The 72089-nt window shown below is 37.4% G+C and overlaps 1 protein-coding gene across 1 annotated transcript; it reads left to right on the plus strand.

Annotated features, from left to right (window-relative positions):
• The first annotated feature begins 2808 nt into the window (after positions 1-2808).
• LOC139740077 (popeye domain-containing protein 3-like) lies at positions 2809-48094 on the plus strand. The gene is made up of 6 exons (XM_071650664.1): positions 2809-3395; positions 17458-18126; positions 19548-19659; positions 21643-21810; positions 36438-36618; positions 47447-48094. The coding sequence occupies exons 2-6, from the start codon at positions 17567-17569 to the stop codon at positions 47449-47451; spliced, it is 1026 nt and encodes a 341-aa protein (XP_071506765.1). The 5' UTR covers positions 2809-3395; positions 17458-17566; the 3' UTR covers positions 47452-48094.
• Positions 48095-72089: the final 23995 nt, after the last annotated feature.

The raw sequence follows: 72089 nt of genomic DNA on the forward strand, positions 1-72089 counted from the left end.
CAACTCTCCAAATTGAAACAGAAGCAAAAATAAAGTGTAAAACCATTCAGATGTTTGAAGTTCGCATGTTACAACTACATATGTTTCTTGGAAGTTGGAGTTGAATGATATACATTGATGAACAATTTTTCAATTATTCGACATGTAGGTGATGATCTACAGGTAGTCAAATGTGGTTTGATCTATATCATAGTGTATAGCCCTATTCACATATTTTCTTAATTTACCTAGGGGAAAGGTACTGAGTAATAATCATGATATTGAGTGGCCTTGAGGGAGATACCAGATGAATATTGCCCGCACTGAAAGAATATTTTCTGGTATCTCCCTCGAGGCCAGTCAATATCATATAATTAACATCTTTTTTTTTTTTAGTGTCCGCGTTCACGTGCCATTCTACTTTAAAGGGACCCAACAGTTTTGGCTGAGACCTAATTTCAGGTTATTAACATTTTTAGGTGGAATAATGAAAAAGCTCTTATGAAATGTCTAAGAGCTTGTAATTTCAAGGGGAATTCAATGTTTATTTGATGAAAATTGGTTTTGAAATGGATGAGATAGCCAGAACAACGCGATCCTAATAAAGGGTAAGGTTCAACTTTTATAAAGATTGTTATGTTTTACTTTTTTGTTTCTTTTTAGATTTCAGCTATTCTTAAACAGATTTTCATCAAATAAAAAGAAATAATCAAATGAATTCTCTTAGAATGGTATGCTCTGTACTATTTCACTAGTATTTTCTTGATATCTTGCAAAAAGTTAGAAGCCTAATCCTCATCTCAACCAATACTATTTGACTGTCACGACTGTGGTGATTGGGTTCAGTCGCGATTAAGAAGTAAACACTCTGTCCATGGGATAGGACTTGAAATCAATGAAATGCAGGGAGTGCACATTGACGCTACCAGGCTTATTGCTAAATTTCGTTCACGTGAGTCTGTTACTCCCACTGCTGAGGGACTTGGATATTATGCTAAGAAATCGTCAGCGATTACACTATTAAGGGATAGTACAGTATTGGTGGAGATGAGAATTGGGCTTTTAACTCTTTGTGAGAGACCAAGAAAACACGTATGAAATAGTACAGAGACTACCATTGCAGATGAATTCATAGTTTATTGGATGAAAATCGGGTTTGAAATAACTAAAACATCCACAAAAAACAAAACAAAGTAAAACAAAGCGATCGTAATAAAATGTGGGTCCCACACTTTATTGAATCGCTCTGTTATGGGTATCTCAGGCATTGCAATTTTCATCAAATAAACGTTGAATTCCTCATGGAATTACATGTTCTTTCATATTTCAAAGAGGTTTCTCATTATCTCACCAAAAAATGTTAGAAACCTGAAATTAGGTCTCAACCAAAACTATACAATCCCTTTAAGAATCTTTTGTCAACTTTTGAAATAAAGTTTGAGAAATTGCACCGATCTACCCTCAACAACAAATAACGGAATAATTATACTCACCTTGCCAGAGAATTTGTAATCTAACAACAAATCACTCCTTATAGTTCCTTCTACCAATACCAAATCTTGCGGTTCATGATCTTTTCAGTCAGTATCCCCTCAGCTGTGGAATAATCTACATGTACGTGTAAAATAAACTAACTCAACAGAAAAATTCAAATCTCTGTGAAACTTATCTGTTCATTTAATGATCTCATGCCTTAGGATGTAGTAATCACAATAGTCATAATAATGGATTATATCTGAACATTTGCAACTGTTCATTACAGTTCAGTTTGTGTTCCTTCTTCTTTCCTTTTTTTTATTTCTCAGCGCTTAGAGACTTTTTAATGTAATAAGCGTTTATAATGTGTATAATAATAATGATAATAACACTAATAATAATTGGTATTATGTTGATAATGATGATGATGATGATGGTGATGATGATTACTATTATTATCATCATCATTATTGTACATGCATACATATTTTTCTTTACTTGTTTATTCATTAAAATGGAGGTCCCATGTGTGAGAGAGTCATAACAGCTACTCACGATATAAGAAATACTTTTATGTATGAAACAAATCACCGTATGGTCGGTTGAGAAAAATAAGGGCGTTAACGCCACAGGGTTAATGTATAAACTCTGTCCAGCGTCTATGTTGGTGTTGTATAGCTTCAAATTCTATGTTGTAGCTTTACAATGGAACCTCTTACCGCGTGCCTGGGTATACCAACATGTCGCCTGCGCAGTGGTATATACATCAAAAGCAGCAATATGCCATCTCAGTCGCTAATTGTTCTGACGTGAAGATGTATGGATTAATGAGAAGCGCAGCCGACGCTTTTAATTCGAGCGGAGGATCGTTTAAAGGTATAGAAAGCACACTGGAGCTCGGTATAGTTCGGATACTCATCACGGCAACACGACATCGACTGTTCTACCTTTGCGATATGAGAAATAAATAGCATGAATGGGTCTTTGATGCAATCATGCTGTATTAAAAACATAAGTTTTAATAAACATGGAAAAAAATACCATCGTGCATTGGGCGATAAGATTTGGGGATCCCTGCAGCTTTTTATTGTAGCTGTTTAACAAGCAGTTGAGCAGTTTGGAATGAGGGAGGGAGATAGTGAATGTTTGTTTGAATTGCGAAAGGGGAGAGAGAGAGAGAGGAGGAGGAGGAGGAGGAGGAGGAGAAGGGGGGGGGGGGGCGTTGGAGAAAGCCGCACGTTTAAGTATCCGACGTATCAGCTGGTAACGACCGAGCAGTCTGTATGGCGTTCTTGACATACCGACCGTTCCTAAGCTGTACGCCACGGCCACAATGTCTGTACGTTGCTCACGACATATGTATGTGTGGTTCCATCTCGCATCGTCTGTATGCAAAAGACATCTCGCGCTGCAGCGCCTATAGTTCTTCCTCATTTTCAAAACATTTTTCTCCTCTTAAAGCCGCTGTTCAAAGCGGGCACGAAGGCTTGTCGACTCGCGGGAAAAAAATACGACGTACATCTTCACGAGCAGACGATGGACTACAGGCATTTAACTACTGGGAGAACGCCAAAGCGTTCGTCGCATATAGCTCCGCTGGTCGGGTTATCAGTAGAGCTTTCGTATTATCTATTTTGAATGAGTAATGTCTTCGTTGGGAAATACCATGATTGTGTAATACACGCAGGCTTCAGAGATACCTGCTCTTGGAAGTATTCATATATTTGCTGTGTGACGACGGCGAGGCATATGAACTTCCAGCACGGGGTGATGTGCGCAGTAAATTCTCTCTGAGACCGTCGGATATGACAAGTTATGCGGACTAACACGTGCAGACATTGTTGCGGAAAGTAATCGGTTCATCACCCGTACCTCTTTCTCTCTAGCACCCCCCTGTACTTACAACACAGAGGTTCTACCCGACAGTACTCTACACTGTGGTAAGAAGGCCAAAATTGAAAAAAAAAATGGTAGTGTTTTTGCTGTTTACACTATCTGTTTTTCCGTCAAATATGACCGTACCGTTGATGAAATACATGTATTTAATAGGATATGTAACTTATGTAACATCCTCCCTCATTGTTGTTGTTGTTGTATTATTATGCACGGATTTGCATGTTCACTCCAAAATCCACACTTGTTTAATGTCATTTTGTAGGGACATGAATTTTCGTGATAGGGCTGACCTCTGAAGCAGCGGTGAATTACAAACCTAATGATACTCATAAGTTCATAAATATGTTCCCAACGATATCACACCTCCGGCAAATTGTTAATCAAATGGTAATAGGCCTACCTTGTGCGACCAAGCCACCGTGAACCATATGTAGTATAGTGTTGCTGTTATGTACACTGTGTGGCGAATTCGAATGCCAAACGATGACCAGGCAAACAAGTATATAGCAGAAACTTGTATATACCCCTTACGTTATGATGTTAGTGTGCCCACCGCCCCCGTCCCCCCCCCCCCCCCTCCGCCTCCTTTCGTAAACTCGTCCTTGAACTTATGAGGGTGAGGCACATGAATGAAGTCTGCTTTAAATGTTAAAGGAAATATCAACAGGAAGTATGTCACGCCAATAGTGGTGACACATTATCTGTTCATTATGCATCATGATGTAAAAATCGGAAAGACGTTGACTGACCATTGATAATCTACGTAGTGTCTGAGTCAGTAGTGCAGTCTTATGAAGAATGCTGCTAATTTGATGAAGTCTACGTGCAGAAATTAATTGGTGAGTAGACAGTCACTGATCAGATTAAACAATAGTAAAGTGTGAGTGTGAAACAAAGAACAATCTCGGTGCATAAATAATATTGGTGAAAAGGCTGGAGAAAAAAAAATCGGTCAGGAATCGAGCATCGAAAAATGAAAGAATGGAACCTAATATTTCTATAGTAAATGGGCTAGGAAGGGTGTGGGCAATGGTTTCTTCAATTAAGTACAAATGGATTGTATTCTTATACATAACCATAGCAACTAGGAATTGACGGTAGGCATGGTAGGAAGGCGTTTTATTCCTTGGTCTTCAAACTACTTGGGATTCCCTCAGTCACGGAGGAATCAATGCAAGGAGTTCAGACAGACACTTGAATTTGATCTTCCTTCTATAACAGGTCTCCTGGACAGACGTGATTTGTTTGGAGAGCACCCACGTTTCAGGCGTGAAAATAAAGCCTAACCAATGCCGAGAGCTTGTCTAGTTTTTCATCAACGCATTCATTTTTGTGTTTGCCTGCACATGTATGTAGTCATTCATTCATTAACATGCGTATGTAGGCCTATTTGTGTATCTCTGCCGTGTTTATGGTGTGAATGATGTATGTATGTTAGTGTGTATAAATGTTCATCTAGTCATCGGTTCAGTCATGTCTCCTCCGTCAAGTCTTTATCGAAGGAGAAAGAAAAAGAAAGATAAATAAGGCACATAATGCTTTGATACCACTCATTCCATGCTCGCTTTAAAGTTTTCTGAATTGAATATAGCATCAGCAATAAGTTGTTCACTTCCGTGTATGAACAGGACATTGACCTCGTTGCCATGTTCCCCACTAGACAGGGAAATTTCCTTGGCATGTCCCTCGCAAACTCATGCCCACACTATGTCAACAAATCCCGCCTGTAGGCGCCTACAGATATTCGTCATTATGAAATCGCATTTATAATTACAGATGTAATATCAACAATGATGTATTCACAATGTACCGTGTCTGTCAGTGTCAGTGTTACTTCCGGACAGCCGGTGCAGCTAAAAGAGAGTTGTTATCTTTTCTTTATAACATTTCTCCTTTTTGAAGAGGTACAATTAACATTAAACCAAAGCGATAGAGTTCAGGACTAAAGCAAATAGGAGGTGAGCTTATTCTTGAATGTTAGGAAAGGGGTCTCCATTCTCAGTTTCACAGGCAGCGGATTCCAAGAAGAAGATATCCAGACTATGGTGAAGGATGTTTCCCCCATGAATGATGTAATACAGGGTACTCTCAGGGTGACAGCAATGATGATATCGAGTTGGATTGTATTCACGGAGCTGAAGGTGGCTTGGGGTATAAGGAACGAAGAACTATAGGATCAAAAGCTTGTGGAGTATTCACTGTTGGAGATGAAGACAGTGCAATTAATGAATAACATGAGGGGTGTGTGGGATATGAGACATCCAACCTTCACGGCGGACACAAGTGAAACGGAAAACATATTTCTGGGATAACAAGGATAATAATGATGACGTCATGGTCGCAATCTTAACCCAGAGTATATCTTTTCAGTGTCAGCACTGTTCTTTCAGAGAACTCTGCGTTTAATCATCATTCATGGGTACCTGGCCCATCATTGGCCAGGTACCCATATTTTCACCTGAGTCGAGAGGGACATCATGGGTTAAAACATCTCGTGCAAGGACGTGAGCACTAAGCATGGGAATCGAACCCGGTACCTGCGTTTGAAGTCAAGACTTTTATCCACTAAACTACCCTGCCCCAACTCCCTTCAGATGAAGGTAACATGGACATCATTTAGAGAGAGGATAACAAGGTGCCAGAAGGATTAGTCAACAACTGCGATTGTGCAAGCCCTGCCATGTGGTCTGCAGTTGAATCTAGCCGACAAAAATACGAAGTACCTTCTGCGATTACCTCTTCCCGCGTCAACAAACAGTGGATTAATCATAAAATAAAACAATTATGCTGACAGAAACCGCACGCCTTTATCAGAGACCACTTTTGTCACCGTCTAAAAAAAAGAAGAAGAAAGAAAGCCAAGATTTGTACCCAATACACAGCACACAAGAAACGCATGCAAAAACCGTATAGGGAAGCCTATGAAATCTATATCAAATATAAAATTGTCCCAGATCTCAAGTCTAATTTCAAGGGCTTCCGGAGCCATATTTTAAGTAAATGTAGCAACAACAATGGTGTTGCCCCACCCCCTCCTTTGAGTTCGTCACCGCGCCACTTTACACCGGAAGTAAAGACACAAAGCAAACGAACTGAATGATCAGTTGTGTTCTATGTTTAACAAGGGCGAAGATCCAGACACTCTGTCTGATCTTGACCAAAGACTTAAGAATTTCGACCCACACAAAGAACCAGGACCAGATAGCATTCAAGCACGCCTTCTCAAAGAACTTGCAGGCAGCCTCGATCGGTCCATCCACGACCAAAGAGCTCGATCTATACAGACAGAGGCACAGTACAAGAGATTTGGAAGTCGGCTACAGTTACACCAATCTGCAAGAAAGTAGACAGGATCAAACCAAATATACGTACCGACCCAACTCACAGTCAAATGCTGCAAACTACTGGAGCACATCATCTTTAGCTCATGAATGCGCCACGTAGAATCATGCAACGTCCTTCCTGAGGTGCAGAATGGATTCCATATAAAAGGACACTCATAAGAATCCTAACGAATAACTGTTACCATTAGTGGATACTCATTGACTTGTCTACTGCACAAAGTCAAGTACCGTGGCATTCAAGGCAACCTTCTCACCTTGGTAAGCATTTTCTGAAAGTGATTCCAGGGAGTAGTCCCAGGGGTTAGTAACCAGACGTTTCCCCTGTGTTATCCGGGGTGCCTTGTGGCACCGCAAAGGTTGCATACACAATGTCCTTCCATATCGGGCTATTTGCCGATGACTGCGTTACGTCTGTGTATGTGCAGAGCCATCAACAATCCTTTTGACGCCACACAGCTTCTTCAGAGGGACCGCACTACAGAGACATGTAAGGTTGGGAAAAAAAATATACTCTTTAGAGTACTTTAGAGCTGCTTCGTCATTTACAAGGACCCAACGCGTGGACAATATCGTCAAGAAAGGAACAAAATGTATCAGCATCCTCCGTCGCAACCCAGGCGAGTCCTCCCTGCTATTACAAATGCTAAAACACATTTGTTCGGAGGTGATTTAGCTCGGTCGGTATAGCGCGTCTGCCTCCAGACCTAAAGGATCCGGGCTCGATTCCTGAGTCTCACTGAGCAATGTTTTGTGCGTGTATCCGTGATACCCTGATCATGCCGTCCCCTGTAGTAAAAGACACTCCATTCTGCCCGTTGGATGAGACAGAAAATGGAGGTACCGTGTGCGAGACAGTAGCAACTCATGCACGTAAAAAAAAAAAAAAAAAAAAAAAAAAAAATCCCGCTTCATTCATTCATTCATTCATCGCAAGGAGCAGGGTGCGTAACCTGGTGAAGTGGTCCCACCTCACATCCAATGGGACCCCATGGAAAACCAGTTAGCGGAGCTGAATGTGGGCTATATCCAGCCATCTTCTCAGATGGAACATGAAACAAACAAACAAACACACCCAAAACAGTTGAGTATGCCTTCCTACGCTGCTTACGGGGCCTAATACCCATAAAGACACTCTCAACATGCAAACATCGAAGATCCTCAGGCAAATGTTATGCATGATGTATGCCATTACCAACCACCTCATTGGCATTCCAGATGACCAACTCGATTTCCTTCAATGCACCAGCCAGAGGACATATCAGATGGTTTGTCTTCCCCATGTAAACAGGAACCGCAATGCTAAGGGGTACGTTCTTCCCAGACGGCGTTCCATCCATCTCTGGAACAGTCTGTACCCTGAAGTGCCCCGAGCTCACATTTACTTGAAGCCTTCAAATCCAGGATTAAAGGCATCGATATAGTCATTCAAACAGTCATCTTTAGACATGCGACTACCCATCAAAGCTACCCCTTTTATGACATAAGTCCAACGCATTTTGTTTGTTTGTTTGTTTGTTTGGTTGGTTGGTTGGTTGTCTGTCTCTTTATTATTTTTTGTGGGGAGTGCGAGTACTTCGGGTTATAGTACTTCGAGTAAACTCTGGGGGAGGGACATAACACTAGTGGAAGAAGAAAAAAATTGATATCGATTTTTTCTCCTAATTGATTATCTTCCTATGCAAAACGTAACAAAATTGCCAATTTAAAGTATCTTGGTTGTATGGACCAACCTTTCAATACGATACTGTAATAGTGTGAATATGAGTGAAGACTGGATTATGTAGATCTAGATATACGCACTAAATTCTTCGATAAAGTAACATTCTGTGAGTGATTAGATAAAACTTATTGAGTATTTCCCAAAGACAGTGCCGTTAATGAAAAGGGTTGGTAACATGCTGATAGGCAGTGCGTTTGAAAAAAGTTAATCCAACTTAGGAGGGCTACTATTTCATAGTTGTCAACTTAATGTATGTAGAGCGCAATGTTGGTTGTGAGGAAAGAGGAACTTTTCCTCTTTCCATTGGTACCTAATTATGCTGACAAATGACATGCATGACTGAGCACATGAACTTTGAAGACAACAGTGACAATTTGCACTTTTTCCAACTTTGAGTGTATCGTAAAGGAACAATGAATGTCTCACTGAATGGCTATGATCTGTCAATGAACATAATCAAATAAACAGGCCAGCATACACGACTGCAGGTTTGTGTTGAGGGTTTCTTCTAACCTTTTATGGTCCATTAACTTTTCAGGGCCACGTTGTTGATGACTTTGTCGCTCCCACAAAGGTTGACCCATTATCAATTTTTCTCTCTTCATATTCAAGTCATGGTTTGTCGCTGCGAGCTACGTGTGAAATATGAAAAGTGAAAATGGCCTGTGTGGGTTGGCCTGAATGGGAGTGATCAAGTTATCGACAGCGTGACAGTGTTAAAAGTTATGGACCATACAATGTTCGAAAACACTCTTAACACAAACCCTTAACACAAACCTGCATTCGTACTACTTTCTTTGACATGTTCTCATCCATTCAGTGAGGCATTCATTGTTCCTTCATGTGGCACTCAAACTTGGAAAAAGTGCAAATGTCATGGTTGTCTTTAAAGTTAATGTAATCAGTCATACATGTAATTTGTCATCATAATAGGTGTCAATGGAAAGAAGAAGAACTCCCCTTTCCTTACAACCAACACTGTGCTGTCCATAGCTGACAATATGAAATAGTGGCCCTCCAATTTCGTTTACCGTTTTGTTGATACGCACTGTATATATCTTGATAAAGACAGCATGCAATTCTCGAAATTTGTGTAAGTTGTTTAGTGTTGTAGTGTTTTATTTGTTTGTTTTTTATTGAGTTGAACACAATTGTAAAGCTCAGTCGGCAAAGTTTGTTAATTTCCAGGGTATTTTAGCCATCGCAATGTTAAAAAAGTGTATTCAGTGTTCATTTCGTGATATGATTTATGATTTATTTTCATGACAGGAACTGTTATCACTAAAGAAAATTGCACTATGAGTTACATAGTAGCTGTAAGAACGTAATACAAAGCAAACGGATGAATGATTTTATGATTGTATAAACATTATATCCTATTATGTAATACATATATCTGCACCCTCATCTTCACCCACGAATTGTTATGAATCGACCAAACTAGAATTAAAGAAAACTCGAGGTGTATTCAAGCATGTTGCAACCTGTGCCAACTCTGTATCTAGATGAGCAAGGGAAAGCTGAATACCCTGGTGCTATCCAGATACTTCCTTCCTCTTTCTGATACCACACTTTCTATTACCCACCATCATTACATCCTCTATTACTCTATAAATAGTCTGGGGAATATCATTTTATGATAGTCCTTCTTGGAACTTATTCACTGTCTAAAAAAGAAAATAAATGATTGAAAAAGGCAAATAAATCTCGGAATATCGGGGCCAATATTTATGTATAACTAAAATACACGCAATGCTTCAGACAACTATGAAATTGGAAAGATTTCATTTTGTTACTTTGTCTGCATTTACGCATACATAAAACCAAGAAAACAATGCTCTCCACATCAAGAAACAAGAAAAAGAATCCTACACTTTAAATTAATAAGATCAAATGGAAAAAGATTATTGTTACATCAATACTTAGTGTCTGCCATGGATAGTTAAGATTAAGCTTATTTTCAATCTCAGGGTAAGGTTATATTAAAACAAAAAGGGAACGTTAATTTCTATACTCAGTAACATTCACAGATTGACAAGGTATCGCGTATATTCCGAGCACACATACGCAAAATCAACGAGCACGAACGAGATAGTTGCGTTCTCCTGAATGTGATTCCTGGTTTTTTGTCGAGCCCACCGGAAGTGCGGAGAGACTAAGGGATCGCCTGCGGCGTCTGTCCGTCCGTCGTCCGTCCGTAACGCTACAAAAACTTGAATAACTCTCTACTGAGGACTTCAATTTCAATCAAACTTTGAGGGAAGAGTGGTTATGCAAAGTTACAGATTTTACCAAACATGAAGGTTACCTCAAGGTCAAAGGTCACAGGCAGGGGTCAATGAACTTTAGGGCGGAATGTTAAGTTTTTAGGGCACGTTTTGATTATGGCTCAAAACTTTTGATCCCTATATCCATTTGTGACCAAAGTTGGATGGTTGATGTCCCTTGGGGAGTTGAAGGTCACCACAAGGTCAAAGCTCACAGACAGGGGTCAACAAACTTTTTTAGGGCCAATGTTAAGTTTCTACGGCGCGTTTCAATTATGGCTCATAACTTTTGATCCCTATGTCTGTTTTTGACCAAACTTGGAAAGTAGATGTCCCTTGGGGAGTTGAAGGTCATCACAAGGTCAAAGGTCACAGACAGGGGTCAACGAACTTTTAGGGCCCGATGTTAAGTTTTTATGGCGCGTTTCGATTATGGCTCATAACTTTTGATCCCTATGTCTGTTTGTGACCAAACTTGGATGGTACAGTAGATGTCCCTTGGGGAGTTGAAGGTCATCACAAGGTCAAAGGTCACCGACAGGGGTCAATGAACTTTTAGGGCGGAATGTTAAGTTTTTACGGGCACGTTTCGATTATGGCTAAAACTTTTGATCCCTATATCCATTTGTGACCAAACTTGGATGGTTGATGTCCCTTGGGAAGTTGAAGTTCATCACAAGATCAAAGGTCACAGACAGGGGTCAACGAACTTTTAGGGCCCGATGTTAAATTTTTATGGCGCGTTTCGATTATGGCTCATAACTTTTGATCCCTATGTCTGTTTTTGACCAAACTTGGATAGTGGATGTCCCTTGGGGAGTTGAAGGTCATCACAAGGTCAAAGGTCACAGACAGGGGTCACCGAATTTTTAGGGCCCGATGTTAAATTTTTATGGCGCGTTTCGATTATGGCTAATAACTTTTGATCCCTATGTCCGTTTGTGACCAAACTTGGCTGGTAAATGTCCCTTCGGGAGTTAAAGGTCACCACAAGATCAGAGGTCCTAGGCAGGGTCAATGAACTTCCGGGAGTTAGAAAAACATTAATTTCCTCTACGCGAATGGGCTAGACACATTTTGGCACTTGCCTTGTTTATGGTGTTGTTGTTGGTGGTGGTGCGCTTTCAGAACATGATATCTATGACGGCTTCGTGTTATATACTATACGCACGTGTGCCAACAGTGCAAACGAAATGTGCTGTCTGTCGTAAAGTATACAAGCGCGTGAAAATGTCTTTAACCTTTTCATAATAATAGCCGGGCATTCATAGGACTGTTGCACTTTGAAAAAGGTTGAGTTGTTGAAGAAACGAGGTGGTAATATGATGACGAATTTGCTTCTTCTTCTCGGTTTCTCTCAAACATCACTAAACTTATCTTCTTCCTCATAAACATTTCCTGCGTATCCACGCTCTGTAGACTTCATTTTTCCTCCTGATTTTTCCTCTCGTTCCGTTTTTTTTTTTTTTGACCTCCCTCTCTTTCCCAGAAATATCACACTCTCCTTTGATCTCTCTCGCTTTCAATTTTCTATTTTTTTTTTTAATCTGCCTGTCTGTCTGTCTGTCTGCCTGCCTGTCTGCCTGTCTGATCTCACTGACGTTGACGTGGGGCATTGTTCACACATGCAGTTCTCCATGTCGAAGGAACAGACGTACATTGTATTTCTGCACTGCGGTAAGGGCGCTGGTGTGTGTGTGTGGGGGGGGGGGGGGGTTGGTGGGAGGCTCCTGTTTCCTTCGTCTCTATGGAGCAGGGCCTACAGTCTATGTTTGTTTGCATGTTCGTTTGTTTGTTCGTTCGTTTGTAATGGTGTATTCATTCTGATAAGTTGTATCTGATTTAGCTTGGAAAACATTTTGGATAACTACAATTCAAAAGGAAATCAAGTCGGCTTAGATCATAAAAATATTTTGTAGGCAGCTGTGCTATAGCTGGTGATGTGATGTAAAGCGTTGTGAAACAAGTTATAGTTTGTAAAGCGCTTTGCAAATACAATTATTGTTTTGCAATTAATGTCTGTCTCCTTGTCGCAATTTGTCTGATTTTTCTCTTTCTCTCTCTCTCTCTCTCTCTCTCACTTTCTCTCTCAGATACGATCTATCTCACCATCTCCGGTTTCCATCTAAACATTATTTACATGCGTGGGAAGATTTAGGTCACTTTGGCTGTGTGGGTGTAACATTCTCTAAAGCCATTCGCGAGGTCGTTCATTAGCGAATTCTTGTCACATGATCACTCACATGGTCACATGACAACACACATGCAAAATCGAACGGAATACATGATTATGCACATGTAACCCGAAAACAATACGAACCTCCAACCTTCCCATCCCCTCTTGCTCCCTCCCTCTCACAACTTTGCTCAACATTCAGCAAGAAAAGTAAATGCCTAGAACAGTTTAATTTCGATTGCGTCTCTAGATGTACAGAGACGACTGTTTTTGTTTACTTGCTTGGCTGGTTGTTTGGTCGACCTGTTTTCTCTAAACAGTGCCAAGTACGACCACTCTCTGTACAGCGTCAATCGTAGCAAAACAATCGTGTTGTCCTGTCGCTTTGTGTAAAGGTTCCCCGGGGGCTGAATGGCCCGTTTAAAGTTCTCGTGACCTTTACGGAGACGTCTGTCACATCATCGGTATGTACAGAATGATGACGATATACTCACAGTGCACTGTGATATTGCATCTATATGCATAAGAATATTTATACTGAAAGCAAGTAGCATTCAAAACAGTAAATGGGTAAATCCATTTAAATTTGAACGCTCAGACACACTTATGGAATCTTAGAGGACTCTGTCATACCATTGCTGCGAGCAAAGCGTTTGCAGGAATACGGGTACTGGTTTGGCTCTCACTGCTGTAATAAAGAAGAGACATGGAATCTTATTATGGAAATAAAAAAATACAGTGTAGTAAAAGACATATTACTATAATGCAAGGTCTTAATACCCAGGGAATTACCTCTCCAGATTTATTTCTGCTCTTCTAGAAGCCCTTGCCATTATCTCAACTCTTGCGCTACCAGGTGCCTTATCATTTACATTTGGAAAAAGGCATATCGTAGGTAAAACCATCTCGCCCAATTTCTTAACACACGGCAGGACTCGATGTTGGGACATCCTGTTAAAAGTTTAGAGATTATATTCCACAGTGTCACTATCAACAATCAAAACGCAGTGTTCATCATTTATACCAAGTTATACGAATAAAAGGTGTTACTCACCTTTAAATAGGATTTTCTTGTTTTACCTAGGCTGCGTTTATCAACTTTCCCCTGTTTAAAGGTCTTTTGAAAGCCCTTTCCAAAGCCCTGTACTATTAATGTGCCGCTTGTTTTCTAAGAAGGGACGGCGAAAAGCAATTACCATCATAAAGACATATCTTCCTTTGAGAGTGACGAGTCATGATGCAATGTCACATGAATCAATTGTCTTCCTATCTGTGAGGCAGCTCCAGTTTAGCACATATTTCAAATATTTCTGAGTGGCGGCATGAGACATTGGCTGCGTTTATCAACTTTCCCCTGTTTAAACGGCTTTCCAAAGCCCTTTCCAAAGCCCTTTCCAAAGCCCTTTAGAAACGGCTTCCAAAATAGTTGCGTTTATCAACTCTCTTCGCGAACACGATAATTGGCCTGTCACTGCACAGCTACATTGTGCAATTCGACCCGAGGAGAAGAGGTCATAATGAGGCGTGCATTGTTCGTAACTGCAGAACAATACTACAAAGCCGTTTCAAAACAGCATTGCGTTTATCAACTTCAAAAGGCTTTTACAAACAGGTTTCTGAAAACCTGTTTAGGAAACCTGTTTGGAAAGCCACAAATTTGCAGCTTTCGAAAAGGCTTTCCGAAAGGGCTTTCAAAACAGCTTTGCGTTTATCAACTCGTAAAAATTCCTTGAAAGCTGTTTGGAAAACCTGTTTCTGCCGAGAAAAGGAGTTGATAAACGCACCCTTTGTTTGTAGATATCTCAGCCATTTTAAAACCGATTTTCATTAAATGAATATCAAATTCCTCTTAGAAGAATGGTATGCTCGTTAACATTTAATAAGTGGTTTCTTAGTGTCTCTCGAAAAGTTATGAGCTCAATCCTCATTTCCACCAATACTATACCATCCCTTTAATGCTTTGCAAAGCTGGTTCATTGTTTGTATACTATGGCCAAGTGATATATCAAACGAAATGAAAGCAAAGAGAGGAAGGTAAGAGAAGAAGGAGCTGACAAGAGTAAGAAGTGATATAAGGAAGGAAAGAAAAATAGATTGAACAAAAAAAGGTAATCTAGATCATATCTGCTGTACTGAGATCTTAAGAACGAAAAAGATGAAAATCCATTCTCATATCTTTCATTCGGAGGCAGAGAGGAACGCGTATATTCCGTCCTAACAAAATAGTCTATAGCCATTCGCTGAGATTGATACCAGGAATCTTTCAACAAAATAATACAAACCGAATGAAGGGGATAATTTGAAGACATCTGAAAGGTAATTATAAAGTCGAACTTGCCGGAACATACAAAGAATAGTCATCTTTAATAGATCTATTTTTTGTTTTATCTTCGCTTGAATGATGTTATTACTTTCCTGGACTTTCCCCATTTCGATTAATAAAAAGGGGATGGAAAACTAGATGACAAAAAAAAAAGATAATAACTTGGTACAGTTTCATTACCAGGAGCAGAATTCTCATCTCGCCATCTTGGCGGGGTGCTCCCAAGAGGGATTCGTAGACTCCTGATTATTGTCTCCTGCATGTATATCTTAAACGAGGCAAAATATATACAGCATGTCTCCAAAATGGCATGCCTGGCCACACCCTGGAAAACAAATGATTATTCAAACTTTCGTGTAAACGTCTAACAAAGATACTACAGCTAAAGTCCTTGTCCCTGGTTTTTTTTTTTTGTGGTTACCTTGTTTGTTCGCTCATGTCTTTCTGCGTGTTCATGTATGTTGCTGTTATTGTTGTTGTGTTTAGTTTAATGGTGGTAATACCCTGCGGAAGTAGACACAACCAACGACAATGGGGCTTGTCTTTCAGCAATACAACCTGACAACAACTTTCACTTACAACTAAAGATAACTGTATACACTTCCGACAGGTGAACAAAGGTTGCTTTGCAGCCTTATTTACGTCGATGTAGGGCATTTTGTCTATCAGTTGCAATAAAAACATCTCGACCGAAGAATTTCATGAATTTGAATAAGGAAAGGTTGCTTTATTGCTTTGCTTTAAAATAGTGCAATTACCTGTAACACTAGACAGTCCCGTACCAGTTTTAATCAATACGACTTCTCTACATCTTCTGTCAGGGGTGTTTATACGAGTGAATCCCGTTAATCTGCCGAGTACACTCAGGGCTATCAGGAGTGTGGAGGCCCATAAGAGGCCACGAGAACGGTGTGTCCATTTATTATAAACAAATTCCTTGATTGATGTTATCACACTTCATGGCTTTTGACATGTGCCACCAGCGCGCCGCTATCTACGTTATTTACACTATGGCTCTACCTGCCCCCGTCTTGAAAAAAAAAAATTCATGACGTGTATGATATCGACCGTCAGCTATATTACCCTGCAGGGTGCTAGTTTGTTTGATGCTCTCATTCGTTTCGATAGACGGCGTACTGAACATTAACAACATACAGAGTGATTGGAATAGGCACTGTACCAATCTTGCAAGTAGGCTCTACACTTACAACTATCCAGTTGTACACAATTTTGAAGTGTACTGACCTTTAAGACGCATGGATGAACAAAATAGTGAAGAGAAAATCGTCGATGAATAGTATAGTAAAGTCATTAGTAACCTAGGTGTCAGAATTATGATTTGTTTCGCTACTTATTAAGTCCTACTATAATGAAGAGTAACGGCAGAGTATAGGCCTACGTATACAGGGAATTATCACCTGTGAAACAACTCCGTATAGTCTGTCTGCATCTGTTCAATTGGAACCAAATCAGTCTGTTCATAACGGAATACACTGTATAATGTTTCCTAAAGATATACTGATAAAAAATGGCGGCGCCTATATGGACAGATGTTCTGAACAAGCACTGTGATTGAAGCGCCCCCCCCCCCCCCCATTGCTCCCTCTAGGCATGTTTTCATTCATGAGAATCAATGGTTAAAAACAAACCAATAACAATAATAAGTTTCTAGTTTAATGCTAATGACAATGATGGTATAAATTGAATTTAATAATGAAAATGTACTCTCATTCACCTGGTAGTTCCTACATCAATATTAACACCATTCTTTCATGACGTGCTGCAATTATTGTTCCAGTACTGGAAGGTACTTGTGCTGCTGAATTTATTGCGAATGACACACACATTGTCAAAAACAAACAAACAAACAAACAACAAAACAAACACACCCAACAGCAACCACAACCGCATTTTGTGCATGAATGAATCATTAATTCAGAACATGTCCGAATTACCGGGAGATAAGTACAACAGTTTTTTTCTTACTAACATCAATATAATGAGCCCATGTAATCACACTGTTGGCTCTTTAATTTTTCTCTTTCTAGGAAGCCTCATTACCAATTCATGGCCAAGTCACGTGATCTAAATTTCCATTATATTTTATTACCTGGTAACGTCACTTCCGGTAATCACGGCATACTCTCTACTGAATGCGTCTAAACACCGCCCAGGTTTTTAATATTACATCTTCTCTGTCGTATTTTGCAGCTAACGAGAATCACAAACTTAAGATAATTATTAAAGATTTGATGTCATTTTGTCTTCACATGCAGAAATCAGTGATTTCTAAATGGAACCTGATGGATCTGTGTGGGACTGAGAGCTAAGAACAGTCAGAGGAAATATTCACCCCACATTTGTCGTAAGTAGCGGGCGGTAGACATGGCCACAACCCTTCCTGGTCAGCCGACGGCTGGTCCGACGCTGGTAACCGACGGGCTGATCACCGCCACGCAACTGATGAATACAATTTCCTCATCGTCGGCCCCCAGTCCGAGCTACTCGTCATGCCCGCCATGGCAGCCTGCCCAGGGTGTTGTCTTCCAGCTAGCGTCGCTCGTCCTCCTTCTCGCCTTCGCCGCGCCGTCGACCAGCGGCGCCGCCATGCTGCTAACCCACTCGCTGCTTGTTGTTGGCTTCGCCGTGATGGCAGCCTGGGCCTGGGTGTACATCTGTGCTCATGACATATTCGGCTGGTGCCTCGCCTTTGCCGCTTTAAATCTCTTCCACATGGTGTACCTCGCTGTCACCATGAGACCCGTGAACTTGACCCGAGAGGAGCGCGACCTGTATGAAAAGGTGTTCAAACCTTTTAAAGTGCCACGCCACGTGTTCAAGAAACTCTGCTACTACAGTAAGATTACATCCCTGAAGATCGGGGAACATTACTCGGAAGAGGGTAAAACTCAGTGCACCAGACTGTCCATACTTTTATTCGGAAAGTAAGTGTTAGAAGAGCTGAGGATAAGAAAGGGTTCATATTTCCTAATTCACAGTTTTATTCAATACATTTTCTTCTGATATTCATTTAATGTTCCATAAGCAGGTTGCTATAAAGATTATAATGTCTATACGTAAGAACAAATGCATTAATAAAAGTACATTTTCCCATTAAAGGGGAAATCCAGTCCAAATGTAAGTTAGTCTGATAAGAAAGAATAAAATATTACGAGTTCAATGGTATAAATTTGATCGAAATCGGATGAAAAAATAAGGAAGTTATGACATTCTGAAGTTTCATTAATTTTTGGGCAAACAGTTCTTGAACAGTAAATATGTTTATGTAAATGGCAAAGTGAGCATGTCATTCCCTCACAACTTACCATATAGTTTGTACATGAAATTTTGAAATTTCCAGTTTTCCACTATTCTTAATTATTCAACCAAGAATAACATTATGCTTCAAACTTCAATGACAGAAACATTGAATTTTCGTCATTTTTTGCACACGATCAATGGAAAATTGTGAGGGTATGACATGGTTAGCTCATTCATTTGCAAATTCAGATCCACTGTACATGAACTGTTTTGCAGAAATTAGCAAAACTTCAAAATGTCATAACTTTCTTATTTTTTATCTGATTTCAGTCAAATTTTTACTGTTGAACTAATAAGATTTTACTCTTTTTTTATCAGACTAAATAATATTTGGACTGGATTTCCTCACAAAAAAAAAAATAAAAACCGTTAAAATCAATATAGTAGTATATTTAAGTTTGTCAATAAACAATTTCTGATAGAAAAACTGGAATGACAAAGATGACTCGCTGATTTCAGCTAACTGGTTGTATAGTCTTACTTTTTTCTCTATATGAATATATATATTAACATACAACGCTCCATATGACATTGTTCATGAAACTCGGAAGGAATATGTTTGTCATTCTTTGGATAAAAGTTTCATCAAAAGAAGTGATGTGACTTCGAAAAACGTTATAGGGCCAAAAGGAATAGTTGATTGAAACAGCTTTACGTCCTATGACAAACAAGCAGCAGATAATACTTAAAATGAATTACAGTCCTCTTATCTTATCAATGTTGTTTTATTTTGTGTGTGTGTGTGCATGCAAAATTAGATAAAATGATAAGTGCATAATCTCCGCATGTTGATATCCGACTCCCTTATAATTTCGTGTCGAGATATGAAGACAGAGAAACTAGCAACATTTATTCAATACTGAAAATCAAACAACGGGATTGTATAGTCAAAGAGTACCTGATCCACAAAATCATAATTACATATGAGTATAAACATAGCAATATCATCTAGAATTTCGTTTTACGCACTGAACAGATACAAGATCGCTAAAGGCCCATTGATTATGGAAATTCACCAACCATAATCATGATTATCTCGATATAGGGTGAAGGTGTTCTGTGAAGGCGAGTTCCTGCATCACATAATGGAAAGACAGTTCCTAGACTCGCCGGAGTGGGATTCCTACGAGAAGACGGAGGGCACAGAGGTCTTTCAGGTATTAAATGGGAATTTGTGCTGCGGTAATGTAGACTTCAATAGTTTTTTTTTTTTTGTACCCCATGTACGTGTCTTAACCTGCCATTGGTTTTGAATGAAACGGTGGACCTGGTTTTTTGTATACATGTTGTTCTAACACTGCCTTGAACTTGAATAAAGTCATGATTAAACAAACAACAAATATACATGTGGATTGAGTGAATGCAGCAATATTAGTAGAACACATCAGTGAAAGTTTAAGAAATAATATAAAATTATATAAAGAAAATACTATACAGTAAATTCCACAAATTATTTTGTCATATGAAAAGTAGGCCTACATATTCCCTGGACTTGTTACTGACATAACATTATGTCAAGGGTAATATTATTCCCCTGCTTGTGTTCTTAGATCAAAGTAAAACAAATTTTACATTTTCTTTATATTTTCTTCAATGGTATAGTCCATAAAAGATGTCATGATCCGTTGTACAGTTTTCTGATCCAGCGGTCTCATCACTAACATTTAAAAGATTAATAACTCTTAAACGGATTGTCCGATTTTCCTCAAACTGACGTATTCTACTAATAAGGCTAGAATTCACTCAATCAACATGTAGTTTGGGTTTCATTCTCCTGAATTCAAAGCGGTGATCATATTTGTCATGGTCCCCCCCCCCCCCCCACATCCATCATGAATGGTATGATTGAAGATCAATCTTTTACTTCATTATTTAAATGTCCCTTTCTTGTCTATTAAGACATCCTAAAACTTTTTTTATCACATATTCCTCAGCAAAAAAGAAGTAAACACAAAAATTGCAAAAATGGACAAGTTGTCATTCATGCGTATGTGCTCTTCCGCATATCAATCAGAACAACAGATATGTTTCACACAAGAAACACAAATCAATTTGCAAAAATCAACCTATGATATCTAGTATATTGTGTTTGTAGCACCAAAGATAAAAAAGCCCCCCCCCCAAAAAAAAAGATAATGAATAATAAAGATAATAAAAATAATAATGATAATAATGGAAGAAAATGAGGAATTTTCTTTCAAATCCAAATTCAAATGGCATTAGAGAACATGCAATGTTAAAAGAAAAGGTAAAAATTTAAAATGTTATTTAAAATTAAGACACTTCAAAATAATATTTGATTCTTGAATTTGTCTCATTAATTCTTAAATTCCTAAACTAAAGGAATTAAACAAAGACGTTCTGTCCGTTTTATCACATTTGTGGCTTACTCTGTGTGTCATTTGAAGTTTGAGTTAACTGACAATTTTTTCCCCCTTTAGCTTCCCACTTTGTTTTTGATTGAATATATAAAGAGATACAAGGGAAAGAAAACTTATTTTTGCTATTGCATTCATGTCTGTCATTGTGTTGAATTCTTTTGTTATCATTACTATCATATCACGAAGGGCATTTGCATATGGATGGCGAAATGTGAATTTCTGCAATTTTTCCTTTTAGTGCATTGGAGGACAAAAAGAGTGTGTTCACTCATGCGTGAAAAACCCTTTTATGCTTTATGACAATAATTATTTTTAATCAAAATCTTCTATGAAAAATATGCTCTAGAAAAAGTGCTCATCTATTTCTTCTTCTTTTTTTTTTTGCTGAGAGAATTATAGATAATTATTTAACTATATATTTTAGGTAACTATGATATAGTCATATTACTGTTTGTTATTTCTTTTCATATTCTCATATTGGTCTACAATTTAGCCCACGCGTAGGTTCTACTATGTTTCTTTTACTTTCGCTAACTTTGACCCATTAATATATCAACGTATATCAATATACATTTTTTAAAATGGTCTTGTCAAAATCTCGTGAATTCAGCATTGTCGATCAAAAGAAACCTCCTACTTCAGATCCAATCAACCAGACAACTATACTAAACTATATTCGAATGCGCATGATACATATCATCATCGTCAAAATTGTCCTAAAGAGTAGGAAACTTTCTTTTGTGTATGTGTCTGCATTAGGTAACCCTGACTGCCACCACTTACTGTCGGTACATCACGTGGCATAGAGACCAGCTGCAGGACTTCCTCGACACCGAACCGTACCTCAAACAGGTCTTCGACAACCTTATCGGCAGCGACATCAGCAAAAAGTTATTCATGCTCACGGAACGGAATCTCAACCAGCGGGTAAGTAGCTGCAGGCCTCTCCTACTTATTTCACCTCCCTTAGGTCCTGAGTGATTGCGACGTTCTGATTGCACTGGTTCCAAACGCTTTAGATTTTGGATCTTCTTCTCGGAGATGATCATGATGAACAGAAAAAAAATTGTTTGAGCTAATAGCCTTATGCTGCTTGCCATCCGTGCACCGCAAACCTATATCACAAGATGCGAGACTGCAGTGACAAAGACTTGTTAAACGCTGTTTAATGGCTACTCTCATCCATCTTTAACCCGTTGCTTCCGAGATTACTCGATTTCCCATTGCTTCAAAGCAGGGGGCACCCGGTTCATGTGGACAATGGGTTAATGAATAGTTGTTGGAAGGTTTGGAAGGTTTATGCACTTTTAAGAGGTTTTTCTTCCTGTGTGACGCGATGACTAGATCCAGCCCACTCCCTCAACGCACGCGCGCGCGCGCGCACACACACACACACACACACACATACATACGTGATAAACACATTATAAACGAGGGAAAACTAATTTATATGGACGTTATATTATCAATGGCCAAATGAACTGTCAGTGCTTATTGCGATTAAGGCCGCTCGATAGAGGCTTAAGGAGGTATGCAAGAGGGTTGAAATGGCAAAGATATGGATAAGGAGAGATTGAATTTTATCTTGCGTGACTCAGCATATCATCCAAGAGTTTCCGGGAGATGCAATGTGCCCCATGACATTTGACCTCTTTGCTGTTTAAAAAGAAATTTAGATAGATAGAAGAAGTAATTTTGAATTGTCATCCTACTAAAGATTTGACGTTTCATCAGACCTTTTGAATAATAACACTTGAGCCTTAGTATTTTACGTGTGACATTTAGATCTATGGCACACTAACTTTTTTCCGTTGGATTTCGTCGTTTTTGTTTTGTCCAACTGTTAACTTGTCTCCTCTGTACCATTTTGTGTATTGTTTTGTCTTATGTGTTGTTAGATTTTTGTGACTGTCATCGTTCTCATGGTCAATAGAAATACAGCTGACAAATACCGAAGTGAAAATTCAATTTTACTTTTGTAGCACACTTCCGGACTAACTTGCGCACTGATCAGAGATCCTCACAGAATCCGACGCTGAAGTCGCGTGTGACTTTCTCCATGGTAGATGCATACAAAGTCATGCAGCCCTAAAGGGATTGTGGATATGATATTAGAATAAACTGTATGCTATCATGTCAGTAAAGTTAAGCCGAATGTTTAGTTGAATCATATTATGTTTTTCATCTTGTACTTGATGAGATTCAAAATGCCACATGGATATGATTTTAGCAAGTGTCTGCTGTATAAGGATGTGTGAGGTGTTTCACCGGTAAAATCTAAAGCGATAAATCAACAAGGCTAAATTGTGTAGAAAGATATCACGCATTGTCGTGAGCTCCTTTTAAAAAGATGTATTTTTCTTAAGCTTTGGAAATAAGTTTAATCATCATGCCGTTATTGCAAATCATGTTTTGGATGACTGAAAAGTGGCAAGAGCTTTGCCCTCTGTTTTGTTTGTGTAGGAATTAAACTGTTTTGTTACCTGTTTTGTAGTGTGCCAGAGCAACCCCATCTGCAGGTAGCGTTTTGTTTATGAGACAACTATTTTGTTATTTTCTAGCGAATTTCATCAATGGTACTGTTTCAAATGCTACTGGGAAAAATGTTTTACAGACAAAACGTGTATTTACTGTGCTTCTTGTAATTATTGAGACTTGATTACTCTTATGAATAATGAACTGTCCAAAATGTATTTTTTTTTTCTTATTTGCTCTGCGCTAGTGTGTGTGTGTGTGTGTGTGCTTGTACTTCCATCAAGGTACCTATGATTGTATGATTATAGGACCGTGTAGTTTTGTATTGTTTGACGTGCTTTATGTCAACTTTCTTCGTAAGTTTTGTATTTGTATCGAAGTTACATTTTGCATCTCACAAGTTCGCTTTTTAGCACTGCAGCCCGTTCGTGTTCATGTTCAGTCTTCGTATATCATTACGTTACATTGACCGTATACTGTTTGTAATATGCATGTATATTGTGTGGAAATCAATGAAAACTAAAATGAATAAATAATCATTGAGTGAGTGATTGTGATAAACTTGTGTTGAATACCACTAATTTCTGTTTTTGCACAAATCGATAAATGAGTGCTCGTATAACTTTGTAATCACGGACGAACTTGCTTTGAGGATAGCAGACTCGGAAAACGAGTGCAAAAACAAAGGATTGTCACAATGAGTTGGAAGGCACACATCCGGTTTGAAAGCAAATACTATTCCAAATATCTGTTGCCTGTAATGAATTGTACCGTAATGTCATCAAGTCAATGTAATTTGAATGTTAGCTTGGTCAAAAGATCAGAATGTTATTTTTTTTTTTGCCATGTCATATCGGATTTGGTGAATCATCTGCAATGTTTTGTGTACACATTTTCGTCATGTAAAGATTCGTGTATGCATGTATTATCGTTATATTAAAGGGATCGTATAGTTTTGGTTGAGACCTAATTTCAGGTTTCTAACATTTTTTGTGAGATAATGAGAAACTTCTTCTGAAATATGAAATAGCATGTAATTCTATGAGGAATTCAACTTTTATTTGATGAAAATTGGTTTTAAAATGACTGAGATATCCAAAAAAGTGCGATTCTAATAAAGTGTGGGACCCACACTTTATTACGATCGCTTTGTTTTACTTTGTTTTTGGATGTTTCAGTCATTCCAAACCCGATTTTCATCAAATAAACTTTGAATTCCTCTTATAATGGTATGCTCTGTATCATAAGTGTTTCCTTGGTATCTCGCAAAAAGTTAAAAGCCAAATTCTCATCTCCACCAATACTGTACCATCCCTTTAATTGGTGAAGCTCACGGTTTGCATGATGCATCGTGTAGAACAGATTTTGCAATGTATTGTCTCTTAGGCTCACTCAAAATTCTGTATTGTATAACATAATATTGCTATGTAATTCAGTACTTCTTATGTAGGCCTATGTTATGACATTTACACCACAATTATGAAAATGCAGCCATAACGATGGCTAAACGATTTTCTTTTTGTGACAGAGTGACCTCAGGGCAATGAAATCACGTGTATGTATGATAGATCGAATTGAAGAAAAAAAAATTGAATATTACAATATGGGTGCGCGTGCTTATGCTTATACTTGGATTAAAATGTAACTATGGACCCTTTGTTCGTATAATGAGATCTATATCAATAAACAGAGGGCTCTTCTTGTATAGTTTACTTAAGGAGCAAATGCAATTTGCCATCCTCCCCCTGTGCGAATTCCAGGGGGCCTGCATACGTCAATGAAGACAGACAGTCAAGAGTGATAGTGTGAGTACCTCTTTACAAAACTCGTGGTTTGCAGAGAGCACTTGCGTGGTTGGTGACATATTGTATAATAATAACGGCTAATGATATTCCCAGGGTCCCCGGGCGCTTATACAAACCTTGACCCGTGTGTCATTCAGTCAGTATGACTCGTGGGCCGCCATGCTTACGTAGGCTGCTTCCGTGGGCGCCATCTTCCACACGCTGCAGTCAGGACGTGGGTGAGATGAGGGGGGGGGGGGGACATGATGCGCTCGGCAACTGAAAAATGGGGTGTGCTGACAATGACGAGGGTAAAGATAGATAGATAGATAGAGATAGAGAGAGAGATAGAGAGATATGATGTGCAGAAATGTAAACATAATATAGAAAAATGTAGATAGCAGAAACAGTTTTGTAGAGAACGAGTGAAATAAATGATGAGGTCAATGAGGAAAAAGGTGTCATGAGTTCATAATTATTATCATGAAGTCGAATGTCTGGTTTTTAATTTTTTTTTTTTTTCTTAATTCAATTCAATAATTTAAGTCTGACAGGAGAAAGCATCTAGAGGTCATAGCACTTCGACATTAGAACTGAGGGAAGATAAGTTTAAACAAAACAAAACAAAACAAAACAAAACAAAACAAATCCTTTGACCTGTTGGCCAGCTTGTCAGTGTGGCCAGCTTGTTAGTCGCTTGCGGATGAATAACCTATTCCAGACAGTTTGGAAGACGTTATTCCAGCTCACCTCAAGGGGGGACTGTACAGTATACTGGTTGAGGTAAGGATTCATGTTCATAGCATAAGTTTTTGTTGTGAGATAATGAGAAACTTCCTATGAAATATGAAAGAGCATGTAATTTCAAGAAGGATTCATCGTTTATTTGATGAAAATTTGTCTTGAAATAGCCGAGATTCTAATAAAATAAAATAGGCCACGACTTTTCTTAGGATCTCTTTGTTTTCTGTTGTTTTTAGATACCTAGGTCATTTCAAAACCGATCAAAACCGATTTTCATCAAAGAAACTTTTGATTCCCCTTAAATTGTATGCTCTTTAACATTTCAGAGAGTGATTTCTAAATATCTCGCAAAACATTACACGCTGAATCCTCACCTCAACCGGTACTGTACCGTCCCATTAAGTTGATGATTTTGGTTGGAACTAGCATTCAACAATTAAGGTCTGGTGCATCATGTTCTGTTTATAGTAAATCTGCCAAAGACTTCCAATTTTTCAATGGGATGTTTGCAGGTGATGGAACCAATTAAAGGGAAATGATACGTACTTGTTCTCTCTCTCTATCGTCTTTTCTCTTTCAATACAATTGTATATCATGCATATATATTTTCATATACAAATATACACACAATATATATTTTCACTATTCATGCACCATATAAAATATTTTCACATAGATACAAATAATTATACAATTGTGAATATGTTTGTACATATGTGTGCATATACACTCAGCCAAAAAAAAGTAAACATGTTTTATGAGTTCATATTTTTCATAGAAGATAGTGATGAAAATCAATGTATTATATGCCATATCAAATGTAATTTAATTGGATATCAACCTAGTAGGTCAATATTAATGACAACTTTACGCCTGAGTGAACACATTCGTTTTTGTCCTCCAAGGCACAAAAGTCAAAATTGCAAAACTTGATATGTTGTCTTTCATTTGCATAATATGCCCTTCAAGATAACAATGATAACAAAAGACCAATTTAGCACAATAAGAAACATTAATGGAATCTCTTTGGTTCTTTATAATTGACCTCAAACAAAATCAAACTAAACTCTAGGGGAAAACTAAAGAGGCAAAATAAGAATGTTCTGTCAACTCAAGCTTCAAATGACACAGGGAATAAATGCATCAAGATTATTAAATGAACAGGATATCTTCAATTCATTCATTTTATTTAGTAATCTAAGAATTCATGAGAAAAGTCGAGCAACCAAATATTATTCAAAATTTTCCTAATTTGAAAAATTCGTTGAAATTTTTATCGTTTTTTGCAAATATAGCTTTTTCTCTTTGAATTGATTTGATTTGATTTCATATGAATTTGGATTTGATTGAAGATTCGTCATGTTCTTCCATTATTTTTAGCTTTTATTGATCTTTGGGCTTCAAAAATATTACACAGATCACTGTTTTACTTGTGCAACGTAATTCATGTTTTGTTTTGTTTTGTTTCCTGAGGGGGTGTTAATTTCGTATTTTATTCTTAATATTACATGGAAGAGCACTTACAAATGAAGTATACCTTGTTCAATTTTTGCAGTTTTTACTTTTGTGCCTTGGAAGAGAAAAACAAAGGTATTCATTCATTCATGCGTAAAGTTTCCCTTTTTATTGACCTTCCGGTTGAAAGCCAATTAAATCAACTTTCATATGGTATGTAATGCCTTAATTTTTAGTCAAATCTTCTATGAGAAATATAAACTTGAAAAGATTTTTTTTTTTGCTGAGTGTATATATGTATATATATGTATATATATATATATATATATATATATATATATATATATATTAGTTGTGTATAATGAATAATGTGTACTCATTTCCCGTTTAATAATCCGTCTTATAAAGTGTCTTTAAATATTGCTTTAGTGAATCATGACAGCATAAAAAATAACAATGATAATAACATAAAACACAAATAAGCGAGATGTCTCTTGATCGCATTGTTGTAGTGCAAGTGAAACATAACTTGACATTTTTTATCATTGCGAAAAGGGCTAAGCTTCCGTTTAAATTTCGAGTGGTACATTTTTAGAGCATAGGGGGGGGGGGGGGAGGGAGGAGGACTAAACACAGAAATAAAGGCCAGAGAGTGAATGTATTCTCTTGAAAAAGTGCTAGGTATATTAGTATGTAACATATTATCAACTACTGAACTCCGCTGCGTAGCTGAACTATTTAACATCTGCTGAAACTATACGTCGGAAGGCAGTAAGTTGTGATTAACATCAGGAACACAACACGTTTTTGTTGATTTTTGTTACAAAAATGTGGAAGTCGGCTCGGCCCGCGGCTCAGCTTCCACATTGTGACAGATGGATTTAAACACAAACGTCTGTGCCATCATTTCCTTCCTTTTCTGGCTTTGCTGTCGAGCATCCACGAGTACGCAATTCTCTTTCTCTTTCACACGCGCACAAACGCACACACACCCTTCATTTATTTCATTTTTTGTTTTATTCATTATTAATTTCCAACAAAAGTGTAATTACAGTATCACATTTGCTTATACAAAATGAACGCAACCCATTTCATATGATAGGGGAAATATTCTTCATGATTTTTTTTTACTTTTTTAATCAAAGGTGTTATTAGGAACATTTTCTGAACATACCTGTAAATATCTTTTTCGAATCTCTCATGCCTAATGAACTACGCAGGCGAAACGATCAATAATGACTGATTTTATCACCCACACTCTATAACACAATGAAGCACTGTCATCTTGGATATTATTACACTATTACTTATTAGTCATTGCGTTGCAAAGATACGCACATACACTCAGGCACATATACATGTACATACGTATAACACACATTATACAAATGTCAAACAGGACAGACATGCATTATAATGGTGTATAATGAACTCAACGTGGAGGTTAGAAATTATAAGATATGACATGAGGGAGTCGCATATCATCAATCTTTAACATAGCGAACCGGTGATAGCGTTGGGATCTTTCAACATAAATATTTGGGTTTTCAGACTTAAAGGGATGGTACAGTTTCGGCTGAGATGGCGTTTCAGGTTTCCAACATTTTAAGAGGATTTTTTTAAAGATAATGAGAAACCTCATATGAAATATGAAAGAGCATATGATTCTAAAAGTAATTCAATGTTTATTTGATGAAAATTGGTTTTGAAATGGTGAAGATATCCAAAACAAAGCAATCCTAATAAAAGGTGGAACTCACCTTTTATTTGGATCACTTTGTTTTACTTTGTTTTTGGATATGTCAGCTATTTTCAAACCGATTTTCATCATCGAAACTCTGAAATCCTCTTGGAATTGTATGCTTTTTAACATTTCATAAAGTGGTTACTAAGTATCTCGCAAAAAGTTTAAAGCTGAATCCTCACCTCAACCAATACTATACTATCCCTTTATCCCTTTAAAGGGAGTTGCTCTCATTTGTCAAGTTTGCTACCAGGGTCGACCAATAATAATTACCTCGGTCAGCTGCCGGTAGGCCTTTTTTTTTTTGGGGGGGGGGGGGGGGAGGGGTGCCATGGATTGAATGCCGGACTACCTACAGCAACTTCAGCTTTCTAGTAACGATGCACTTTGATTCTAAACGAAAGGACGAGAGAGAGAGACAGATAGAGTGAGAGAGTGATGTAGGCGATCCGGAAAAGAAAAGAAAAGAAAAGTAGGTTATGCGTAGTTTCAATGAAATATTCCATTTCAGTCAACAGTCAGCTTTTAATGAGATAATGCAAGTGCTAGAACTAATTCAAAAGTAACAAAACGTAATCTCCCTTTTTCTCCACGTGTATGCATTATAATAGTAATAATGATAATAATACTAATCATATTAATGATAATGATAATAACAATAATAATGATAATGAAATCAACTCTTTAGAGAGCTCAATATGCTCAGAGTGCTCATAAATACACAGCAAAATTAAAAAAAGAACAACAATGTTGTTATTCTTTTTTTAGAAGTCACATGTCATAAACGCTGTGATGTCATCAATGAGGCTATACCAGAGTTTGGTGTATGCATGAGTAATACACAGAGCGGCAACGCCAGGTGATCGAGCAAATCCAAAAGAGAGCATGTCGCATCATTCTTGGGAACACATATACCCGATATTCTGAATCGTTGGCAAAGTGCACCCTGTCATCCTTGGCCGACCGCAGACAGCAGCTGTGTACGATTTTTGCCAATTCATTGCAACGCCCAACATCCAAACTGCATCATCTCCTGCCACCCATCAAAACTCATGATCACAACACTAGGAGCGGCACCCAACGCTCAGAGCCCCGGTGAGAACAAGCAGATTCAGAAACAGTCCGATACCACACTTCACACGCATTTTGAATTCAGCAAGAGTTTTCTATGCGTAAGATTATACATGTATATGTTATGTTATGGATTTCACAGGAGGGCTACCCATACCAACAATATTGATTAATCTTTTTGGTTATTTAGTGATTTGAGATTATTCAGGGTATAATAATGTTTTGATTTTACATATTTTTCCCTCATTTTTTCCCGTCTTTTCCCTCTTTTTTTTTCTTTCTTTCTCCTTTTTGTTCTTTCTTTTTGATCACGGCAAATCTTTTGTATGGCTACAATTACAGTGAATTTTGTTTATCAGTTTTGTATGATTGTATATTGTATTGTATTGTATTGTATTTTGTGTTTGTTTAAAAGAATATGTTGTATCCTATATGAATTCGACGATATCATAGGATATTGAAGGAGAATAGAGGTCAATACCTAGCATTTTTTTTTAATGTATACTGTGCTTTTTTTGTGTGTAATTGATAGATATAATGATATACACGGGTTAAGACATCATTTTGTACACATGTAATAGTGGTATCCTTGGGGTTTTTTTTAATTATTTCACACTTTCGGGTCCTTGTCACTGATTTTGATAATGGCTTGTGTATCTTTTGAAATATCCAAAGTTATAAGATATCTATGATAATGTATATAATATAGAAAATATTTTTTATTGTTATATATATGTAGGTATTAGAAGAATAACCATATTGGCTGATATCGAATGATTTTAATTTGATATGAATATTGAGTTATTTATAGAGAGAGAGAGGGAGAGAGAGAGAGGGAGATGAGAGGAGAGGGAGAGAGGGAGAAAAGGAGGGAAACATAGACACAGTGAAACATACCTAGGAAAGAGGGATAGGGAGGGAGTGAGGGAGAAAGACAGAAAGAGAGAGAGAGAGAGAAATGGGAAGTAAGATAACAAAAAGATTGATTTTTTTTTGCAATCTGAAATGTATATCATGATATTGTGCAATATTAATCTCGCGATTCTTTTTTCAACTGTAATATTTTATATTTTATAGAATAAGTCGTACACTTCATTTGAGTTTGTTATGGATATTTCTGTGTATAGTTCATCTGTTTGTACATGTATTCCTCTTTTGAGTTTTTTTATGTATTCTTTTATATCATTTGCTGTAAAGCATCACAATTCGGCCTTTGGCTGCGACGATGTTGATATCAATAAACCATTTCAATTCAATATACATGTCATTTCTTTTTTAAATTGAGAAGTATGTGACATAAGATATGTATGTAAATTTATCTGTTGAACTATATAATCAAAAATATCAAGATATTTCTTGCCATTGCAATGAAAAGAAAAAGTTGGGTTCTTTTGTGTCACTGGTACATGCAGGTAGATTCTTGCGCCACTGCAAGTCAGTGATACAATTTTAAAGTTACCCATTTCTATCTCTCCGCCCTTTTATAGTGTAGTTTTTCCTTGCACATAGAATGCACGCAAGTAAACTGCGCATCATCATTCTCTCCAGGTTTGGTAAAAATGTAGAATGACTTTGAAAACATAACAGACAAAAATAATGGACACCGTCAATTCCCTGCTTTCATGGTTTTTGCATTTGAATTCGGACTCAAGGGTTTTTTCCCCTTTTGAAAAGTCTGCACCAAACGTCATTACTGAATGTTTTGATGAATCAGTAGATACCGGTAGATCTTCCGGTATCTACGACGAGAAGCGGAATTGCCCAAGAGGATTTTGAAGTGAAGGGTTCTAGATCAAACAAAATGTGTCAACGAAAGATTCAACACTTACTCTTCAGGTCACATACATGCTTTTTATTGTTTGTTTTTTTATGATGATTTTTTTTTTTGGCTGTATAACTCATGTGACACGACAGAAATCAACTTATTTACAGCGTCTGTGTATGTTGGAATATTTAAGGTGTCAAACGAGATAATTATGGGATGTGTGTCAGGTGTGTCGTGTGTCATCAACCTTGTTTATTCATCGGACAGTGTTTAATGGGGAGCTTTAAGGTTAATCTCCCCCTCCCCCCCCCCCAAAAAAAAAAAAATACTGCATTCAATGAATCAACAATTCGACTTGTCTCAGTACAGGGCAACGAATTTCGGGAAAGAGAGAGAGAAAAAAAAATGTTTCAAACAGGTTATTCTACACCTAATGAATTTTCTCGTGTACTTTTTTTTTCCAAAGCCATCGTGATCGTCATGCCAATGCATGCTCATAATCCTCGTGATGTGTCCTCCATTCTTTTTGTTCATCGTTAGTAAGATGCATTAGATTTGCTGTGATCCAATCAATATTACTGCATCCAGAGATTTTTTTAAAGATTTTACCCACCATAAATTCCAAATCATGAATTATTTCACACTAACGACGTTCATTCACATAACCAATTTGTTTGCGATCCATAGTGTTGGTTATGTACATGTTGTTGAGAAAATTATCAGAACAAGCAAACGTCTTGAGACAAATCATATAATATTGACAGCCTTGCATGTTATCCCAATGTTTGTGCAATAATCATGTTTCTGCGAGAATGAAACGGTTCTTGAAAACAGTGATAGGCTGGTCTGTATATTGATAAATGACATCTTCAAAAGACACCACGTGGTATAGTTTGCATCGCCTTTTGCTAGCTGTTCGACTCCTCTGTCGTGAAAGTTAAACAGTAATCACACAGAGGAGGATTGCTACCAGTATGCCTCGCTCCCGCAGTTCCGATCAAAACAAGAGGACGAGTCCCTCCATCACATAGCATTGTCTATATTCGGGCATCATTTGGTATGTAAATGACCTCACCTTGGTTTTCCTCTCGTAAGTGGTATAGCGAGGGAGCAGCCGGGGTAACCTCCTTGGTGCGTAATGGAAGTAAGCAGATGGTATACTAGTATGCCCCTCCAATGCATCCATCATCAATATCTTCACCGTCATCGGCGGACATTGGATCTTAAAATGTTGGTGTGACTGATGACTAATGAGGACCAGAGTGTGCGAACTTTCAAATAGGCCTACTATAGCTTTCGTCCTGACAGCTAAAGGCATTCCCCTAGGATCTCTTCTCAAACTCATTTTTTATTTTACATTTGTTTCGTGTTGTATTTCGAATGTTACATCACATCGAGATTGTATTCACGAATGAAACAATAGGACCAGTCCATAGAGGAAATGCGCTAGCATATGAAAGTGTATAATTATAAGTAATGTTTTTTTCTCTCTCGCTAAACTCTCTCTCTCTCTCTCTCTCTCTCTCTCACACACACACACACACACACACAACTATTTTCGGTATATAATTACACATTTACATCTATGTACGAGGACATGCCCGTCCTGTTTTTAACGTCACAGATATTCATCATGACATTTAAACCGAAAAAAAAAAAATATGGGTTGATTAGCAACATGTTTGGAATTTGCATTACCTCCACCAACAACTGACCAAGGAAGATGAAGGTATAGTGATCAATTACAGCAATCCATTGGCATAGGCACAGTTATGCAAACTCAGTACAACATTGCAATAAAGGAAATAACTTCACGAACGGAAATAGCGGGTCTTGCAGTAATGCAGCAAACAGTCAAAAGGCTTTGTATACCTATTATGTACTCATAAGATTGACATGTCCATTCATATTGCCTCATTTCCTCAATTATGTTATTGCATACTGTTTGGACTTTTGGATCTGCTGACAACTACAATGTCCATACTACTATTGGCAATTACCCTTAAGTGTGATTATGAGTCACATTAGTCGTGACTATGCATGTATAATATACTGTCTGACTCGTGTGGTTCAACTTGCATTGTAGAAAGCACCATAATTTCTCAGTATTAAAGGGACTGTACAGTACTGGTTGAGGTGAGAATTCAGCTTGTAACGTTTTGTGAGATATTTAGAAACCACTCTGTGAAATGTTAAAGAGCATACAATTCTTAGGGGAATCAAAAGTTTATTTGATGAAAATCGGTTTTGAAATGACTGATATATCTAAAAACAAAGAAAAACAAAGAGATCCTACTAAAAGTCGTGGCCTGTCAATTTTATTAGGATCGCTTTTTTGGATTTCTCCGTCATTTCAAGGTAAATTTTCATCAAATAAACGTTGAATCCTTCTTGAAAATTAACCCGCTTTTACATTCCATAAGAGGTTTGTCATAATCTCACAAAAAGAAGAAAAAATGTTATAAACCTGAATCCTCACCTCACCAGTACTATACAGTCCCTTTAAAGTTACAAGACGCGTGCATCCGATGGCTACTGCCCCTCTGACGTAAATATGTAGCCTATAACAGGCAAACAAAATAAACAATATCACTCTCTGAAAAATTAATGGAAAGTCACCTGTTCTGTCTTTTAACGTTTTTGGCTGAACGACAGAACACGAGAGTGCATATCTCATAGCAATTTCTTTAGATAATAAAAAGGGTTTTTTAACTATGAATTGAGATAGAGAGCGAAAGAGGAAGAGAGATTTTCAAGCTTTAAGCTTATGTTGCGATTCCTTTGCGTGATCGTTACCTTGAATAATGTAGCTCTCTTAGTGGAGTTGTATACTATCCTGTAACTGCTTCTTATCAATGTATACTTATTGTATATATTCTGTCTTGGCTATATGAGATGTACTTGCATACATTTGTATGCATTCCTATTTTGTGAACACGCATGGAATCTTGAATAAATAACTAAATAACTAAGAAGGATAACACAGGGCGTGTTTTACACTTAAGTACCTCCCTGCGGTCATTAATGGAAACTTGAGCGAGGTTTGGTTGCTTAGACATCATTTAAAGCTCGAGATGACCATTTCCAATTTGCTTGGCAACGAAGAGGGAGAGAGAGGTGGGGGGGGGGGGAGAGACAGATATCACAGGGAGTGATACCTCTTCAAAGGAAAATATTATGTGTAGCAATGAACATGTTGTGATTGTGATGCGCCGTGACTCACAAAAATACAGTTCATTCTGTGAACCTCTAGTAGAGGTCTACATACGAGAGTGCTCATCACTATGCCCGTTATATACCTACCTTCGATTCATATTTAGGCACATGGGCATGATACAGACTCTATGTTGATTGAGTATAACTCCTGTGTCATACAGCGAGTTAAAGGAGGTGACTATAGAAGACGCAACGCGCGTTAATATTATCCCCCGCCGTATTTCTTTCCACAGACCAGACGACAAACTGATGTATGAATTTCCCTTGAGTTAAGGAGCCTTAGCGCGGAGCCGAGCCATGTTGTGAGCTTTGCCGTTCGCCGCTTCAGAAATTAATTGTTGCAAAATGCCCTTCAATCATGCGTGCGCAGAGTTTGATGGAGTGAACGTATCCATCAGTCGTAAGGAGCTTTCGGAGTCCCAGCACTAAATCTTCCGCGCAAGAACTATATAGCCTAGGGGAGGGCAATGTGTTGGGCTGTTGATGGCGGAAATTGAGATCTCGGGGTGAATGGCCATGTGCTTTTTGCAATGCATGCATTCACTTTTTTACACAGCTGAAGAGATACATGCACTGTATAATATGCAACTCGGTACCGCCAAAACCATGAACAGCTAAACACACACAGGAGTTATCGTCGCTTGTCGGCGACCGGGGACGTGTGTGTGTGTGGGCGGGGGGGGGGGGGGGGTGTTTGTGTGTGTAACATGAGAAAGAAGGCATATTCCATTACATGGAATGACTATCGAAAGTTGAATACTTAAATGGTATTGGGGAAAATATATTGTGGAAATATTTCGTAGGTAATGAACAGACGTTTTCAGAATTGAAATACTGTAGGTAACCTAATACTATTTGATTTTGGTTAAAGATTTCACATATTACCGAAAAAGGAAACAGTCGTGCTTTAAAAGTCGTATCATAAAAATAACAAAATCATATGAAATGTTGCACGCCGAGCTCTTGATAAAGGTGTTAAAAAACACCTAATCATATAAAATTAATATAGGCAATGGTAAGCAAAAAGATCAAAGCGTCTGTGATAAGCATACAAGATTGCTGATTGTGCCTTTCAATTGTACCGTGTATAAATGCTTACAATGACATAGACCTCAAATTATGATTTTCATATTAAATACACATGTCTCAATGTTCATAATCATTTTATATTTCTGTGTATTGTATACGTGTCAGTAGATGACGCAAATTACACATATATTTACATGGTAAGTAAAAGAAAAAAATCGAGAAAGAAAAAATAATTCAGGAAAGTAATTATACAATCCCCCTCCTCAAACAGGGAGGTCGAGCTGATATCAGACTGCCGAGTGCAGGTCGACGACCGACTACCAACTACGACATGTCGGGACACCTGACGGCCGGTACGCGCGGGGCTTGTGGGGCCGGGATCCCCGTGATTCATCGGACCAGTGCTGGAGATGATAAGCCCGGAGGCAGGAGCGGTAGGGATATCTTACCAGGTACATAAGAGTCAATAAACAAAAGTAATTGATGAAGAAAACACGAGAATAAACGAACATGTAAAAATATAAAACCTTAAGAAGAGATCGTCTTTTTTATAACGTTCAAACAATGCGGAAACATTATCTTTATTTATGTATTTTATTTATTATCATTATTTTTTCTCATATTTACTTATATTTGTATTTATCTATCTATTTGTTCAGTTAGTCGGTTTGGTAGTTACCAAATCTTCTGTAAACAGGGTACTTTCAATTACAAACTGACAATTAAAGTCTTGCATGGCTTGCTCATGCATATAACGTTCTCACGCATAATTCAGCAGCTGCCTTATTACATTGTTTTATAATGCTGCCCGCTTACTTTTCTCTTGAAACCTTCAGAGTTTAAAATTCTAAGCTTAGACATTTAAATTTTGTTTCCTTATACATGCTGCAGCTGGAACCTCCCAATTATTAGAATAACTTGATTATGAATACCCAAATGATGCGTATTAGGTAAACAACACGCACCATTTTGGTAAAGGTAAAAGTAAAAGGAATGTATAAAAAGAAAGGATTGGTTACATTTAACGAAACTCAACGCAACACTTTAAATAAAGTAAAACAATCTACATGGTATTAGCGTGTTTGCTGGTGTCTCGGCGAAGCCGAAATTAGATCCCTGCATATATTCATGCCTTACAAGCGTGTATATGTGTTTGCGTGTATATGTGTTTGCGTGTGTGCGAGTGTGCGTATATGTGTGTATTTCTATGATAAAGGGAAATTATACCCAAGTAAATAATTGAGAGAATTCAAAAATATTAATAGCAAACAAATACGTAAAGTTATCGAAAAGCTCGTCTAGAAATAAAGAAAATGAAAGAGAATTTACATAATTATTTTCATTTCCCGAACACGATGAAAGCGCTTTTAACCTCTTTTGAAAGCAGAGGGAATAACTATACACTTTTATACTTATATACATAATTATGACAGTAAGAAAACGAAGGAATTTATATTTTTTTGTGAATATTTGTTCAGTAGTTCTCTTTGTATTATCCTTGTTGTCCTGCAGTGAATTGTTGTAATTTTCGCATCCAGCGGCACCGAAACTTTAAAACGTCATGACTTTTGAACTGAGTGTCCGATTTTTTTCTCAAAATTCATTGGTGTGTTCAATTCAATTCAATTCAATTCAATTCAATTCAATTCAATCTATTTCACATCTTTCAAAAAAAACCACAATGATAGACATACATGTATGTATAAAATGTACAGAACAGAACACAGAAATATACACAAAACAAAGCATAAGCAGTACAAGGACAGTTACAATGGAGTATAAACGCAGTAAAAACAGTAAGATCTGTAGCAGATGTGTGGGAATGACAAAAGGCCATTGGCCTGTCAAAGGTCAAACCCTTGATGGACTGCATCTTACAAATTTGCGTTTTAAAAATTGTGTTTAAATCACAGAACATAAACGGAGCCAAAAAAAAAGACAGGAGAGAACATGGTAAGAATAGGATAGAGAGAAGCAATGACAAGATTTACATGTACTAAACTCAAAAGACAAATACAAACAAGCTAATGAGCTACAACAACAATAACAAACAATATATGAACAAACAACAGGCAATCAATAAAACTTAAAGATACCTCATAGTATATTGCATATTATTTTTTCTGTAATAAATAAAGTTTATACTTCCTTTTAAAATCACTTAAAGTGGAACACTGTTTAAACTTATCTAACATATCATTCCAAAGTACAGGACCTTTATAAGAAATCACTGTTCTTGAGAATTTATATCTATAAAAAAGGAATATACATTTTATGGGAATTTCTAGTAACATACATATTCACATCAAAATTATAAATGAAATAATCATTAAAAGTATAAGGTAATAACTCTTTGGTGAAGTGTTCTACTAGTAGTGCTGCAATCGACCAATTCACATATATTCAATTCAATTCAATTCAAAGTTTATTTCATTTTTCGACAAAACATATGTTTCACTTCTTTTGATAACAGAGAATGAGGTAAATAGAACATAGTGAAGTGAAAAGACTGTACAACAATTGAGGACCTATAGTAATCATACATACACTGTAAAAAATGCGACATGCGACATGTTTATGAACTAAACACAGTGTTAAAAATCTAAACACTTTGTTTAACATCTAAACACCCGATGTGTATAGCACGTGTAAAGTATTGAGAGTTAAAGTGTTAAGCTTGGAGTGTTTAGTTGGAGTGTTTATTCTGGTCACGTTATGTTAATCTCAATATGTCCATATATATATGGAGAAGTGTTGGAAATGGTGTGTAAATTGCAATTTCTAGTTTCCTTTTATCACGAGAAAGTGGAAACTGTTACGACATCAAGATGCACTATGAAATAATTCATGTTTTAGGCCTTTCATGGAAATGCCTAATCAATAAGGAAAAAGGATAACCTAAAAATATGTAATACAACTGTAATAAATTTATATTTTGGTTTCGCATGTACAGTCCTATATTTTAACTGCTAGAAAAAAATGGGAGTTGCCTCTGTTAATGATTTCGTTCATGGTTTAGGGCATTACCCAAATGTTTGCTGGTTAGGCCTAAACACTTCTACTGTCAGGATAAACAGACGCGTTTACATTTAGAACGCCTCGTAAACACGTTCTAAACACCGCACATGTTTAACATAAACACTGTGATACTCGTACTCTACAAGTCAGCAGCGCATGTTGTGACATATGACGGCCGCGGCCACAACGCACGCAGTGGTGCCCTGTGCGTGCGCTTCTAGCGCACACTCGTGCTATGAATGATTATGACCATGATTATGACCATAATCAATGCACAATTGGCGGGAAAGGAGATGTGCGCGCGCGTACGTACCTGTACGGATGGATCTGTCTGATTGGCTGGCTGGTGCTGCGATTGCATGCCCCAGCAGCGTGATGTGCGTAGGCCTACTGTACGTGCGCATTCGTTCTAGGCTTGGTCGTCCACTACATACACTGCACTTACGACTCGCTCGATCGACTGCACTGCTGACTCGACTGCACTGCATAGAAAGGAGCGGATCTAGCTAAGATGGCGTCGAAGGGATAAAGTTCTAGCCTGGCCGGCCTGCATGAAAGCGGTGAGTCTGCTATTGCACTAAGTCTGCTAAGTCGGTGAATAACAAGATTTATTGCAAAATCGCCCTCGTTTAATGTAAAACTGTAGTAGGCGTGGAAATAAGCTACGCCCTTAAATATTTTGCTCGTTTGTTTTAGTTTTCTATTTCTAAATCTAACGACTAAGTTACGTTAGAACGGGGGAACGCTCTAACTGTAACGTGTTAGTGTTGTTAACGTTACAATACCGGTATCTAGGCCTACACTCTGCAAATTACCGGTACCGTAGTTATGGGTAAACTCGGCCTAGCGGGTAAACTCACTGTATCTTTAATTTTACGAAGTTATAAAGTATCTTTCATGTGAATGACGATGGGTTAGTGACTATATTTTGAGTGAAATTCAGTTTTATTCCCTGTAAATTCTTCACTCAACAGGTGGTGAAAATTGAATGTAAAGCCCATTAGGATGTCTTGGAAGGGGATGGCGATGGCACCAAAGTGGGTGACGATGATGTCCTGACGTGTACTGTATAAATCCTGAAAGACATTACCTCTGCTGGCAGAGAACGAGGCATGGTGCAGTCAGCAGAGTAAATCGACTGGGGATAGTACATCACTGTATACTACCCATGTGGAAAGTGGAAATCAAGTAAGTACTCAAAATTGCAGAGCCAAATCAATGAATATTATGTACTTAAAGGGCATGTAAATGAGTTTCTATAAAATGCAGATTTTAGATGCTTTAAGTTCTTCTGTTTTGTGTGTGTGTGTGTGTGTGTGTGGTTTTTTTTTTTTTTTGGGGGGGGGATTACCTACTCCCGACTCCCGAATTCAATCCATTAGCTAAAATAAATATGGAAAATTGATTTATTGCAAATATTGTTGAAAGTGTAAATTACAGATGTGAAAATCTTCACCCAAGAAAGAAAGGATACAGTATGGTCGTAACTCTGCTTGATAATGATGATGAATAAGAAAGAAGAAACAACAACAACAAAAAAGACTTGAATTATTTCCAGAAAATTCAGCAAAGTAAGTAAAAACTGATGCAAGACACTATGTGCTAATGTGATGAAGGGATTCTGTCATTCCTTTTAATTTGAACTTGCTTATGGATTCAGTCAACTTCTTTGCTATCCATTCATTTTCAAAATCTATGGGAGCAGTTAAGTCCAATGTATTGCAAAGCCAACTGATTTGTTTTCCTTGTGTAATCATTTCTTTTTACCAGCACCAGTACGTCATGGAAGAATTGATCAGGGATCACGCCAAACCTGTCTGGATTAGAATGAAAGATGCATGCGCTTACTTCTATACAACCCGTCTAAGAGTGCAAACATCTGAGGATTACAAGGACATCGCAAGATATACTGATATACAGTATATCTATAGGCCTACATGCCATATGAAGGGAATGAACCATGGATAATGATTTTGAATGTTAATAATCTTTTTCCCGCTAGCCATGTGATGTCTCACATCGTCATGATGCACTACAGACCTATTAGGAGGCATCCCACCTGTTAGAGCAACCTTTCTATTGTTTTTTTTTTTCTTCACTGACAGTGTGCATCTAAACCTGTATACTAGAATAAAGTAAATCATATGGGGGTTGATAGGGTTTTGTATGCGCTGGGGCTTCAGTTCTCCGTGTGCGTGTATGCGTGTACATGTATTACATAATGACGAACCTCTAAGGAAATATGAAGGTAGGGGGCCTATATAATTCGAAGAGGAATTCAATGCTTATTTGATGAAAATTGGTTTTGAAATGGCAGGGATATCCAAAACAAAGCGATTCTATTGTCCTCTGTGCTTACGATAATGGTCACCTGTATTCTTATTGCTCATAGATATGTGTAATTGTCTTTTTTTAACAGCTGGTACGTAAAATTGTAATGTTATCTATTTGTAAAGACAGTTGCTCGAAATCGTTTTGCACTACTAAGAAAAACAGTTTTATTCACTTCATTTTATTCATCAACCAATATCCTTGTAATTCACTGTTAAGATATTACTCAAGAACTTTGTTCGATTGGCTTTCTGTTATATTCTTGTGCAAAAAGGAATATAGAAATCAAAACAAATCAAATCAAAATATCAGCCATTTCATTTTTTTTTCCCTCAGGTGCTTCAAATACAATCAGCAGATATTGGACGCAAATAAGAGGCCAGTAGTTGCATTTGTTTGGAATTCTTTGCAATTTTCTTGTAGACCTGATAGGAAATGCAGCATTCAGTAGTTAACATTTTCTTTCTGAGATATTCTTGAAATATGTCACATGGAGAGAGGTATCAGAAGTGTAGTACAACATGCATGGAGAATAGGGAGGAGTCTTGCAACTGACTGGCAAATTGACAAGGGAGGAGTCTTGCTGATCACATCGCGTGTTCATGAAAGCCTTGCATACCCTCCCGCCTCCAGTTGTATTATTTTTTCTTTGTTCATATCCTCTTGTCTTTACCAAAAATTCTGCTGTGTCGAGATTGAAAGTAGCCCTCCATACCATGATTATGTGGAGTATGATGAGACTGATTAGACTCTAATAGACTATTCATGTATACCCATTGAGTTTGACTTCTTTCTCCAAGGTTCTAGCAAGGTAGAAGTTTTTTTTCTCACTCACCTTTTGAAATCCACTAACATTGTAAGATTTCTCTCGAAATACCAAAAGTGAAAAATCAATACAGTACTGTTAGCCTACATGTACTTTCAGTGAACGTCGCAGTGAAAAGAACAATATCATGTATGTATTTAAGTTCCATTATTGGTACTGATCAGGGAGTGCAGATGTTCAGCACAGGCTAAATACAGTGAAAACTTTTTTTTTTTTTTTTTTTTTGGGGGGGGGGGGGGGGGTCTCTTTATGATGAGTGCATCATGATCAGTACCAATACGACCATAGTGTTGTGCATGGTATAATTTGCCGTGAGCCTAATTTGATTCGGGTACACCCCCAAAGCACTTTGCCAATAACTGATGCAATCTTCAAGGTCGGCATCGATTTGTTCACAGACTGCAGTTATGTTCCTGGAGGTGTTACATACATGTCAAGCTTCCGAAGCGTTGAGTTGCAATTCACAATCAACAAGTTTATTCGTTTGTTTTACAATACATGTACTAAGAATTAGTTCTGAATACAGTAGAAAGACGGCAATTCTTGAAAGTAGGCTAAGAATTACATGTGACTGAAAAGTAATTGTTAAATGCAATTTTTTTTTTCTCCAAAATGAGTTATGTGTCATTTCCTGCAAATACAAACTTTACTGTGTGTTTAGGAGAGAATTCCATTTACGTCTTCGTGTACAGGCCAGTGACTCCCAGGTATCTTGCATTTAACTCAGTATGGTGTCGTATAGCAATAACATGGCAATATTTAAAGGGGAAATCCAGTCCAAATACAAGTTATTCTGATAAGAAAGAATAAAATATTAAGAGTTCACTGGTAAAATTTTGATCGAAATCGGATGTAAAATAAGGAAGTTATGACATTTTGAAGTTTCGCTAATTTTTGAGGAAACGGTTCTTGAATGGTTGATATGAATATGCAAATGGCAACGTGGGCATGTCATTCCCTCACAACTTACTTAATTTCAAGTTTTTCATTCAAACGCAATTATTCCCGAGGCTCAAGTCCTGATTCAATATATCTAACTGATCACTTTTCTGTAGTTATTCAACCAGCAATACCATAATGTTTCACATTTCGTTAACATAAACATTGAATTTCATCATTTTTTTTTTTTTTTGGGGGGGGGGGGGTACACGATCAATGGAAAATTGTGAGGGTATGGCATGGTCAACTCACTCATTTGCATATTCATATCCACTTTTAACTGCTTTGCAGAAATTAGCAAATCTTCACAGTTTGATAACTTCCTTATTTTTCATCCGATTTCATTCAAATTTTTACTGTTAAACTGGTACGGTTTTACTCTTTTTTATCAGACTTATTTATTGGACTCGAATTCCCCTTTAAAGTATTTTAACTTATTATTCATCAGATATTGCCCAAGCTTTGACTGATGTTTTGATAACTTGCATTCAGAGAATTGCCTTTAACTCTTGTAGCCAAAATGTTTCTGAAAGCTAACCCAGGTCTTCCCTGGTATCATGCGATGTAAGTGTGCTGATGATTTGGTACATACTGGGTAAATTCTATATAATGTTATGCGTTTATCTTATTCCATGCAAAAAAGTGGAAACAATCCACTTTACATTAATAAATACATGGGAATTAACATGCATGATGATATGTCTCATTTAAACACGTACAAATTAGCATAAAATGATGTGTAAACATGTCTCATATAAACACGTGGAAATTACCATGTATGATGTGTAAACATGTCTCATTATAAACACTCAGCATGTATAAGGTGTAAACATGTATCATATAAACACTGAGAAATTACGATGTTTAATATGTAAACATGTCACATGTTTAGTGTATGCAATTTTGTGATCGATCTAAAAATCAGACATGTGTTCTGAGAATAAACACTAAAATGGCAAATAAACATGTCGCAGTGTTTTTAATCTGTCACAGCGAATAAACATGTCGCAGTGTTTACATCGTAAACAGTGCGTCATGTTTATTTTTTGGTTCAGTGTTTAGATCTTAAACATTGTGGGTGTTTATGTGACTGTGCGGTGTGTAGTATTTAAACACTGTGAGTGATTACGGTGTAAACGTTTGGTGTTTAGGCTATAAACACAGCAGGTGTTTAGTTTTTAAACATCAGAACCATTTAAAACATAAACATGTGTGTGTGATAAACACCTAGGGTGTGCTGAAAATAAACACAGCATGTGTTTAGTTCATAAACATGTTTAATATATAAACACGTCGCAGTGTTTTTAAACTGTCACAGAAAAGTGTTTAGTTAGGTGTTTAGAAACTAAACAAATTTTTTACAGTGTAGTATAGTACAAAAGAAACAGAAGTGATCAAAGTGAAGTACATGTATAGCGTTGCATAAAGTGCGAAAAATGGAGGGACCCACTAAAAAGACAGAGTTTGTAGTATGTGGGCCCCTCTGAAAAAGAACATCGATGGAAAGATAAATTGAATCATCGCAGATACAAAAAATAACAAAGTGGAAGAAGTCTGGAAGCCCACTGAAAATTAGATTACCAGATATACACTTTCATAGACGCGAACGAACATGAAACAGGACTAGACAACAAGATAACTACTGAAGAAAAGGTTGTACAGGACAAAACGGGATGGACAAGGCTGACAAACTGAAGACAAAATAGCAGACAAGAATGCACAACAGAAACAGAAACAGAACAACAGAAACAGCGATCTTCGGCAGAAGCATGCCAAGAAAAACAGAAGATAGTTGTGGGGAAAAAGTAATATTTTGACGCCTGAAGAAAAGACAAGGAAATGGAAAATAGAGGGACGTATGAACAGGAGTAACATACGGAAAGTCAACTTCAAGACGCTATGGGCAAAATGGCATAGATGACAACATTGCGAACATCCAGGAAAAAAATACCATTAATTCTACGAAGAGGCATAGATGACTACATTGCGAACATCCAGGAAAAAAATACCATTAATTCTACGAAGAGGGTACAAAGTGCGCAGATCAGTATATAAGAAAAAGGCCAAATGGTTAATTCGGTATTAGGTGAGAGTCATCTAATACTATATTTGTACTTAAACTATCAACAGTATTACTAAAAAGCATATATTTCGTTTTTGTGCATTAAGTGATAGCCTATTGGCTCTGACCCAGTTTGTCACTTTTTTTCAATTCAATGTTAATTTTGTAAACGAGAAAATCAATATCATTATGGGCACAAAATACATTAGTGTCATCTGCAAAATGAATAAAAGAGAGGTCGTCGGATACGCGACAGAAATTATTGATATAAATAATGAATAATAATGGCCCTAAAAGACTTCCCTGTGGGACGCCACATTTAACTTCTCTGACAACGGAATCATTGTTTTTAATTGTAACAAATTGTTTTCTATCAACTAAATAACTCTTGAACCACTCCAAGGCCTTCCCACGTATTCCATTATGCGATAACTTATAAAGTAAAATATCATGATTGATAGTGTCGAAGGCCTTGGAGAAGTCCAAGAAAATACTAACTAAATGAGAATGGTTATCGATTGCGTGAACAACTCTATCAACAAAATGCAAAAGAGCATGCGTAGTACTATGTTTCTCACGAAAACCAAACTGAGAATTCGTAAAAACGTCATGTACCTTCAAAAAATTGATCATTCTCTTGTAAATAAGTTTTTCAAAGACCTTAGACAATGACGATGATAATGAAATTGGGCGATAATTGCTGACTTCAAACTTATCGCCTGTCTTAGATATTGGGATTACTTTAGCTAATTTCATTTTATCAGGGAACACACCATTAAAAATTGACAAATTAAATATATGAGCAAGTGGATCAGCAATTGAACACCCTTAAGTATAAAATTATCTATCTCATCATAACCAGAACTTCGCTTATTTTCAAAAGAGGAAACTATATAAATGATTTCAAATCTATTAGTTGGTATGAAAAATATAGAATCAGAATTACGCTGACCTAAAAATTCAGTAAAATGAGCCTCACGGACGGAAACAAGGAATGGGGTCAGATATGACCCAGTCATGAATTGGCTAAGGGTGACCCCATTAGGGGTCTTCATGACCAAATTCCGAGTCATTTTTGACCCGGAAAGGTGTATGACCCCAACGGACCCAGTTCCGGGTCAGTTCTGACTCGGATGTTTTAAGAGTGTATGACAGAATCTCCTTGTTGCTAATTGTGTTTATTGTATATGATTGAAGTATTTGAAACATACGTGCAGATAAAGTCTGTGTCCAGCAATATCTGCAGGAACAGATACAGCGTGAAATATGAACACTTTACGATGTAGCGATTGTTGCAAAACGATGATTACGAGCAGAGTGAAGTATGGTGTGGTAATTTCAATTTTGATATTTTTTTTTTACAAAAGCAAATCTCATAATGTGAGAATTTCCATAAGCTTGCACACGCATTCTATTTTTTTAATCAAATTGAACTGACTAATTTCATTGGTAAGACTTGACGTGTATGATACTTGCACAAACGTATTACGCTACCATGGCAAATGTCGAGTTTTTTCAATAAGTTGTGTGAATCTTTGAAAAATCTATGATTGCATAATTTAAGAGGAAACTTCTATTTTTTATTTCACTTAAGTATTAACCTCCCTCCCTCCATGTCGCTTTTCAGATTAAAGTGTTGACCAGCTTTAGTATTATCTTCGAACGTGCATGCTGTTTGACAACAAATTAAAACTTTTTATAACTGTGGTCATGAAGCTTAGAAAAGAAATCAAGTTAAGAATTACATTGAATATTGAATGATTGCCAGTTTCTTACATGACAATAAATGTTATTTTTAATTCTCAGAGGACTCTGCAGCGATTGAATGTACACAACTTAAAATATTATTATGTCGGATATTTTTCTCTAAAAATCTTTAAGATATAATGATGGGGATTACGATACCTTTGAATTGTGAAATAATGATTCGATTATTTGTTTTCTTGTTTGTGTGTATGTGTGTGTGTATGTGCAGTGTGTGCGCACTTTCAAACGAACTCAACTGAGATATTCTCTACAAATATTCGAAAGTCGATTTTTCACTTCCTCCGGGATTTCCTCCCTGAGCTGAAACTTCTCGATTCTCTTCCCTTATTCCTTTCAGTGTAGTGAATTTGGAGTCGAACGACGGATGAAAAAAAAAAGAAGAAAGATGTATATGAGTATATACATATATCCATCGACTGAAGTGTATGACGTCAACTGGCAACATAGCAGGATGTGCCAAGATTTATTCATGGAGCAGGTGGTCACTCTTGAATCACGCGCGGTGACATTTGAGTGTCATCCACAAACCACCGTCGGAACGATACAAGCGTGTATGTGTGGATCTCTACAAGTCTACACCCAACTCCGGCTCAAGGACTCGGAGAAGTTCGTTCGTAGTATGGAGGGCATTCCAACCACGATCATGCGCAAGAACGATGTGCAGCAGGATCAGACGCGGGGGCGTACGACTTTCGAAGGTGATACGAAATCGTGATGGAATAATTAAGCACGTAGACAGGATATGCCTGGGTATGAATGGGTGCTATGTTATTCCTCTTCAACCTTTGGACCGTTATATATCCAGCAGGCTGATTCACCTCATGGTGCTTCTTTCTTTTCTCTCCAAGTTGCTGGTACACAACGATTATGCATTGGAAGCTATGCATTAACTCATCCAGTCCCAGAAAACACATTGCTGTTATTTGGTGCTATTTTTATTCACAAGATTTGTTTCCAAGTTAGTATTTTAATACGGTAAAGCAAAAGAAGAAAAAAAAATATTTAAGCATTTCCACTATATCACATCACATCAATTCAATTACTTTATTTTCAAAGGTAATACATAATTAAACGTATACAAGTGAAGAAGTAAAGAGTTACAAAAGCCATAAAGTATAATACATTGTTTCAGTTGCATGTTTTTTAAAACATTTTAAAGGGATGGTAAGTTTTCGTTGAGATGAGGGATTCAGTTTTTAGCTATCTACGAGATAATTAGAGACCACTTATAAGATATTAAATTCGTATAAAATTCTAAGAAGAGTTCAATGTTTATTTGATGAAAATCGGCTTTGAAATGGCTGAGTTATCAAAAATAAAGAGATCTTAATAACAGATGGAACCCATCTTTTTTTTCGACGACTCTGTTTAATTTGTTTTTCGATACCTCAGCCATATAATCTTTGAAATCTTCTTAGAATTGTATGCTCTGTAATATTTCAAAAATGATCTGTAATTAACTCGCAAAAAGTTAAATACTTAATCCCCCATCTCAAAAGCTATACAATCACTGTAAACGCTTTAAAAATTTTGATTGATTGCTGAATTTGCAGTGCATTCAAAATTAGAAAGACGTTCCTGCCTCCTCTCTCCCTCTATTTCTCTGACATTTTTAGTAAATTACTTTCTGATTAAGTACAGATTGTTGCAATAATTCAAAATATTGTATGTGGTATTTCCCCAATATGATAGGATAAGTGGGAAATGATCATTTCTGCAGGAAGAAATTGCCCAGAACTTGATGGTTATTAGAAAGAGGAGAGAGAAAGACAGAGTTAACGAGAGAACAATACAGAGGTCCAGAACGTTATTGATATGCAAATGACCCCGCCTGATTGTATTGTTCCAGTAAAGTGACAAGATGAAAAAAAAAACCAACTTTGAATGAAGCCATTCGCTAAATAAATACAGGGTGTGTTTCTTTAACCCGCAGGGTAAAATTCAACTCCAGCTGAATTTACGGGCGTTGTTGCTTTGACATCGGATAGATTCGAGTTGTTTAATTGTAGCGCTTCCCAAATAGAATACTTGTGATTAATGGAATTTGAACATTTTGCACTGTTGTGTTATCCTACATTATTGTTTTTTACGGAACCTTTATCTATAGTACGCGGGGTCACCTCATGACTACTTCTACGTACAATTCAGGTGTTATAGCGTTTTAATAGAGAAATACAGATTGCCGGTAGTTTTGTAAATGTGTGATGACCATTGCTACAGAGTAGATTTCATGTGACCCGCTTTATACTGAATTGTGCTACCTTTTGCACCTTAGCTTGCTCCATAAAACGCGTTGCATCCAAACCTGTTACGACACGTGCCACGTGCGCAGTTCATGGTCTACTAAATAGATATTTCCTCAGATCTTAATGGTAAATGGAAGCACTGTGTATGGTAATGATGAAGAGTTCCAATGTCTTGACTGTTTTACATATCAATGACATTGAAATCAATGGTAAAACTAAAGTGTTTATTTCGTTTTATCTCGCTTTAGAATAAAGTGTAAGAACGTGACGCGTGCACATGCACGTTCATGCCTGCAGACCAATCTATGCGCATATACGCTTGTTTAGAAAGCAATCATACATCAACTGATTTAATTCATTGAATGTTCATGTGGTTAAAAGTAAAAAGGAAACAAAGAAGTGTTTGCAACCAAAGAACATCCTGAAAAATTATCATGCTGCAATCTCGGTCTCAAATAGGCGTTGGAACAAAGAAATGTCGTGTAGTATTATCAAAATTGAAAGCGTGATATGCAAATCGCATGCTCATTTCTTTGTTTGAATGAAAGAAAAAAATACAATGCTTGTGGTATTAGAATGTTAATTCAAGCGTACCCTCAGGTATGTAGGATGAAGTGTACTTAACATATTGCTCCTAATTTGGGTTGCTGTGTTTTATTAAGTCTAAGACAATGCCCATAAATTGACACCTGTTATCATGATACATTCATCATCTTTACCAACAGTAGCTTGCAAGACTCAGAAAATCAAACTGTGCCTTAAAAACTGTTTGTTTTCCTAATGGTTCCGTTTTGATATCTACAGAATTTATGTTGTTGGGTTTTTATTAATTTTTGTTTGAAAAGGATACGTAGTACGCTGCATACCTCACCATGACAGGGTACCCACGGAAATCTCAAAGTTTGTACGGATATCGTTGGTTGCCATTTCTCGAAAGCCATTAAAAACGAGGAAAGATATAACTCCACATCACACGGAGATGATGCTAAGTTGTCATGGGGATATTACGACACGGCGTACGTTGTGGTTAGTGTTTAATGTGCAAGGTTGATAAAGAGATCGTAATAACTTCAAGCATTGTGAGGGATTCCGGAGGGGACAATGCTAACGTTACTGTAGGAGTTAGTATTGCGACCATTTCCCGTCTATGGCGCTTTCTCTCCCCCCCCCCCCCCCTCTCTCTCTCTCTGCGATATGATCTGGAGATTAGAGTGAGTTCCCAGGGACACCAGTTTATTGAGTGACGAGTGTGAAACATGAACTGTGCTTGGCCCTATGAATTTGTTTCGGATGGCAAAACAGCAGTAAAGAGTGCAGGGATGAAATTTAATAGAGCATGCATATTATACTATACACAGTTACATGTGTGTTAATGCACATAAATTCCTTGTGTATTGCGTGATGTGATGCAACAGTATAAAATAACTCTTATGTGATCATATAAAAGTGATTAACTGTGGTGGTTATGCAGTATCTGCATCTGGGGTAGGTATCATGTCAAGTTTTCTTTTATTTATTCATTATTTTACCCCAAACAAAACAACATTTAACAGTTATTTTATCATCTTCATGTTACCTGTAAGAGTAGACAAAAAATGTGCTTGTCGATGAAGTGGTCGCTTTGAAAGGCGGTTCACCCCTCCTCTTGTTTTGAGGTGCATTAGACGTACATTTCATCGCACACTTAATCATCTTCACGCCACAGACCGTGTGTAAATACGGGGCGTCGAAGTCGAGGAAATGCGATCGCATTTCCCTGATAAGCCAGACCAGTACGCACGGCGCACCTAGCGTCCCTTTCACGATCGAAATTTAAATCGCATTAAGATGCGTGGTGCTTTTGATGGCATTAGGAAGGTCATACCACTATCCCCCGATGGTTTGCTGTTGTTTAAGTTCATTGCTCCAAAGAGCCTTTCCTGCGAATGATTTCTGACGCCTTGATTACACTCCACTCAAGCCTGGTAATAGATTCCCGAAAATAGTGCAAAGATATAGGTGTCATCTTGGTCTCGGTTTGTTTGTTTGTTTGTTTGTTTGTTTGTTTGTTTGTTTGTTTGTTTGTTTGTTGTTTTTTTACATAAAATTTGATAGGATTCTGACCATTATGCTTACCATGCTCATCATAGTGTCTAGGTATGGTTTTGATTCTATATTGATCTTTTTCAAATAATAGTTGTTGTTTTTTAACACCAAATCTCATTTTTGTTTATTTGTTTGTTTGTTTGTTTGTTTGTTTTAAATTTAAGAGATCTTTCTTTCTCGAAATATTTTTTCATGAAAAAGGAACTCCTTATGAATACAGCAAGAACTTAATCCTAGATTTCTCTTCGACGAAAACTGATAGGATTATTTCAATAAAGCCAAAATCAACAGAATTGGAAATACTCCCTTCTTGAAAATAAAAACGTACTTTCACAGCATATTACAATTATGCGATATCAGTGTTCAAAAACACCATGTTGTGCGCTTAACACTACTAGGTCGTTGGAGTGTGTCAGATCTTTAACTCTATGAATATCGTAGACATACTGTCTGTAAACATAAACTATGGATTTTTCCAGATACTGGTTTGAAAAAGGCTTTAAAAATTAGTAAATTGCCTTTCCCGGTGAGTGCACCCCTTTTACCTCAACTACTAGTAGTCCTTTAAGTATTACGGCCTACCACATTCCCATGGAGTACACGAGCTGGCTTTTTCATGTGATGGGTTCGTCGTTGGTCGGCTTCGATCCCGGCGTATTTGCTGGAAGTCGCACGTTCTGTAAATATGCCATATATCATATGTCCGCCATACCGTGATTATACCTGAAGGAAAAGGCTCCCCAGTGGCTCCGCTTGGATCAGGCGACCACGTGTTTTGCCCCTCCCCTTATTCTTCTTTGCGTGCGTGTAGGTGCGTATGTGTCTGTTGGTACGTTTGTGGGTCTGTTTGTCTGTGTGTCTATGTCTCTATGTGTGTGTGTGTGTGTGTGTGTGTCTGTTTTTGTTTTTGTTTTTTGTTATGTGAATCCAGTCATTTTTATAGTTTATTTGCGGTCATTTCCTCTAGATATCAAAGTTTAGCATGCACATTTAGTTGGTGTAGCGAAGACACTGCACATTTTGGATTTTGCTTGATTAAAGAAGAGACATGCCAATGGATTTTAGTAGTGCAATCATGATGAATATGAATTCAGATAATATGTCTTCACATATCATTATCTCCTTTTTTGTGCAAATGTAGGCACAACGAGTGTCGATATATTATCTATTATTTGTTTTTCTACTAACCTTGTATCCTTTTTGCAATTTCTTGCGTTTTAAGACTTGTAATGATATCTACTTCATGTTTTGATAAAATGTATTATAACTATGTCTGAGGTGGACTAATGGTTGTTGACTTGAGAATAAACGGAGAGAGTGAATTGACAGTATTCGTCAAGACTGATTTTGTAGCATGCAACTGCAAGAATAGCTGTGAAATATACGCTGAATTTTCGTATACATATTGCAAATCACGTATGATAAACCATTGCAATCTTTGATAATTTGTACTTTTTCATTCACATGTTTCAATCACTTAATTTGATAGACTAAAGAACAAAGACAAAGATAAAAAATACTAACAAAAGCTCCTTTCATCACGACTCTTGCTGGAATGGCAGTTGTCATGGTAACGACGATCCAGTTTCCTGATTGGCTGTTGCTCTTGGAATGTATTCTTCCAGCAAAAGTTGCCTTCCTTACATCTTTTATGAAACGGGGCCATGAAGATATTGCTTTCGACGTTCTGCCGAATCCTGCATGTAGGATTTCATAATCTGGTGAAAGATGAATTAAATTGGAGATATTGATTGAAATGGGAGACAATGATATATAAACTAGGACATGGCAATTCTGATGAAATGCTGAATCAAGAATGCGAATACCAAACTAGTGGACCAAAAAATCTACAACCATCAATAAAAATGGAAACTAAACACACAATCCATTCTGACTATGGAAAACGGAAGTTTAACCACTTTGACAGATGATGTAGAGGACATAAAAAATCAGATATTTGAGATACATGACAAAAGACGATTTTAAGAAAGAAAAAAAAAACATAAAAACGCAAGGCACTCTTTGACCAAAAGACGAATATTCATTACGATTTTTTCCATTTTTAATAATGTCCATCATCTTTAAGTTACGCCTTTGATTCCAACATGAAAAGTACTTTGTCAAGTCATAAACCTTCCACTGCATCAATCCATCAATTCTATGATTTAAAAAGGGTTTGAATACACATACCGAAATGACCATCTGGCACGGAATAAATCAACGTGATCAGCTAATCGGCTGAGAACGTGACTACTAATTTAATAACTTGTGCTAAGACTGGCATGATAACAAACAACCAACAGTGCCAAGATTTCACTGGGGACCTTCAGAACAGACGTATTTTTACATACATTGTATGTAATAAGAGAGAGAGAGAGAGAGAGAGAGAGAGAGGGAGAGAGAAGGGGGACAGAATAGGCATAATGTATAATGCGTGTGTGATTGTGTGAGTATTTTCACAAAATAACAATAATGCAATGAATATACAGATTATATCCATACAGATATGAGGATAATGCTGGTGTGTATAAGCTTTGGGTATATATATATATATATATATATATATATATATATATATATATAAGAAAATTGGTCTGCTCGGCATCTTGATGACAATAAGTAAACAAATCAGTAGAAGAAGAACGCCGTAAAAAATAATCCTAGATCTTGTCACACCATGGGCACTGATGAAGAGTGTGACCTTGCCTTTCAGCATTTGAGAGCTATGCTCCGTTTTTAAGATCTTCAAGATCTAGGATTTATTATTTTTTACGGCGTTCTTCTTCTGATTCGTTTACTATATATATATAGATAATATGTAGATATATATATATTATATATATATATATATTATATATATATATATATATATATATATATATATATATATATATATACAGTGTGAGAAGAAGAGCAATCGTGGACGTAGCCAGTGATCAACGTGCGTGTTTATTGCCGAGCTTTCGGTCTCGTTAGGACCTTCATCAGGGCTGTAACGATACAAAAATGACTCACTCGTTTGAGTCATCGTTATTCGTTTCGTTTTGTTTCGTTTTATTTCATTTCCAACACACAGGATTACAACATTTTATACTAATGATACAACAATGCAATGAAAAACAAACTATGAACCATAATACAATTTCATAATTTCAAGACAAGTACGGAAAAAAAAAGTGGTTGGAAATGGAGGAGGCTGCCAAAAAGCAGAGTTTGCAATCTGCAGTCCCCTAAAAAAAAAACCAAAAATGTAATAACAAAACTGATAAAAAGAAGCAAAAGAAAGTAAAGTAAGACAGAGACGAAGTACACACATACACACACACATCAACAAACACGAGACAGCTCTCTTGTTATGAGGGAAAGAGGAAAGGTAAGTCAGGGTAGAATGAATGACAGGAAGAGACTGCCTTCACAGAGGACAGAGAAAGGGGAGATGGACAGGGAAAGAGGAAGAAGATGATGGGTCAAAACCATGCAGGGCACGTGAGGCATGAGATATAAGCTTCCGAAATCAAGAAGTGTAAAGTGGAGATGTAGTAAACGAGAGACGATTGTGGTGAAAATGGGACTCAATTAAGGCTTACAAAATATGTTTCACTCTAAAATGAAAAAAAAATGTAAACACTTCTTTAATTTAAAGGTAAAGGTATTCAAACTTAAAGCTTCTTATATACTACTATCAAGAGAATTCCCAAATTTTAGACCAGAAAAGGAGAATATAGATTTAGCGAAAATAGTTCTGGTTAAAGGCAAATGATAATCATTGGATTGTCGGGTAGGATATGAATGGATAGTTTCGTTTTTGATGAACATAGATTCAAAGACAGAAGGGAGAGAATTGTTGTTGAGCTTGCACATAAATCGTCCCAAATACAAACGATATAAAAAATCTTCAAGATATTGTTATCATAAAATAAAGCATCAGTATGGCATCTCCATGATTCCTGACAAATATAGAATACGAAAGGCTTTTTTCTGTAGTAATTGTATTCTTTCTAAGAAAGAGTTATATGTGTTTCCCCAGGTGAGTACGCCATGATTTAAATAGGGCATATTCAAGGTAGAGTATAACATGAAAAGAACATTATTGGGAAGAAAAAAATAACTTTATCTATAACGCCTATGTTTCTTGAAATACTACGACCTATGGAGTCAATATGAAAATTCTAGGTAAGTCTTTTATCAAAAATTAAACCGAGGAATGTATACACTCGGTTGTTGTTTTTTGTTTAATTTATCGACAATTTATTTGCTCTTATCGACTGCAGAAATCTAATCAATTCAATGTTTAAAATATGAATTAATACATGGGGATCAGTTTTACATAAAAACACATTATTGTCGTCAGCGAATAATAAAACATGAAAGAAGAATTCGAAATGTGAAGAATTCGACATATCATTAACACAAAGAACAAATAAAAGGGGTCCAAATAAGCTTCCTCGAGGAACACCACAACCGACGTTTTATTATGTATTGCCTTTGATAAGTACATGTTGTCTACGATTTGTGAAATAGCTCCTGAACCACTTCAAGGCCTTTCCTCTGCATAATAAACTAATTTGTGGAGAAGTTTATCGTGGTCAATGGTGTCAAAGGCCTCGTAGAAGTCCAGAAAAAAACTCCAACAGTATGATGGCAGTTATCAATGGCTTTTGAAACCTTGTCATAACTCACCGATAGACACGAGAGTGGGCCTTTTAGTGTAACATTTTTTTTTTCATTTTTCATTTAAAAGGATCCTAGGATGCCCGTGGTGTTAATGGAATAGATGGAATTATTTTTTTTTTTAAATATGATGAATAGTAAGATATGCCACAGTTACCCCATATAACATTACCGTCATTTATGAAAGGTAAGTTAAAGAGTATAAGAAGGGACTCTGTGGCAAGAAAAGAGTTTTACATACCAAACTCTTTGTTTATCAGGGCGGTCATGTTGGCCGTACGATAATTTCAAGGTAATTGTTTGTCAACCACCGTTTATATGACATAATGCGGTCAAACTCTGGATTATAAGACAGCATAGCAGCACTTTACCTAAGTTCAAACTCATTATTCATCATTCACCATCTCAACATAATCAATATAATTACGCACAATGTAAGGCCCGTACATGAAAGTAAAGAAATTTCAACATAAGTGATCAGTAAAAAAGAAAAGGTACATTATACTATATCGAAGGGGATCATAATAAGCATTATAGTGATAAATTAATCGGAGAATGGAGCTGGGGGACCCACTGAAAAGCGAAGCTTGCAGATTGTGCCACCCACCCCCCTCCCTCCCCAGTTGCAATATACAATGTACTTTAATACGGAAAAGGGAAGATATTCATGGTCACCAAACCCAATTCATTATTGTTTCATTAATGAAGCAAATTAGACATGAGTATACACATAGCTCTGTATTATTTCATAGCGCTGATACACTAAATGAAACGTAAAATCCAGCAGAAAGGAGACTAACAGCGCCAACAAGCAAGATACAAGACGTGTACATGAGCTAAGACACACCAGCGTACGAACGAGAACAATACAAACGCAAGAATACAACCAAAATAGGGGACGGGAAAGCAAACGAGAAGGCAAAGAAGAAAGGAGAAAAGAAAGGGGTAAAAAGAGAAAAGCAAGAATAAAGGAGAAGAGGAAATACACCAGAAATAGAATTCGTCAAACTTGTTTCACAAACTACCTAAAATGACTCTTATGACTCTTGAAAAGTGAATATTTTTCTCTCATCCATGACTCAATAGATCATTCTCACTTTTACACAGAATTTAGTAGAAGTGGTAGTGTAGAAACCCCCTGCCAAATTTGTTTCGTCAATTTTGTTTTTTCGTTGAAAATTCCCGTTTATACTATTCAAAATAGAAGGACTTTTCAACGAAAAACTTCCTGATATATATATAATTATATATACATATATACATGCATGTGTATATATATATATATACTAGAATGAGGAATGTAATATGTGCATATATTTTTGTAACTGGTTTTGGCTTCACTTTCTGGAAACTGGTGTGCAAACAACAACAACAACCACGTAAATTAGCAGTAACACCATTTTTACGTGCAATAATTTGAAATGTCATGACTAGCAATACAGAGTTTCGGTCGATGGTCTTGATATTTACACTGTGACCCTGTATATCCTGTTTGCAAGCCAAAACAGACAATTTGGGTGAAATTATGCAAACAAATAACTCGATGCTGGGTATTTTACATTGTTTTCATTCTCAATGAAGTAAAGAGGATGTTTTTATTCAACGCACCCAATACTTCCTTCCCAATAATGCATATAGTTTGCTATGACTCAAAACAGTACTTACACTGAAGTCAGGTGTCATGGAATTACCGAGTGATTCGTCTTTTTTTAAGGGGTGAGAGAAAAAAAAAATTATGTTATGCTATATCTAAAACCATGGATATCTCATGAGACAAATCAGGTATCAGAAAATACGTTGGTCTTATTATCACTTTTGGAAGACTAGAAATGTCTGAATTTGCAACGGGTAGGGAAACATTATTTCAAAACGAGGCAAAAAACAAACAAACAATAGAAGTGCCTCTTACTGATGTTATGGTCCTGGAATTATCAGGAATTAAATAGATAAGGAGTTGCTCGAATAAAGTTGTGGAGGAAGCCTGACTGATGTACAAGAAGGGGAAGACTGCTCCAGAGAGGAAGACCTGCGAGGTAAAAGCTGTGGTCACCCCAAGAGTGCGAGAATCGAGGAATCTGGAGAAATGAAGAACCTGATGAACGGAGTCTACGAGGAGCTTGATACAAATGTATAAAGGAGTTCTGGAGGCAAAGTGGCGAGGATCAATGGACTGCGTAGTAGAACAGCAAAAGAACTTTGAAGATGATGCACTTTTCGACTTGTAATAGTGCAGAGACTGAAGAACGGGAGTTATGTGACAAGATTTCTTACTAAGCGTGGCAAGTCGTGCAGCAGAGTTTGGGAGGCGATGAAGTTCGGATAGATGTTGTTGGAAGAGGCCGAGATAAAATAGGGTTACAAAAGTCAACTAGAGATTGTAATTTGTCATCACTGACAAATTAAGGTGATCCGATTTTTTTTTTTATCAATGATTCGAGTCCTGATCGCAATAGGCATGACCATACAAGTTTCATCTGTGTTTAGAGACATTGGCCGTGTGATGTTTGCATTCTCATTTAGAAAAGGGAGTCATATCTGCCATCTTTGGTACCAAATTCTGTATACACTGAATAACGAAGATACAGCAATGAATACATATGACCTTTGACCCACCTTTGCACTCCCAAGATTGCATCTGATGAAATAGTGGTTATTTTGTGAAATGATTCTCGCGACATCGTCTATACGTGTGAAAAATATGGGAAAGATAGGACAGGTATTCACTAAGATACAAGATGAAACATTTATGACCTTTGACCCTAATTTACATACCCAAGATGTTGTCTGATTTAGTAGTTGTTATTTTATGAAATAATGTACGAGACATGAACTAAACATGTGCAAAATATGGGGGTGATAGGGCGTGTTTTTCTTGAGTTATTGCAAAGAGAGTTGCAGAAAGAAAGAAATATCTTAATACATAGAAGATAAGCTTTAATTTCAACCAATTTTTTATCGTAATCCCGACATCGTATGAAAAAACAAAGGAAACAAAACGATAGCGCAAAGTCTCAGCTACAACATATTAAAATCTGGGAGAAATTCACCGAAGGGTAAGTGAGCTAGTGCTCGATAAAGACAATCATGTCAATTTTCACATTAAAGAAAATTCCCTCCCATAGAGATAACACGTCATAACGAAGATACAAAAAGAAGTACATATGACCTTTGACCTCAATTTGCAACGACAAGATGGCATCTGAGTAAAAAGTGGTTATTTTGTGAAATGATCCTTGTAACATGGTCTTTGCGTGTGCAAAATATGGGAAAGATAGGACATGTATTCACTAAGATACAGGGTGAAACACTTATGACCTTTGACCCTACTTTACATACCCAAGATGGTGTCCGATCAAGTAGTTGTTATTTTATGAAATAATTCACGTGACATGAACTAAACATGTGCAAAATATAGAAGTGATAGAGGCCGTTTTTCTTGAGTTATTGCAAAGAAAGTTGCAGAAAGAAAGAAATATCTCAATACATCGAAGATAAGCCTGAATTTCAACCTAATTTTTTGACGTGATTCTGACATCGTATGAAAAAACAAAGGGCACACTTACGGTAGCGTAAAGTCTCAGCTACACAATATTAAAATCTGGGAGAAATTTACCGAAGCTTAAGTGAGCTAGTGCTCGATAAAGATAGTCATGTCAATTTTCATTTCCAGAAAAACTGCACTCCCATAGAGATAACACGTAAACTGGTCAAATTTGACAAGATTACATTTAATCAATTTTTACGAGGTGATACCGTTATCCAATCAAAATATTGTAAGTTTATGTTTGAAAGAACATTAAATAAGCTACATCATACTGAAATCTGGGTGAAAATTGACAAAGGATTAGTGAGATGCGCTCGAATGAACTTGAAATTTGATGACGTCATTTTGAAAATTTACATTTTTTATTTTATTAAGAAATTTGATATCTTTTAATCATTTTGCCAGCATCGCCAACCCATGAAACGACATGTACAACTCATCAGCTTTCAAAATACGTAAAGAAAATGGGGGGTCACCGTCCATCCTGACGAGTAAAATCGGATTTGAAATCAGCGTTTTTTTGGTATAGTTGCACTGTATATCGCCATTGACGCGCGCGCGGAATTTCAACTTTGACGGGCCCGTATGACGTCATATTGAGTCGGATTGACTTGAAACTTGGTAGAAATATTCCTTGACATTTTAGACATCCGATCCGTGTAAAAAAACGGGATATTTTCATCGCATATGAGCTTTGCCTGCGTATGTGCGCGCGCGCGTACGCGTCCGTCGATTTTTTCTGAAATACTCCAAATGACCTGAAACGTGTGCAAAACAATTTTGAGCTCGATTGGAGCATATTAAAATTTCAACGTGCGCGTACGCGCTCGTTTACCAGGGTCGCGATGAAATTTTATTAAATATATCGATAGAACTTGACTTGAACTATATAATATGTAAATTTCATTGAGAAATTCCATTTCATTAATGAGATACGAATGTGAACGTGATTTCAGATAATGACGTCATAGTGACGTCATGGTTGACTGATCACAATGATACATTAGATCTGTCGTTCTTATGACGTGATACATATATGGTATAAGTTTAAAAGTCATAGGTGAATGACTTTTTGAGTTAATCGCTGCACAACATTTGAGGAGAAAGAAATAAAGAAGAAAGATTCAGTACAGATACAATAGGTGATCCGAGAGGATACTCGGATCACCTAACAAGAGTGGACAAGCTGTTCTATTGCACTTCTGGTCCGGTCACCGGGGATACAGCGAAGGTTCAAGATTCAAGATTCAAATTTTGCTGAGTTGGTATCTTATGGATCTTAATAATGTGAGAAATAAAAGCACTGAAGCTATGTCCCAGGAGCAAGTAATGTCGCAGGAGCAAATGTCATGAAACCGTAAACTTTACATGAGTTGGGCCACATTGTGATGATGCCAATCCCCGACTTATTTTTTTTTTTCTACAAAAGACGTATCATATCTTGGTAAGTTAAATGTATGCCACCCTATATATATATATATATATATATATATATATATATATATATATATATAGAGAGAGAGAGAGAGAGAGAGAGAGAGAGAGAGAGAGAGAGACAGAGAGATAGAGAGAGAGAGAGAGAGCATCTATAACATATATAACATCCATGATGTTTAAAGTTTGGAGCAAAAGTCCATACTGTATTGATTACGCGTATTGCTATGTGTTTAGACATGGCGGGACATATTACAGAAGCCATGTCTTGTTTGAAAATATTGTACACATATAAAATCCACATGTATATGTCCTGTCAAAGAAATATTGCTATCTACTATTGACATATATAGACCTTTAAGTAAATGAAGTTCTATCATACGGCAATTTCTCAACAGTATTACTGAATGACATCAAAGTCGTTTTCTACAGCTTAAGCCATGTTCTCTTTGCTCTTGACCATTGCATTACTATCTATATCTACATTCGTGGTATTTACTCCCACTAGGATTTGAATGAGAATAAACGTGTCAGCGTAATTAATAACAGTGAATAAGGAAGAGAACATTGAAGTTGTTGTGATGCATGGTCACATAATTATATTGTATATCATCATAATTACATAGCCTTCGTCATAAATTGAAAGGCTGTATTACACTTTGTAGCTGGCTTTTGTTTGTGGCAATTTGACAACTTTTTATATATATATATATATACATGAATATATCCTCCAAACAAATCTCCGAAACGCCGGAAAATTCTAATCGACTGGCCCGGTTTCCGCCAGCCTTTGCTCCCACGCTCACCCATTCGAATTGTGACAAAGTTTCCGCAAGTGTAGTTAACCAGGTCATGCCCTTTTTGAAATCTAAAACACTTATATATATTAAGCAAATTCGACCTACTGAGGATAGTCCTCGATATGTACGCGAACATGGAACTATGTTCTCATGGTATTTGACATGCTTACTTCTGACCACCATCGCTCGTGATTTTCTGATTAATGAAAGATATTCTAAGGTTCCTCATTGATATTGATATCCATATTGATATCTATATTGATGATGATACCTCGTTTTGATATTGATACCGGAGTGGTCGACACAGTATCTGCGCTTGCATAGGTACTGGACACATTAGGATTTGTGCCTGTTGAGTGTTACTGAACCAAGCAGCGAGTGCCCAAACAGTGGTGATACGCGGCTTGGAAACATTTCTCTTCAGACGTCTGATGAGCAAGGTGAGTAGTGATTTCTAGGATATTTTTTTATTAATTTCTCTATCAATTTAATGTATATCAAAGCCCGTTCTGCTTATACCAGTGTTAGAAAGGTGGAATTTGTAACTGTTTATTGGGCAAGATTACAATGTCAAAGGGGTACACATAATATATGCACTGGTAAAATCAAACCACGATCTATGCTGGGTGAAAGTGAACTGAAACCCTATCGGTTTCATTAATGCAAGTATTCTTTGTTGTTGTTGGTGGTAGTTTTCTTCCTTTTTGGGGGTAGGCATGCTACACCTGGTTCCCACTGCACTTGAAATGTCATCATTGTATTCCGAAAGCAGTCACAAAATTCATTCTTTCTTTTAGGTGAGAGACAGAGCTATAGTGGTTCAATAAATAGAGCCCTAAAGGTGCTTTGTTCGTATAGTCAGTATATGTAAATCCTTGGTTAAAATGTCACACTACAATATTCTTGTTCATTCATTTGTATTAATGAGTATCTAATCAATGCTGCGACGATAAAATGGTAGAACTCTTTGAAAGAGTATTGTCAAATGACATCATTACTTTAACAAGCTAGATAAGATCATAGTACTCAACCTCATAATTAGGACTTTTATCGGGTCAAAATTGGAAATGGTGGACCGTTCTGAGGGGGAGGGTGAAGGGACCAAGCCGGGTATAGGATCTTGGAGGAGCATGGCGGTATACCCAGACGATTTTTCTTCGGCGGGAGGGGTAATAATGCATGTAACCTTGGGGAGGGGGGGGGGGGGGAAACGCACAACTGAGGGAGCGTATTGACCAAGCACAGGGAGGGCTTGGGAGTTGGATATAGTCACCCTCCCCGGCTGATGTTCGTTATTCCGGAGGTTTGTTACACCATAAATGGAATGAAATTCATTATTCCGGAGGTCTATACTCCGAAACACACGAATTCCGTACACACTGTATTATTTAGATTTTTTTAATTCGAAAATTACATAGGGTTCGCAATTCCAATCGAAGGGACCAAGTCGGGTATAGGATTTTGGAGGAGCATGGCGGTATACCCATACGATTTTTCTTCGGCGGGAGGGGTAATAATGCATGTAACCTTGGGGGGAAACGCACAACTGAGGGAGCGTAGTGACCGAGCACAGGGAGGGCTTGGGAGTTGGATATAGTCACCCTCCCCGGCTGATGTTCGTTATTCCGGAGGTTTGTTAAACCATAAATGGATAAAATTTATTATTCCAAAGGTATACTGTATTATTTAGATTTTTTTTAAATCGAAAATGACATAGGGTTCCTAATTCCAGCCTTTTGTGGCGTCATTCCAAAGGTTCGTTCGTACTTTATCACAAAATAGGATATTTCTTGGAATTATCTACTTACAGTACATCATGATCCCCATCGCTTTCTTCTGAATTGGTTCGTCAGATGTTCCTTAAATCAATTTCATCATGCATGAATAACATAAGATAAGGTAAAAGTAAATGAGAATGAAACAAGGCATTGTATTTGAAGGAAGAAATATGCCTCTTCCTAGACAAAATGCTCACATTTCTTGATAACAAAATGAATATTCTTAAAAGTAGCCGATCAACCGATTCCGAAGCAGGAAGTTGATTCGCTAGAGAGTGCCTCAAATGTTCTCACATGTGAGGTTCCCACATGACGTGAGTTAGTAATGGTTACTCACATTTCTGGTATTTCAGATATATAGGAAGCACATTATTTTATCACTTTTGTTTGGACCAAGATTTTTCTTCTCATCATTATCCGGATCTATAGGGGTTTAAATGAAATGCCATCACTGAAAGAAACAGTCAGCACCTCTCAAGAGCTACGATAAATCATCATCGCTATATGCTACATTGCGTGAGGGAAATATCAAAATGTGCAATTTTAGATTGTTCCTCCGGAGAAAACGTTTGCTCTTGCAGATGAAATTAGAGCACATCTTCTGAGCAGTGACCTGTATAGTTGTAAACATTGTCAAGTAAACATTTCAAAAATCTGGTTAAACAAGATTTTAGTGGGGGATTCTATCAATGGGCTTACACAATCTTTTGCGTGTAAACATTATCCATGTCACTTTTCTTTGAAAGAAGAAGATGATTCAGGCTGTTGAATGACGAACATCAATGAGTTTGTTTGGGATTCAGAGAATGTGATTACATCAAACTACTTCCTGTCATTGTTCTTACTTTTACCACGCTACACTTTGTTACTGTACAGCATTCTGTGGTTTCGAGTTTCGAAAATGGCAAAGACTTTTTTTTTCCATCCCATGACTCTTGTGCATGAGAGAGGGTAACAGACATACGGCATCATACACGTCATATGTAACGTGAACTCTGGTGTTCATGATGTCAAGATTTTGCTCTTGAAATAACGACAAATCATTATTAATTATGTGGTTATTGTCATGGAGCAATGGTCTGTGCATTTGCCTGATTTTTCATTCTCTCTTTGTTTACCGGTCTTCCCGGCACTCTACGAGTCGCTACGCGCTAACCGCCTCTAAACTAGCACAGATCATCAACCACCGATGTTACTCCACTTTGCTCTTTAGCAGACCCCGTATATGTTACCCGATACACAACTAATTCAAACACTGCATCTAGGCCAGAGTAGAAACATGAGCTCGCACATGGGGTTGTTTTTGCTGAATTCAATCCACGCATGATGGAAGGTAAAAGACAGACAGACAGACAGATAGACATAAGAAAACACTCCAGCAACAAAAGAGCTGGGAGTAAAGGACTTGACAGTGACAACGGTTCGTATATTTATATAAGAAAACTCGACCCAAACTGCGCAACGAAAACACTGGCGATGTGCTCTTCTGCTGTTTCCGAGAAACAACAGGATAATCTCCATGTTACTGCTGCATTCCAGGGGGCATTTCTTGAAACATTTTGTCATATATATATATATATATATATATATATATATATATATATATTCAGACATATTCTGACAAACTGTTATAAACTACTGAAATCCTTGCATCTGATTGGCTGAGAGCAAATATTATTGTTGTCCGAAAAATTTTGTCGGGGGAAAAACGCTTCATGAAATGCTCTCTGGAAACTCTTTCATTCGTCACCTTTCTCGCCACGTCACTCCGATTTCAATGTTCTGGTTATGTAACGAATCATGCATTTCATGGAATGGAAAAAGGAAGTTCCGTTACTCTCCACTAGTCCACTTAAAAAGGTGCACAATCAGAAAACAATGGGGGAGTGGGGGAGTCTTTGCCAAAGATAAATAGACTGAAACACGCAAACAAATAACTAATTGATGAAGAAGTAGGCCTACAGTATGAATGAATCACTGGACGTGGACAACTTATCGATCACATCCAATACATTCATCTCACCATTGATAAAGTCACCCTGACACCAACATCAGATTTCCAAACACTTTCCCTCCGGACAGCCACTGATATCACGTCCAATAGACACATCCCAATCTCCCCACTTTACCAGGGCACCATTACAGAAACATACATTATAACATTTATACACTTTTCACAAAATCATCACCATTCTGTGACAGATTTCTACATTACCAAAAATACCAACGATACTAATACTTAACTTCGATTTCCGCGAACTTAACAAATCACAACCAAAAACCATCATTACCGCCACCACCTTTCCTGCCATTACTTAGTCGGGATGTCTTCCTCTTTCCTTCGACTTCACTCTCTTCAAACTGTCCATCCTCCCTTTTTTTTTATTATTATTCCTGTTACTGTCCATCAATACCCAATGTTTCCCCTTTCGTGGCTGCGATCGTTTCGGTTGAGTTGTACCTCGATTTTCTGCGCAGACGAATAATATTTGGACAAGCCACACTACAAACAATCTTGAGCACGCCCCTCTTGCCATCAATGTGCACCGCGTTGAATTCTAATCAACGCAAAGACCAGTACCTCTGCCTCGCAGAGTCATCCAAGATTGCTGCTTTAAATTGATAACAAAAAGAAAAAATGATCGACATAATTATCATCAAAATTGATAAAGGGGATTGAGAAGCACGAGTTCAAAGAAACTGGTGTACTTGACACGTTTGCAACTTCCCAGAGAAAACCCATGTTATTTTGGATTAATTGATTCCGGGGGAAGGTGGAGGGGGGTTCCCTCCCCCCCCCCCCCCCCCCCATGAAGTTTTTAGAGGTTTGAAAACTTACACATGATGACCCTTTTTGCGTGTTGCTGTTGACTGGCGTGCAGGAGAATTTGAGCGTCAGGCAGTTGTGCAGCCACCTTGGATGCGCTCAATGTTGTAGCCGCAGCTGGCTGGAACCTTCTTGTCCCTCTTCGTCTGTCCCCTTCTCTCTCTCTTTCGCTCTCTCTCTCTCTCTCTCTCTCTCTCTCTCTCTTTGTTATATATATATAGTGAAAACTTTGAGCTAAGAAAATGAGTTTCCATAGGGATCCATTGGGAAACCCATTTTCTTTGCTCAAAGTTTTCACTATTTATCATTTCCTGATCAGTTTTCCTTTTATATACAATACCTATAATATGTATGTATATATATATATATATGTATATATATCATATATATATATAATATTATATATCATATATATGATATATATATATATATATATATATATATATATATATATATATATAGAAACGTAATAAGAAAATTGGTCTGCTCGGCATCTTGATGATAATAAGTAAACGAATCAGTAGATCATTGGATGCGTCACTATGGACACTGTGCGCTACCTCCATCTGTTTAGCGCAGTGACTTCTTTGAAAGGTGAGTTTCAAAATCCGTCTGCCCATGATCAGACGTGTTTTCATGTCTGTTTCAGAAACGGGTTTGATTAAGATCTTTTGTCACACCATGGGCACTGATGAAGAGTGTGACCTTGCCTTTCAGTATTTGAGAGCTATGCTCCGTTTTTAAGATCTTCAAGATCTAGGATTTATTATTATTTTTTTACGGCGTTCTTTTTCTACTGATTCGTTTACTTATTATCATCAAGATGCCGAGCAGACCAATTTTCTTATTACGTTTCTGTACTGTGTACATTTTCTGCTACTCTTCCGACTGTTGGCGATGAGGCCCTTTTCAGATTCACTGTTTTGGAGCCGGAGATTTGCCATGTCATCTTGCAGTCATGACTACGCGTCATTGGATGCGTCACTATGGACACTGTGCGCTACCTCCATCTGTTTAGCGCAGTGACTTCTTTGAAAGGTGAGTTTCAAAATCCGTCTGCCCATGATCAGACGTGTTTTCATGTCTGTTTCAGAAACGGGTTTGATTAAGATCTTTTGTCACACCATGGGCACTGATGAAGAGTGTGACCTTGCCTTTCAGTATTTGAGAGCTATGCTCCGTTTTTAAGATCTTCAAGATCTAGGATTTATTATTATTTTTTTACGGCGTTCTTTTTCTACTGATTCGTTTACTATATATATATATATATATATATATATATATATATATATATATATAAACATATGATATCGAGAATACATTCCATATAGTAGGCTGTATCCCTGTGCATGGTTTTTTTTTTAATGTGCCTGCTGCTATCATTGGCTATATAAAAAACGCACGCAGATGCACACAAGCATCTCACGAAATCTCACGAATTTCTACCCCCGTTATAGAGTAGGGTGTGTATGTGTGTGTGTGTGTGTGTGTGCGCGCGCGTGTTTATGAACTTTTAGTGCAGGTGCTAGACTGCATATTTGTAGGGCCCCTACATTTCTGCATCTATAGGCCTACTGGTAGATTTGTTTCCGTCATCAGCTGACTACTTGTCAGCGATCGATGAAAGAGGATACAAAGATCAAACTTCCCTTGCCGCCCACCCCTCCCCCCTCCCGCCAAAAAAAACCCCCCAAAAAACAAACAAACCAAAAACACCCGAAATCAATTTTTACAAGGTTGCTTCCATTCTGTCCTGAACACCACCCCTCATTTTTTTTCTTTATCATGGAGGGTGTATAGGGCATCAATTATCAAGGTTATTGTCTTGTGTATTGAAAAGAACTCATAGAAAACGAAACACTAGCAGCTCCCGTATAATATACAAAGTTCTCTATATACATTCCCTCTATACGCGAATGCAGATATCATAACAAATCACGTTTTGAAATGACTATTATCACTTTTGGGTTTTATCTTATCAGGTCGATAACAACTAATAAACTACAATAGATGGGCTAAAATTCCTCTAAATATCACATCTGAACTACAGGCTGGGTAGACTTTCTTTTAAAACTCATCTCCCTTTGAACCAAGAGCGAAGAGATATTAAAGTCAGATAATGAAGTGAACATATTAGTTTCTAATGAAATGCAAAAGACATCGAATGTTTTGGTTTAGAGATTTATTACTGGAAAATTAGATAAAATTCACAGTCTTTCCACACGTGTGTCAACTGAGGAGTATCATACTGATGTTAGACCATCATGGCGCACACAATAAGACAAACCAACGCCAAAAAAAAACAAACAAAAACTGTTTTTAGTACATAAATCCCAACCCTCGTCAGCAACCAAACATGAGGTAACAGCCAAGTAACTTTTAGAATTAGGGCTGTTGCTAAAGTGGAAGCGGTTTTTTGCAAGTATCATTATGCAATATAGTGTGCACAGGATTAAAAATGGACGAGAACACGCAGTTGTCCATTACAATACTCGATCACAACACTAGTCATGTCATACATATCGATATCGTTACTCTGTAGACAGCCCCCTCACACCTTCACATGAAAATAGGCACGCAGTGAAATGTATGTGTTTTGAATACACAGTGTTAAACACGTCAGCATGGATGTCAAACGTATCATTTGGACTTACCGATCATGCCCATGCGCTTATAAAACCCTTTCCGTAAGTCTGTCGGCTAATCAGATGAAGATATGAACTTTGCGTTGGAGAATGATAAGGGTTTGATTGCTCTATAGATTGAAGATGTTTTCTACGTCATCTGCGTATTTAATCTAGGCAAGAATGTTGGCCCTACATCGTTTAATATATTCAAAAGGGTACTGCAGAGCCTCCACACATCCCATTTTTTCCCGACACATGGATAAACTCATACAATTACAGGCTCCCACTTACAATGAATTTAAAGGGTGTGAACAGTTCTGGTCGAGGTGAGGATGTAGCTTTTAACGTTTTGAGATATATTCAGAAACCATTTTATGAGATGTCAAATAGTATGCGGTTCAAAGGGGCATCAAAAGTTGATTTGATGAAAATCGGTTTTGAAATGGCTGAGATGTCCAAAAACAAGGTGAAACAAAGAGATCCTAATAAAAATGGCCCATTGCCTTTTATTATTATCCCGTTTTTAGGTATCTCAGCCATTTGAAAACCAATTTTCATCAAACAAACATTGAATCCTTTTTAAAATTACATGCTCTTTCATATTTCATGAGAGGTTTCTCATTATCTCACCTACAAAGGAATGTTCAAAAACATGAATCCCCACCTCAACCAGTACTGTACAGTTCCTTTAAGGTCCCACGTGAACTGATATACGTGGTATGATACGTACTTCTATGGACTGATCAACATCACACAGCACAGGTAACACCAAACCGAACCTCAGGCCCTCGATCTGCACTGCTTTTCACTCAGTGAGTGGCAAGATTCATAATGTACTTTATGTACTTTATGATAATTTATTTTATGTGCATGTGCATATTGTCACCCTCTGCATAAATGTATTTGTAAGATCTCAACTGCTAATCTACATTCTTAACAAACATTTTGATCAGCAGTTGATATCTTGCAAATACATTGGTACAAAGGGTAACAATTATTATTGATGAAAATCGGTCAAAGTACATATTCACCCCTCTGCATTAACAATAATTATTATATTGCTTTCAGATTATTATTTTTATCTTGTAACTTTACCTGGGCCAATCTTTCCAGTCGAATTCTGTTTTAAAGATCGTCAACAATTTCCAATATTTTTTTCCAAAACTCAATTAAAAGTTTTTGAACTTTGCTAGGCTAGTGTACCTTCAATCTGGCATTGCTTGATGATTTTACTGTATATGGTTGTACTATACGATATATATTGCATATATTGCACATAATTACATATGATTAATATGATTATGCCTACACTCTGTTTATTGCTTTTATACTGTATTGAAGATGGAGTGCGGAACTGAACAATGCTAAAATTGAAGTCAGCTTAATTGACCATTGATTCCCCATTTTCACTGTCCTTACAAACACAGAGATTGATATGATGCGAAATGGATTACCTTCCAGATGAATGTTTAACTTTGTCGAGGATTTTCGTTTTTAATTTCCAGTATTTCAACGACAAAAACGAAGATTGCTTCTATGGTTCATTATCAAGTATAGGACTCCTGTTAGAGGCGACTTCTGATGATTTTCAGACTTTAATTCCAATTGAGGAACACTTATAAATTGATGTGTACTGAGTACAGAGTTTTAGAATATATAGTGTTTGAATTAAGGGATAAGAATGTTTTCAAAGTTCATAACAAATCGCAGTGAACGAGGATGACGACATAGCATCCTCGCATAAGAATGCGTGATTGGGCTCAAAGGCAGCAGAACAAAAGAAGAAAACATGCAAAAATTATACCCAGGTGGACTTGTTAGGAAAGTGGTATTGTATAATGGATTACATTGCTAGGTGAGCCTCCTATGTCCTCATCCTTGTTCAGTGTATTATGTTTTCATTTTTAAGAATATTGCTTTATCTGCTCAAGGGCCACAGTAAATTCCATGAATCTAAATTTGATACTGCCGATTTATGTACTACATGATAAAACATCTGGAATGTCCCTTTAAAGTGAGCTCATGAAAGCTAGAGACTTTTAGATGTTCTTCATGTGATTAGCCCCCCCCCCCCCAAAAAAAAAAAGAAGTTCAAAATGGAAACCATTACAATTTTCAGCAGTGTCATGGATGTTCTGGCCATATCTTTTAGTCCATTATTCAGCTAGTGACAGCAAGTAAATCAAGATAACAAGAAAAAAGATTGAAAGTAATGTGGCATATTGAAACAATAAATGCTTCACTTTAACTTAATAAAATATGAATTTACTTGTATTGATAAGCCGTATACACCCTTACCACTGACGCTTCAACTCTGAGCCTGCGCAGATGAGGTCAAAGGTCTTCCGTCGGTCTTGCCCGTCAGCTTATGATGGCCATCACTGATCTTTATAGGAAGTATCTGGATATCTCATAGACCAATCGCTTTGAAGCCACCACACCGCCATCTTAGCATGCACATTGCCCGTGCACCTGTGTGCGGAGGTCACGACATCACGTGATCTTGGTGACAGACTCTGCTGGAAAATCTTCGTATAGTTCCCCCATATCCCCATTATGGTAGAATGTGCCTGGTAAGATGGCGGCGCGGTGGCTTCACTTGTTTGTAAAGCGTTTATGGGCCAATACGATATCCAGATAACTTTTACAGAGATCAGTGGTTCCTACCGTCAAGTTCAACCTGTGAAACGCGTTGAAAATCCACGTGATCAATTTCAGCATTTATTTTGCGTGTTTTGTGGCATCTTTCTCTCTTTGTTGTTCCATCATCCGGAGGCATGTACCCCCTCCCCCTCTACCTATCTATCTATCCGTCTATCTTCCTAGTTCTCTCTCATATCTTTATATGTTTTCCTCTTGTTCTTGATGAAGGCACATCCAGTTTTATATTGCCGCTATTGTGCCCTTTGCGATGATCTAGGCAAATACGTTTGTGTAACATCTGCGAATGCTCTTCCATGTTGGAGTT

Source organism: Diadema antillarum, unplaced genomic scaffold (assembly GCF_040938485.1).
Source record: "Diadema antillarum isolate AM-2024a unplaced genomic scaffold, OU_Dant_1.0 seq00000832_RagTag, whole genome shotgun sequence".
Classification (NCBI taxonomy): domain Eukaryota; kingdom Metazoa; phylum Echinodermata; class Echinoidea; order Diadematoida; family Diadematidae; genus Diadema; species Diadema antillarum.

Coding starts and splice junctions, on each gene's coding strand:
- LOC139740077 (XM_071650664.1), top strand. CDS start 17,567: ATGGCCACAACCCTTCCTGGTCAGCCGACGGCTGGTCCGACGCTGGTA. Junction 18,127..19,547: donor TCCATACTTTTATTCGGAAA/GTAAGTGTTAGA, acceptor ATCTCGATATAG/GGTGAAGGTGTTCTGTGAAG. Junction 19,660..21,642: donor AGGGCACAGAGGTCTTTCAG/GTATTAAATGGG, acceptor TGTCTGCATTAG/GTAACCCTGACTGCCACCAC.